Raw genomic sequence first — 70,787 nt, 5'->3', positions numbered from 1 at the left:
GCGCTATGGCCCCTGCCAATACTGAGCAGAAGTTTTGAGCTTCCCTTTACTCAGCAGTTTCCCAATCAAAATCTGGAAGGATGGAGAGGGGAAGGCAGATCCCTCTTGCTCAGCAGCTCACCAGGGTCCAGCCCAGGATGCCAAACAGCAGTTTTCAATCTGGATCTGCCCAAGGTTACGACGCTCTGCCCTCCCCTCCGTGCCACGCTGCCTCTAAACTCTGCATTGCAGCATGATGTTGGGTTTCTCCACCAGTGTTCAGGTGCACAAACACCCACTCTTGGAGTGCTGCTGTGCAGGTGTGTAGGTGCATGCAGAACATGCTGTTATTTGTAATATATATATGCATATGCAATATAAAAGCAGGTTATTTCTCACCTGGCGAGATGAAGGCTCTGATTGCCGGCTTACATGAAATATTTAGATCATGCACAAGAGATAACTCATAAGATATAATGTCAGTGTATGACGAGAAGCTAGTCTTTATTATCACAGGTGTAAATTTTCACACCTCTGTTATCAATTTTGCAATTATAACTGGGTTTCCTGGTAATTTACTACTCACGACCATATAGGATGAAGAAAATGATCATTTATCCGCCTTCAACTCAATTAAATATTCATCGTTCCCCCCAAAAAGGGGGAGAGAGGATTTAAATCACTTCCAAACTGTTCTCCAGTATCTTATTTTTAAAGAGGAAGAAGTTTGCCTTGTAAAAAGCATAGATCTGGTGCAAAAAGACAATAAGAGCCGAATACATTCAGGGATGCGGCACAGATTTGGCTCATCAGTCATTTGTGTTGTGGGAGTCCAAAACAGTAATAAAATCAACACAAATCCAGCTTTAGCACGAGAGGGGTGAAAAAAGTCGGATGAAAGCAGCATCATTCCAGCTCTGATTAAAGCAAGCAGGTCGTGCTTGGAGAGAGGGGAGCACAATAAAGTCTGTTCTGGCTCGTGACTCAGTGTGGATGCAGCTGAGCAAACACTGACCTTTCCTTATTCTTGCCTCCTTTAGGAGCTTAGTATTTTGTACAAGGAATCTGGGATTTATTTGTTTGCAAGTTGGGAATTTTGGTGTTTCTTTGGGTTTGGGGGTGTTTCACTTATTTTGATTAATATGAGCCTGTGCTGTATTGTGGGAGAGCTGCTTCCTTCCCGAGGAGCTGGGTCTGCCCATGGGAGCTGAAAGCCAAGCTGCGAGCATGGTGGCATCTCATCTCTACTCCAGCTCTGGCACGCAACTCACTCTTAAGGCTAAAGATAAATATCAGATGCTTTCCCAGCGCTGCTCCCAGGGCTAAAGCTGGATGCTATGGAAGGAGACAAATCTCTAACTGCAAAAAAAAACCCCTCCTCATCCCAACCAGCATTCATTACTCAGGAGCGCCTTTCTCCTGTGTCGTTCTCCTCCTGTCCTGCCTCTGCCCTGTCAAACCCCCTTGTCATTAAATCCGTGATGTCTCGTGGCTCCAAACGCGCTCCGGTTGTTGGCTAATTCTCAGTGAGGCTTTCATTCCAAAGGCTTCTCCAACAGCCTGATTATATAATAACAGCTTGCTCATTACCCCGAATATAAATAGTTGAAGTATCCCTCGAGAATGGACACAGCTGGTGGAACTTCCCATATTAGCACCGCATTAATATTTATGGCAGCACTGCGTAAGTATGCAAAATATTGGCACCCTTCCACGCCAAAGTTTACACATCTGTCATTAAAGCCTTTGCCCCAACATCATGGGTAGGGCAGGGAGCGAGAGAGGGGACCCTGCATCCCAGCTGAACCGCGATGAGACAGCTCCAGCTCTCATCTGGCACCGTTTTCCTTTGTCTCTGAGTTAATATTCGGGAAGGATGGCACCCCCCTCATCCCGCTGTGCCCCTGCGCTCCATATGGCCACTGGCATCCACCTGATTTATGGGGGTTTGTTTTGGCTTATGAAGTGAAATATTAAAGGACATGATGAGAAGCAGCTAATTGTACATATAACCTTTAAGATGTCTCGGACAGGATTCCAGCCTTCACCTAGGGTTATAAAGAGAAAGTAATGGGGCTATAAAAACACATTTAAGTATGCCTTTAAAGTTTAAGGAGAGTTTAATTGCGGGCGCTGGGGTGCCTGGGAGGACGGCCTCTCACAGGTAGTGTTTCCCCAGGAGAGGCTCAGCAAGGGCCAAGCTCAGCACTGAGCTCCCAGGCTTTGCCTGCCCTGAGGAGAACTGTTTTGTGCTAATAAATGTCCCAGCTGCAGGTCAGATTGTAAATGAAAGTGATATTTAATGGCCCAGATCCTCCCCCCTGCCTCCAACTGCTTGTGTCAGGCTCTGGCTTGGGTTAAATCCAGGTGTTACTGACCTGTGTGCATGACTTTGGGAAGGTTTTGTAGCCTGACACTGGTTTATAACGCTCCCAGGGATGGAGCAGTCTCAATGAGACAGGTTCACAGCAGCCTGAGCAGATGCATGAGGGTCTCTTGGTGTCAGCATGCTCCCATCAAGGCAGGACCTGCTGCCCAGCAGCACCCAGCACCCTGCACTGCAGGAAAAGGGGAGTGGAAGAGGGGCATATCTATAATACCTTTCATTGAGGGCAAGTAGAGGAAGAGCAATCAGAACAAAATCTGGAGCATTTCTAATGCCTACACATTCATGAGCGCCCCGAGGCTCCAGTATAACTGTCACAGGCTGTGTTTGAGGGCTTGGGTGCAAGAAACTCCCACATAACAACAGCACGATGGACTTTGAGGAACTGGTAACTCTGAATGACGTTTATATGGGGACACACAGACATTAATGACATGACTAATGGAGCTGCAGGAGGGGCTCCACTGCCTGAATTACCCTCTCAGAGGCAATGGTGGGGTTGGAGAAGGGCAATGCTCTGGTTGTGTTCCCAAGCAGGTGCCCCACTGAGCTGCTGCAACACCAGGGATGCAGCTCGGAGCTCAGCTCTGCTGTTGTGCTGTTGCTGAGGTCCTGCCAGGGGTTTGTTCTGCAGCAGGAAGCACCAAACCTTATGCTATGAGGAATGTCAACAACAGGGTGTCAACTACTCAGCAAGCAGAGGCCAGCCCGCAGGCAGCTCTGCTCAGCTCTGTCTGCCACCTTGGGTCTGCAGAATGTCAAGGGAAGAGACATGCAATAACTGCTTCGCTTCTCCATCAATCAGTCAGTTCCACATTCCCCTCGGAGCCAGCGTTGATGGAGCAATATACAATCTGTTGGCAATGGCATAGATGGAGCAGGGGTTTTCCACCTTGGACACACGGTGAGACACCTACAGAACAGCAAGTATTTGGGGAGGATTGCTTCAGGCAGGTGGAGGGTTACTCAGGGCATGCACTAACTTTCCCAAGGCCCCCCAGAGCTGATGGTGATGCAGAAGAGCAGGTAAAGGAGTGGAGATGAGACCTGCTGCCTGCTCCTAAGCAAAGGGGAAGGTCACAGGCACCCAGCTTTACAAGCCTCCATCCTCTCTGGTGCTCCAGGTAGAATTAATTGATAACACATAATCGCTGTATCAATGCCTTTTTAGAAAAGATAAAGTATATTTCAAAGCTAATTTTGGCCTGCAGACAAATAGCTTAAAGAAGAGCTACTGTACTGAAAAATGTCCATGTCATTTTTCCCCCAAATCATAGTTTCAATGCACACAGCCTCAGCCTGACATCCTGAATTATGGCTTTTATTAAACATTAGTAATAGAGTGCACTTAAATCATGGTTTCCCTGTAAAAAGAGAGATGTGCTCAACTCAGATCTGCACATTTTAATGCCATATTTCTTCCTTTTACTCTCCCTGCAAGATAAATTTACTTACTCCACAAAAATGTTTTGCTGAAAAGTATAATTCATCCTTCAGTGTCCATCTAATGTATCGTGTGAGTAATGTGAAACGATGCAAAAATTACAATGCACCGGCCATGCCTGGAATGCTTAGATGCCTCCGAGTTAGAGGTTATGCACACACAGTATTGAAATTAGATTTAACAACTATCATCTTTTACAATGTTGCCTTGATAATTCCCCCCCCCCCCTTATAGCTTTGATCAGATGCTTCCTGAATACATTGCAGTTACAAGCCTCAGAATCTGCTGCTCTGCAAGCCCTGCTCAGCTATGAGCCAGCTTGCCAATAGCTGCATTTTTTTTTAAGGGAGAATATTTGTAGCCACAATTTGCACTAGCAGGCAAAATTCGGGGTTTATTTCTTTTTTCTCTGTGAGTAGATCAAAAAATAGGCTTTGGAGTAACCAGACAGCTGGAAATATGCACGGAAATAGCATCCTCTAGGTACCGCTTTCACCCTGCTGAGCCCCCAGGCTCTTGCAGAGTGAGGGAATACCCATGTCCTATGCCTGGTTACCTGGGGAGAGCTCTGCATCCTCAACACAGGGTGAGCAGACCAAGGGCTCCATCCCACCCCAGCACTGACACAGGACACCGCAGCTCGCTCTTACCCAAACTCCTGGTCCAGCCTTCCCTCCAGGTACACACACGAGCAGAGCCAGCCCCTGCAACGTGACCTTTATTTAAAGGACAGCAACGGTGCCACTGAATCAATGTCCCTCTGCCAGGAGCTCTGCATCGGAGCTGCATTGCAGTGTCAGCACCGGGACCGATCCAGCTACAGCTCCTACCTGAATCCACCAGGACCTACTGACACAGGGGTGAGCGCACTGCCAGCACACCTGCCTTGGTACTTGAGAGGGATGATGGGTTTGAGATTATAAAGCACCAAAAGGCTTTGGGGCTGGTGGATTTGCTGAAATCCTGATGCTGTTAACGCTGCATGGAGTTTGATTAACAGGGAAAAGACCGGTATTTAGTAAGCACTGCAAATCTTTTGCTTTATATATTGGTAACATGCTACAGACATTAACTAATTGGTCCCCTGAGACTCCTCCAATGTTAATAAAAGAAGCAGCATCCTTCTCTTTTGCCAGGTCCAGGTCCCTGGAGGTAGGAGCAAGCACCATTCCCAGCATCACTCCCCTGGGAATCCCCCAACCCTGGAACTCACACTAAGGCACTGCAGGAATATTTATGATTTATAGGGTTTTTTTCTTTGCATTGGTACCCTGAAGTCCCAGCAGGGTTATGATCCCATTAGACAAAGCCTATAGGAAAGCCAGTCTTGTAGACTGTTTGCAAGAGAGCTATAAAAATGTGATTAAGAGAAGCAACTTCATATATACCACACAGCAGTCCAGCGACGTGAAGTTTCTAGCAGCATCTCTTATCAGCCTGGGTAGCAATTCAGAATCTCACAGAAAAGGGTTGCCTGAGTTAGCTGCTCTACAAAGAGTCCCCAAAGAGCATATAAAAGGCTCCTCCATTTGACCTGCTGAACTGAAGGCTGGTGGGTTGTTATTGAGACCTAACGTTATTGCCGCGCTATTGCTGCTTGGTGGCTGACAACAGGAAAGTCACCGGACGACGGATGCTTGGCAGTGACTTTATCAGTAGCTTGGTGGCTTTGGCTGTCTTCACTATGGTCCCTTCCAGTGAACTTTGGTTCCATTCAAATGTCCTCTTGAAGAGCACAAGTGCTTCCAAAATGAGGTGGAAAAGCCTTCAGCACATTAGCTAATAGCACACCAGAGGAAGTGCCTGGCTGTGACTGTAACCTCAGTAGGCATCTTTACATGGGAGGACGTAAACCGTCTCTGAATTATTTATTGAACCAAAGACATCAAATTGGACAATTAACCTTGAAAATTTAAGCACCATAAAAGAAACATCTCCTGAAAAACGTGTCCTTAATAAAAGTCAGAAGAACAAACTGCAGCAGGTTCTGCTGTGATCCACTGCAGGAACCAGGAACTTCTGTGGATTTATCCCTGTGGAGAGGTTAGTGCTGGAGGGGATTTGGCAGTAACGCAGCAATTCAGAGAGCAGGGCAGGAGCATCCCCAGAGTCCTCTGCATGCTCCTCCAAAGGATGCTGCTCCTTTGCCCTGGCTGCAGAGGGAGCACATCCCCAAACCCTGCACAGTTTCAGAGTGCCTCAGTTTCCCCACAGGGATAGAGGGAGATAACACAGGCACACCACAAAGGGAATGGAGCTGGAAGCTGTGAGTTGTCTTCATGTTCTTCTCCACAAGCATCGCAACAGTGGAGTTATCCAGAAGGATTTTACCAGCCAGGATTCCACCCAGCCTGGAAGCTCCTTGTGTTTCAGTCTGGCAGCAAAAGGCAGTCATCCCCCTAGCTTCGCTCTGCTGTGGATGAGCTCCTGCTCTCCCTTTGGTGTCTGCTGCGCTCTTCCGACACCACTAAATGATGGAAGCTGCAGAAGGCTTCAGCAATTTATTCTGTTTAATTTCCTCCACAAAGGTGTTTTATCCTCACTAATAAAAAGAGTGGAACTTGATCATTTCTAAAATATTGTCCCTTCTAAATCTTTATGGCTCAAAGTGGACTGAGATCATTAGAAGTTACTTTATGTGCAGCTCAATCAGCTCCAAAGGGCTATCTCAGTCACTGTGTGCTTGCTGAGAGCAGATCCCATTTCCCAGAGGCAAAAGGACAATACTTAATCACTTCCTCGCTTGTTAGGTGTTTTAACAAGTTGTATTAAGCTTCATCAGTTGGAGCTTTCATGCCAGATTAAAAATGATAGTTCACTTCTCCGTTATTATAGGACACCATTTGTTTTCTTTTATTTTGCTGGGCACTTGCATGCCACTGTAATTTCACATGAAAATGTATGACTGATGTCACCCAGAAGTAATTAGGTTTTAAAGCCTTGATTGCAATAGACACAAATGTTATGGCTTTACGGTGCCAGTGCATTGCCATCCATTTTCTAGCTGTTGATTCTGCAAGTATTTCATAGATCTGTCAATAGGAATAATTTAGCTGATGTTGACTGGAACAATTAATCAGAAGGAAGGAGAATACGCATTCTTATTTCTCTGCTCAGACTTGACAGCTCGATGGAAGCCTCCCTACCCAACTTTGCAACACTCCAGGTTTCCTTCATCACTGAAACCAAAGCTGTTGGGAAATCCCAGGTTATAATCAAATTGCTTTAACACACCGTGTCAGAGACCTGCTCTTTGCTGCTCATTTGACTACTTGTCATTGTATATGGATATTGTATTTTAATGCATGGGGAAGAACGCATCTGAATGTTTTAGCCTTCAAATAATGTTTTTATAGGGATTCATCAGTTGGAGGGATGTAGCTATTGCCTTCCTTGTGTGCTCTTCAGGCAGAAAGCAGGTCAGAGCCAAGAGGTTATCCATCCTAAATGGGGTATATTTACATCTCAAATCTCAACTCTGGTTGCATGGAATTAATGCAAAAGGCATTTCTGTGGTCGTGACAAACATGGAAACCTTCTGGTGTGACGACCAACAAGGAAACAGGGAGGTGAGATCCTGGTCCCACTGCAGGTGAGTGCAAAGCATCCATTGGTCTCAGTGGGAGCAGGAATTTGCCCAGGCAGCTAAATGCTGATTTAGGTCTCAGAAAGACTGCAGAGCTTGGGAAATAAGGTAGGATTACTTAGGAGAGTTTGCATGCAGCCCAGCAGCCTGAACCATTTCACAAGAGTGATCAAAACCCCTTTGCCTCTGTCATGAGAGCTGCAATAAAGAGAAGTTCAGCTGCTTGTTCCACTTGTGGCTTCAAATTCTTCATTTTAAAGAAGTTGGTCCCTTGCCACTGAAGAAAAAATGTTCTCTATTTGCTTTTAAAGAGCATTTATCCCACTCCATCCTTTCTTCTGATGTCACCTTGCTATTCAGGTGCTGCTCTGACCCCACTGAAGTGCCCCTGGGTAAGGCAGACCCAGACTATTGCCATTGCTAGCTCTGCAAGCCATTCCTGTGAAATGGATGTGCTGGGAACTATCCCAGTACATAAGAACCTCATTTCTTCCTGGTTACAACAAGCTTTTAATCAAACCTTGGGCGAATGTCCCAGGTAGGAAGAGCAGACTTTGCTGTGCCAAGAACAGCGAGTCCATTCCAGAGCTGGGCACCTTCCCTCACCCGGTTCACTCCAAAACGCATCAGCTACAGCTACAAAAACCTTTTGAGTCCAGCAAAGTGTGGAGAAGTGGAGATTCCCACTGGAGCCCTGTGCTGCCATTGCTTTCCCAAGGCAGATGTTGTACCAGAGGGCCCCACTGCACCATCCTCAGGAGGCCCAGCCATCCAGCAGGTTCTGGTGCCGACTTCTGTGCATCAAGTAGTGAGGACGCTTCTTTCTCCTCTGTTTTTTAGTGGGAAAGAGGACTTTTCCTGCACCATTGTTCCCATGAAGGGAGCTCTGACTTCCCTAACTTGTAATAATTTGGTGGTTCATCATGCAGGGAAGGCATCCCCTGGCTTTTCCACTCAAAGCCTGCATCTGCCTTTCATCCGCCAATAGCCCCCAGGGAATCTCTCCCTTGGCTCCTGATTAACACAGAGGCTGGTTTACACTTTCCTTTTTCTTCTTCTAGTTCTTTTTTTCCCTCGCCTAGAAGAAAATTCTAGGCAGCAAACACAGGAAGAAAAAAGCTTGAATTGCCAGCAGATAAGCACAATTTCACTTGACCCCTGAGCTCTGTGGGTCATTCCTAACAATGGGATGTACTCTTATCTCAGCACACCACTTAACACCCATTAATGCTTTGGGGAGTTAGTCCAGCTCTTTAAGATACCCATGTAAGGATTTATTTCAAACACTGAGATGAGGGGGATGACTGGCTTTAGCAGCTGCAATCTGAAGTGCTGGACTCTTCTGGTCTGTACTCTGTTCACTGCAAAGCTTTAACCCAGTGGATTAAGGACCTGTAAAACAAAAATCACTTAGGGCAGATTTGCAGCTGAACTGGTGAAGCTCCTGCAGTCCACACTGGTTCCCACTGGTACCAATTCCCTTACTGGGGGGCACTGGGATTGCTCCACAAAGGCAGAGAGGTGAAGGTTTCGGCTCCTCAGTGAGCATAAATTCATCCAGATTCTCATGACCACATTGACTTGCATGAGAGGAGGGTCTGGTTGCTCACTGGAGACAGATGCTGATTTGGAATGCACATTCTGGCAGGTTCTGTTGGGAATTTGGAGTTTCTCTGGTTGTCTCAGTTTGTTGGGATGGCATCAAAATTGAGGCTGTCCTAAAAAGAAGCACTTCTAAAATACAATTATCCTGGAATACCTTAAAACTGGATTCAACCAACTGTTGCTTCAAAATTCAGGGAAAAAACTCTGGGATAGCTGAGACAGAAGCACAGATTTGTTTCAACCCCTTAGAAATCTGTTACTGCCAGGCAGAATCTCAGAGCTTCATTGCAAGTTTGAAATGTTGACTTCATAATAGAAACAAAGCTTAAACAAAGAGATAAAAATGGGGCAGCCTTCCCATATCCTTGGCTACAGTGATCCCCACCACCATTTGGGCCAACACACCAGCCTTTGACACAGTTCTCAGGGACGACGGACATTGGCTATGAGCTTCAGGGCTGTTAAAGGAGTGTTCCCAGACTGACAGCAAAATTTACTGCATTCTTGGGTACGTAAAGGAATGGCAGAAAAGTTGGCTCCTACCACTGGAAAGGAAAAATTAAACAGTGGCAGTAAAAAGGATCATTCTTCTTATGGATTGTGCTGAGCTAGAATGGGCTGAAAGATGCAGAAACAAGCTCATCTCTGCTCTGTCTGCATCTGTCCCAGGTGAGCTGCTCCCAGTCACTGATCCCAGCCAAACCTTGGAGGAACCAGCACTGTGAACACTAACCCCCCCCCTCCTATTTCCAACCCGTCTTAAGTTGTCGTGGATTTTGATTGAATGCAACTCCTGACTTCAGCAAAGTGTGTTTTCTTTCTAAAACGCTTTTAGCCCTGATTCATAACTGGTAGGAAAAAAATAATCTGTGGAATGAAATATGCGGAGGGTTTTAAGCAAATATTGAGGCAAAAAGCAGCTGGTAAATCTCTAATGAATGGCTGTATGTAGAGCTAACACATAATTCACTGCATGCCAGCCAGAAGGGTCTAATTCACCTCCTTTGCTCCTAACTCCTTGTGACACTCCTGGGGCTGCATCATGTGCATTGGAGGTGGTGGCAGGAGAGGAGATGCATCCATTGGCCTTTCCCTGTTTGTCCTGGGCTCTGGAACAAGGAGGTTGATGGTTGGGATTATTTTCTCTGGTTCAGCTTCTCCTGCCCTGGTTTTAAGGACTGGTTGTTGCATGGGGGAACTCAGGTGATATAGATTTGAAAGGACAAACTGATCATCCTTAGCAGATGTCACCACTGCTAGATTCACCCATGCACTCCCATTCCTTTCCACACATAAGAGCTTAATAAAATCCCACATATCCTATAAAGGATCCCATTTTCCCCTTTACTTTAGTAACACTTTAAAATAATGGGACATTGATACTGCATTACAAAGCAATTCCCTTGGATGGATCCATGGCATAGTCGTTATTAATATCAAGTGAGTTCACGGTGATTTATGTTATCATAGTGATTCTGCATCTTGTTTATTACCTTCCAGAGATCACTTTGCAGTGATTTTTAAGGTGGCACGGAAATTACCATGTGAATTGTGTCTTCTAAATCAATGCAGTCTTTTCCTGCCTGCTAATAAAGCTCTCTTATGGTTTTCAATGAGCAGATATTAGCTAATGCTTAATTACTGTGGAGGGCCATGTACTAAGCACAGGAGAGACAACAGCATTAATAAAACTCTTATAGTAAAAATAAATCAGGAGGTACAATAAGGGGGGTGTTAAAGAATGAAACATTCACCTCCAGCATTGCCTTGAGGGGATCTAGTGTCTCGCTGTGAGGTTTTAGGTGCTCTCATGTGAGGCATCAATAGCTCCAAACCCTCCATGTAGACAAGCCACCTTCTCTGCTTTACTGCAGACTAACAAATTACAGCTGCAATGCCCAGCATTAAACAAACCTGAAGCTGGTCCTTTCAGAAGACTCCCACCTGCTTTGAAAGCAAACCAGGCTGCTCTCATCTTTCTCCCTGTTTTCCTACCAGGAGGCTTTAAAAAAGCATATTTCCCAAATTTTGCACTTTAATAAAAGAATGGGGACCTGGTAGCATCTTTTGTCAAGGAACTCTCGGAAATGATGTTTGGAAGTGGTTTGGGCACAAGTAAATGGCAGCAAAAAGACAGGTGTGGGATGACAATAGTTACCCACGCCTGGGTTTATTCCAGTGTCTGAGCACACGCTGGCCACTGGGGACTCAGCAGCTGCCTTTGGTGAGCAGAGTAGAGCCCCTGTGCCGCAGCCAGCCCGAGCATCCTTTTGGATATCGTGCTCTGCAGCAATGCTTAACCAAAGATGAATTACAACAGGAGCTTTGAGGATGATTTACCAAAACATGCTGAACTCACAAAACCCCAGCACTAGCAATAAATACTTGGTGTAATCTTACAAACAGGATGTTTAAACGTGACCAATACCCAACAAAGAGCATGCTTTAACTCTTGTCTGACACCCACGTTACCTCCACTTCTGAGCAGGTTTATTCTCGTTCCCCAGAGGAGTTGCATATAAAATAGATCATTTCAGTGTCACTTCATAATGCATTCTTATAACTGATACATTGTGTAAATAAAATGAAGCATTAATAAAAATGGTTGGTGTCTGTCTCCAGCTCTCATTTTAATACTTACAAGAAGGGGGGAAAAACTAAACAAGTCTTAGAATTGATTGTAACAAATTCCACATATAAGGCACTAAGAAAATGTGAGCACTCTAAGAGAAGGTAGCCACACAGCCAATAAATCGCCTTCCTTAAGCCAACTATTTATTGTCTATAACACTCATAAAACTCTTCACACAGAAGACCCTTCCCGATGAAATATACCATCAATCTCTGCTGCATTACTATTCATTTTCCATGTGCACTGAGAGCAAATGTCATTCAAGGCATTACAGTTCTCTCAAACTATATTAAAATACATAGTCTGATGTTATATCTTTTCAAGACCCTCTGTTCATAAATTGTCGCTGCTGATTGGAACATAAAACATATTTTATAACACCATAAAGCCCCAGAAGATACAAGATCACTCATGTTTGTCTTTATGGCTCAATGCGTAGGACTTCAAGACATGAAAGCATTGTGTATTTCATAACAGAAATGGCCAGGGCCTGTGGAAAGGACATCTCAGATGTTTCCATAAAGCATTATTACCATATTCCTTGACGACTGAAACAGTGCTATGCACAGAACCCTGAGCCCTTAACTTATGGACTGTAAATGGATGAGTTTTCCTCATAAATCAGCTTTGTTTAGGAGCAGAGCTATCCTACCTAGCACTTGGCTTTAAATGTTATCTCCAGGTGTCAGCATAATGATGACTTTTTTCCCCTCCTCCGTTCTTCTTTTCTTCCTGATATGGTTAAGAAAACTTCCTTTCCAGGGATAAGTCCCCTGAGAAGTCAATGAGATGTTTTGACATATTAGGAAATTAGATCAGCTTCTCAGTGATGTTCCGTCGCTCCATCAGACCTACTATTCCTGGCTCCTCTTTGGGGAGCCGTGGCTATCACCTTCCAATGCTTCTCTGCAGAAGGAAAACTCCTGCCACCACTGCCTGCAATCACTGATCCCACTCTGCCCTTATCTAGCCCCAAAGCTTCAGCGCAGAAGAGCTTTTACACACTTCTTACCACAATGGAGCAGTGCCAGGATGCTCCAGTACTGAGATGGATCACAAATCACAAGACCCCCAAGGTGGGGGTAAAGGCTGGGTTTGGAGACTTCAAAAAGCTCCCTAATTTGTTTCTGGCATCAACCAGCAAATGGCTCCATCATTACTGGGAGCAGGAGGGCAGTAAAAGTTTACTTCAAGGTGGAATAGTTCGTGCACTGTCCCACCACCCAAGCTTGGTCTTAGAGGAAACAGCAGCAGTAACATGGGGTCTCACCATGCTGTAAATTGATGGGACTTCTAAAAGATCACTGCAAAGGCCCACGGCAGCACCAAATACCCTCAGGAGAGCCAGGTTAGACATAGTGGCTTTACAGCATGAGAGTTACAAGAGCTCTCTGCATTTCAGTGCTGGTGCACTGGGTACTGAGCTGCCTGTCCTGCAGGAAGCCCAATTTCCTTCCATACAGGCACTGGTTAGTGCTGTGCTTTCCATTGAGGAAAGAACTTCTCAGCTCCCAGGAATTGCTGACATAATCTAAAGCAGAATTGGCATAAAACACACTTTTTTCCTGGAGTCCCTTGATATTTCAAATAGTTAAATGCCACCTGCATTTTCCTATACCTTCCCTGTTAGCAGCACAGGCTGCCTGTGCCTGCTTATGGCCATGAGCCTCCCTGGGATGCTGCACTCCTAATGACAGCACTTGGTATTCACATGGGCAATGCATATGCTTTACACCAACTTTCTCCTCCCATTTAGCTTTAATTATTGGACACTAAGACTAATACATTACTGGAAGTACCTCCTGCTATATTTAGCACTGCAATTTCACATTTTGCTGTCCCCAGGTCTCCAGATGAAGGAGGAGGGGGGAAACACAGGGAGAATTGGAAATCTATAAGGTCTCTAGGTTGGTTAACCACCCGAGGAACCTGAGGTTTACTCCAGCACGTGAGGAAACCAGAGAGAACACTGCAGGAAGATGGGTGCTGCGTCTCAGGGGGAATGGGCATCCCCAGAGCATCTGAGGGGAGGCATTTTAGGTGGAAAGAAAAGAAAGAACAGCAAAAACAGGCTGCTCAAATGGATGAATTTGTCAATCTCTGCAGAGAGCCAACGTCTCGGTATGAGACCAGGGACACAACCGCAGGCTCTCAGGAAAGGTCCATGAGGTGAGACTGGCCCAAACCTGGGGGCTAGCAGGGGCAGCCACAACTTATCCTGGCTCCAGGTTCCCAGACACAGCTTCACAAAGGCCTCAGCATCCAGCAGCTCGAGCAGGACACTCTCATCCCATGTGCTGTGTAGCTAACGCGTTGGTATTCCTGTGGTTTCCTCTCTGCAGAAAGCCGTGCAGAGTTTCCACCCATTTAAAGGTCTATAAGAGGTCTCATCAAAGCCAGGTATAGTTTATATTGCAGATGGCTGCTGACATGATATAATCCACGCTAACAGGCGGGCTGTTAAAGGTCAGAGTCTCACTTCACTTCTGCTATTAGCTTTGATGTTGGGAAGATGCTGAGTTCCCTCCATGTCTTTTTCTTTTAGAGGGAGAAGAGACACTGTTTACTGTCAGGCTCTTCATCAACATAATTGGTGGCTTCTCTGGAATCGCTCCTTTGCTTTAGAAAGCGCTGTAAATCAGCTGTAGGAAGCCTGGTCTTTGAAAACTCCTCCAGCGGAAGAGGAACGTGAGCAACAGTCTGCAGGATAGCTCCATGTCTCTGCCAGATGTGTGCAGGAGGCAGGCAAGGCTTGGAGGCTTTCTCATCCTGCATCCCTACGCTGGCAAAGCTGGGGGTCACAGCTTTGAGATATGAGCATGGCAGAGCCCCACTGACATTGGGGATCCCCCCAGGAGCTGCTGGGGTTCTGAGTCTGGATGGGATCTTCAGCTCCATTTGCTGCTTCCATGCATAGTGGAGATGCTGCTCCCAGCATGTGCATGACAGGTTGCAGCACAGCCCTGAGCAGGCACCACATGAACCCCCTGCCTGCTCCAGAGCCTCGGAGGTCCCCAAGCCTGCAGACATCACCCCAGCCTGGCCATCCAGGCTGTACAGCCAGACCTGCAGCTCTAATGCCCACCAGCGAACACTGCTAGGAGCAGCCTGAGCAAAAGGAGGTGCAATAAGCATTTCAGGGTTCGCAGAGCCAGAGCTGCTGTACTTCCAGTCCTCCCTGTCCCCCTCATCCTGTCCCCTGGACCCCGCTGTGCAGAATGGAGAAGGCAGCACAGTGGGAATCCCCAGCCCTTCCTGCTGCCCCCCTTCTAAAAAAGACCCAAAAAGGAGTTGTAGTTATTCAGAAAAATGCTACTTATCTCCAGGCTGGAGTTTACCTGCTGGCTGCTCAAGCACCAGCAAAAGCTTCCCAGCACCTATTCTCCAGCTGTGCCCATCATTCCAGCCTTGGAAAGATAACGATCTTGACCAAATCACTGACCTGTATGGACCCCAGCGAGTGCCAAAGCTGTTCCCAGGCCTGGGCATCCCAGGATGAAGAGCCTTCACACTCAGCTCTTTGATCCCAGCAATATTTAAGCTTTGCCTGAAGATGGCACTAAAGAATGGCTGGGGCGAGCCTGCGGAGTCCTGGTTGTGCTGCGCTTGCGATGTGATTAATGCAGCACGGACCGGACAATAACCACAGCTCATCCTCCCCATAAGGGATGTGTGTCCATCTGCCTTCGCCTGCCTGGTTGGGGTTTGCTGGGGAGAAGACAGCAGAGGTCACTGTGTGCCCAGCAGACCACAAACCCCAAATCTAAAGGATTTCCCTCTTCCTGCAAAACTCCGTCTTCCCAGGGCGAAAGTGGCCTCTGGCTTTCTGTGCTGATGTGTTTCATCCATCTTGCTCCTATCTTTGTGAAACTGTAGCAGCGATTTTGGTTTATCCACGTCAATGACACCACACAGGCTCACAGGGTGCAGTTAAAGTGATGAAGTGATCATAAACCCGCTTGGTTTAGGGCAGCACATTGCGGCCGTTATTCCCCTTCTCTTTCCCCATCCCACGCTTGCAGCTCCGTTAAAAACAACCCAAAACATGAAGGAGTTACCAAACTGCCCAGACTCCACAGCGAATTGGGTCTCCCTCCCACAGTACCAGGCTGTGAACAGCGGCTCCCGAAAAGTCTAAATCCTTGCCATTAATGCCCCCAAATCCCCCAATCCCTGGGGCTGCTGGGCAGAGATGTTTCCAAAGCACTTCCCTGAGGGTTCACAGCGAACTCCAGGGGAAAATTCCTGGGCCTAGGGCCAGGCTGCACAGGGAGGGAATGGGGAAAGTCAAAGATTAATTGAACCACGGCTGCGAGGGGCCCAGGGCAGGCAGTGTGCCCGGGCATCGGGCAGTGCCCAGAGGGTGTCACTTGGCTCATGGGAGCAAGAGCGGCTCTGCTTCATCACTTGCCATTGAACGGACCGGGTACTGGTACCATGTCGCACCCCGCGCCTTTGTTTCCAGCCAAGGGGAGATAAAGAGCTTGATATGGGCAGCAAATGGGGGTTATGGGCAGGGAAAGAGAAGCCCTGCTTACATCAACACTGGGAAGCAGGTCTGCTGGAGGTGGCCAGGAGAAGGATGATTGCTCTGGTAGTCGTCTCCTGGTCCTCCTCCGTCATCACCGATTCACTGCAGAGCCTGAAGAATTGATCTGAATTGTCAGATGAGTCATATGCTTATACCTGAATATGAGCCTGAGAAGCCATCACACACAAAACCCATCTCATTTTCAGTTGCCAGCACTTTCCTGACCTCAGGAAGGGCTGAGGAGGATTTGGGTCCTAGCCCAGGACTGCCTGTGGCTGCAGTCAGCAGCAGCTATCACTTCGGTGCTGCAGGACAAGCATGGGCTCATGTTTGGCAAGAGGGGTGCATTGCCATTCCTCCCTGCTGCAGCCCTTGCAGAAACATCCCCAGAGTTTAACCAGATATTTCTGGTCCATTGTATGAAAAAAGGCATTTTTACAACAAGAGTAATGGACCATGAAGGGGTTTAATGTCTCTTCAAGCCTGTACGCATAGTCTGTCCAGTGAAAAGAGAACGTGAGGTATACCAGAGGACTTCCCAAAGAGGATAAGATATGAAAGGAGAGGATAAACTGCGGTGCCAAATATCCATATGGCAGCACAGTGTTTGTGTTGGAAGCAGAGCCGAGTCACAAAGCTCAAAGCTCCCAGCAGAGCTCCTCCAGAGTTCAAGGTCCCTCCAACCTGATGGGATGATTTTGTCTGATATAGCTACAAATCATGACACGGCACGGGCATGTCCTCAGCAGCGCTGGTGATTGCTTTCCAGTGTGATCCACAACAATGCTATAAAGATCATATTTGAACCGCTCCAGTGTTTGAGCTCATCACCTTTCCTAAGCCATTTCTGCATGAGACATGGCTGAGTTAAAGGTGTTACGATGTGGACTGGGGCTGCCAGCCCGCGCGGGTCTGAATTCCTGGCTTTCCCTAAATCATGTCATCTGCCTGAGCATCCTTCACCAGCTTCCTAACATTTCCCATCCATCTTGGCCATTGGAAACCCTTTGGATCTCCCTTTTGTTTACAATGAGTAATGGGCAGGAGTTAACAGAGGTTCCAGAGGAAAAGGTCAGTGTAGTTCAAGCAGCATTAGGAAGACACTCTCAGACCCGCTTTGATCTGCAGAGGATTTAAGCGGTCAATAAGGCAGTGTGGGGAGCAGCAGCGTCACCCAGATGCCCCCTCAATGGAGCCGCTCCAAGGGTCCCAGTCCCGGCCCTGCCTGGATGCAATTCCTACCAGTCCCTTGGGGTTTATGACCAAGGAGGACGTGAGTCACCGGCTCCGTGGCTGGCGGTGCCATGCACGGCTCCCCGGGCTGCCGCCCGCCGCCGCAGCCTCCCCATGGGTCTGTAATTGCTGAGGCAGACTGTTTGCTTCTGCCACGTCCAAGGCAATCCAGTAAGAGTTTACAAAGGGCTAGAGCTCAGTCCTGAGCTTGTGAAAACACCAGTCTGGGCTCCCCTGCTCTGCGGTTCAAAGTCTGAAGTGTGCCCCATGGCTTTACACATCTGTTTATTCTGCGGCCGCACTGTGGATTGGAGCCATTGCACAGGGATCGCCATTCCAAGAACACGGGGTGAAAGCCCCTGAGCAGGAGGGAGTGGGTAGGACTTTTGCTTTTTAACCTTCAAACACTCCGGGCTTATGGAGCCTGCCCATAATATAAGCCTGGGATGCACAATCAGGGCTGCGGGAATCAGTGTCTGCAGGTAGGGGTAAGACACCCAGCAGCTCAGCTGGGTCCAGATTCTAAGAGCTATTTCCATCTCCCCAAGCTGGAAAGGCCGCAGCCCAGAGCCCAAGAAGGATCTCTTCTCTACCATCGTACCAGCATAAACTCGGGGCTGAAATAACACCCTGTATGGATGCTCAGTTCACATTCATAATGGCTCTTTCCTGGCTTATCCCAATCCACTTTTAAGTAAAATCAGCTAAATCTAGAAAAGGTGCTGTCATTGTAACATAGCTGTTTCTGCACAACTTTGGCAAAAAACCTTCATGAGTTCCCCCAGCAATAGTAGTCGTGTTCACTGTGGGCAGGACACCCAGCCCCATTCATTGGAGCTCCAATACCTTGGGTAACATTTCACCCCTGAGTGCGTGCACCGGGATCGCAATGGAAAAACCTCTTATCGCCCACTGGTTTCCTTTCCATTTACTTGTGTGTCCCTGCCTCACATTCACCTTCTTCTGCTCCCTGCCCACTCATAAGCCCTGTCCTCAGCCTCCAGACCCTTTGCTATGCTTTCTCCTCTATATCTGTCATCTTCTTAGCCCATCACCTCTGATGAACATCTGCTCCCTGCCCAACCTCTTCCCTTCTCTCTCCCTCCCTGTTCAGCTCTTGCCTTTAAAGCAGGATGCATTTGGAAGAATAAGCTGAATAGATGAAGCTGCTCAGTAGCATGTACGTGTCTATTGCCAATTCTCCAGCAGGTTTCCAGATTGGGCAGGGAAGTAAAGGAATCAAAAGGAACCAGATGCTTGGGGGATTGATTATTCCTGCATGATCCTGAGGATAAATAAAGTGTTTGGAAAGTTCTTAAAACACATTGAGGTACTGGGATCTAATTTATAAAAAGCAGAGGGCAGGAATAGATATGGGTTCAAGCTTCCCAGCTGCCAGGAAATGATGTTAGGTTGGGTTTTCTTCGGGCCATATCAGTGAAGAAGATCTGATGGGTGCCCACCACCATCGGGCTGTGAGGTCTCCATGAGTGCCTCCAGGTGATTCATTTCTGGGATGGGTCCAGGACAGGAACAGAGAGCAGTTTTCTATAGGGTCCCATACGCAGGACAGCTGCACTCTGCCCAGAGCCTTGCAGAAACAGCCTTTTTACATCCTCTCTTAATCCACTCACACCCTCTCAATCTGGTTTAAATAAGTAGGTGGGTTTCTCCCAAGGCCCAAGCAGGGACGCACATGCTACTGGGTGAACGAGAAGCTTTGGAAATGGGGTCATGAAAGGATATGGCTGGGAGAAGCCGCTCAGCAGCCAGACTCCAGGGCTGCACACTCACCTGGGGCTCACGTGGGATGGCTCAGCAGGAGTAGAGAGGCTTCTCCTCCCTCCAAAGACAGCCCAGGGATGGAGGGGGGGTCCTACACAGGCTGTAGCCTTAGGGCCAGTGGGCAAAACCCAGTGTTCACCCTGTGGGATGAGCCAGCATGGGGATGATGCTCCAAGCCAGCAGTGGGGACCGGGCCATGCACATCCCCATCTGGGTTCTCCTGCCCCAGAGTACCCCCTTCCTCCCACTGTCAACAGCAATGACTGAGGGTCCCCAGGCAGGACACAGATGGGGTGGCCATGAATACAAAGCCAGGAGATGCAGGGCAGTCCCTTGCATACCTGCAGCAACACTTCCCCAGCAAGGGTGTGTGTACCGCAGGGGAGAAGGCAGTGGATATAAAGGCAGAAGGATCAGAGATCCAAGGACACGGGGCTGCTGGAGGAGATAAGCACTGGAAAAAGGTCGTTAGCCAAAGAGGTTGATATTTATCTGGACATAAGACAAAACTGTAGGGAAAAAGCTGTGAAGTGACTAGGTAAATATTTCAGGTGGTGTTTCCATTAACTACAAATTCCCTTTACAGGTTTTCCTTGGACTCGAAAGCGTTGTTGCCTTCGGTGACTTTTCACTTCTTATCTCAGCCCTAAATGCGAAACTCCTTGAGTCAACTGATTCTAATATTTTACAGCATTGTTTCAGTGATTTATCGGCGCAATACAAGCCAAAATGAGGTGTTATTTGTGAAAGTTTGTTGGAAGCACTTAAGGGATAAAAAAAAGACATTTCTGAAAACATAAATGGGATTAAAAGACAACAAACCCCACCTGTATGGTAAAGGAGCTGAACTGAAAGTGTCTCGTTTCTCTGAAGGAGTTTGATAATCAAAACCTCTGAAATGAATAACCCAAAACAATATTCCTGCAAATCTTCCTCTGCTATTCATAAGCGTTAGTGTTTCTATTACATCCGCTGCTGTGCAAAATGCATTTCTGCCATCAGCGCCTTCACTTATATGAGCCTTTTTATTGTGCTTTCATTGTTGATACATTTTCAAGTTATTTATTACTTGTTTATTTAAAACCACTTCTCTCTCTGTTGCCTTTCTATTTCTTGGCTGCATTAAGAATAGGCATTTAAATAGTGAGTGACTCAAAGCGAAACGATCTTAATGATAAAACATTCTCTATTCACTCATCTCTCTTCTAGGGACTTCTGCTGCAGGTTTTATAATCTTTTTATGCTTCCTCGCCCTCTTTTGCAAAGGTGGTTTGGGTTTTTTTTCCCTGTTGCATTTAAGCAGGGTATAAATACCACAATGGAGATACTGATATTATTTGTTTGCAGGGCACCTACCACATTTACAGCTAGGGTCCGAGGTCCTCCCATAGTACAACTAAGAGAAATGCAGGTTATTTTTAGTGCAAAATTCCCATATGGCTTTATAACAGAGATATTCCTGGTGTGCAATATTTGCTTTTCATGATAACGATTCCAGCTCTGATGATAAACCCCTGAATCTTGCCACAAGTGGTGGTGTTTTTTTTCCTTTCCACTACTGAAGCAGTTATTGTGCAATTATTTCTGCTTTCATTTATTAGTTTTTAATACCTTATGGCTGCCAAGAACAGCTTGGAATGGCAAACCCTGATATTTCAGACGTTCATAGGTATTGAGAAGCCGGAGGTCCCAAAGCAGAGCCATGGCATGGGGCCCCTCTGCATGGTCCCAGGGAGACATTGTGAGGTCTACGTGACACGGGGGACTCTTGCCTCCAAACCAGGGAGGAATCAAACTTTGGAGCCCATCCTTGTGCCCTGCAGGCTGGCTCTCATCCAGCCCTACCCTTGGAGTACAATGAGATGTTCACTCTTACACCCAAGATCAGTGCATTCTGACATGATTTTGTGAAACAAAGGTACTTTTTTCTTACAATACCTCTCAGAGAGGGACCGAGTGCCTGGGAGAGGTTTCAAGAGGCACATAGCACAGTGCCCACGGACAGGGAAGGTGCGTGCATTAGGAGCAGGCAGCTACGGCTTCCCAAAGCATCCCCACACATTGCACACCAAACCCACTTAACCCCCCCCTCCAAGATGCCCCTGACATGCTCCTGTCACACCGTCCCCCCCAGTGCCAGCACAGGGACATACAGGGACCCACTGCCTTCACTGTGGGACCTGTCAAGAGCAGGGTCAGCCCCAGGTCAGCCCCAAAGAGAGAAAACAGCCATTGCCTCCCTGCTTATCAGCCCGTTCTGCGGGTGGGGAGACACCCGTGGGGTGGGTGCAGGGGATGGGGCTGCAAGGACAGCCTGGGAGGGTCACCCCTGGGTTACCACCTAATAGCTGCTCCCATGGGGGAACAAGATTTCAAGGCAGATCAATCCCATTTGGTGCTCACCTCCTGCGTTGTTACAGCTTCAATATAAAGCCAATAGACAGTACGCAACGGCAAGTACGTGCCCTGCTCAAATAAGATGCTTTTCCAGCCAGAAACATGCACATTTCCATGCCTGACTCAGTGAAGCTTTGCTGATGACCCTAACCGAAGCTCTGAATCCTGCTGATGTTTATTCTCATGCACCTTGCAGCCTGTGTCTATATATATATTCAAGGCTCAAAAGAATGAAGCATTTAATCAAGTACTTAACATCAAGGCCACCAGTAGTTTCCCTGACGCTGATGAAATTATTCCCACACGGAGCACCCAGCCCATCACAGCTTGCTGGGTTGCGACCAGGCAGAGCCCTTCCCAAGCCCTGCTTAGAAACATTTTGGGGCAATTTAAGGAGAAACAACCCCATCTTTGAGCAACAAACTCTCCCACAGCCAGGGATATGCAGAAAACTCAGCACTGCCCAGGGCTGGGGTGAAGCAGTTGTCTAAACCAAACCATGCAACACTCGGGTTTTGGGGGGGATTCCTCATTTTTCCTGGTTTCTGGCATAATTCCCACGTTTCAGACATGCTCCTGTTAACCCTCCAAGCCAAGCAGTGAGCTGTCTCTATTCCACTTGCTGTTGCAAGAGGCAATGTCTTTCTGAGCCTCCTCAATGCCCATGCCCTTCTTGCAGCGAGGGCTGCAGCGCTAGCGCTCCAGCTCTGTTTTCCTTTAGCCCGACTGATCCAATCTGGGAATGAAAACAGAGGGAAACAGATGGTCCATTGTACGCGCTGCTCCTGCCCACACCAGCACCGGCTCCCAAGAACCTGGCGCTGGGGCCAGCTCTTGCTGCTGATTTTCCATTTTTCAGGTTAAATGCATGTGCTAGGAGAAATGCGTGCAGGACAGCTCGTGTTCCTGAGGTGGGGGCACCTCCGTCACCCCTGCATTGGGATGGTTTTCCTGCTATTCCTGAAGGAATTGGGTGGAGAAGAAGATTCCTAGGACAGGAGTGGGTGTCCTGGAGGAGCCCCAGGTGTGCCTGCAGGTGTCCTCTTTGGTACCCCTGTTAATTGCTGGGTGACATCTCGGATGCTGCATCAGTATGATCTATTATTGGATATTAGTGGGTTATGTATATCACAAAAAAGGGAGAGTTTTTACACCCGCAGAGAAGGGTATTCCGTGAAGATGCTTCCGAGCCATGTATGACCATGTGTTACATCTTCCTTTAGCAATCTTTATTGTACCATATAATAATTTATTGACACAACACCAGCTTCAGTATCAAACTCTGTCGCCACTTAAACCAGTTCCAGGGAAGTTTCTGTTTCCCTTCTGCAAAGCAAGTGATGGCCACATCCAGCACAGCAAGCACCAGACACATGCAGTTGGTAGCTCCTAACCCTGCTCCCATTTTCCAGGCTTTCTGCCTACCTAAGGAGACAAGAAAAAGCAGAAGGCTGACCCCAAGTATGATGAATTCCTGCTGAGCTTTTTCCCATTAACTTCAGTAAGGGCTTAATCCAGTGGTTTTCAGAAGCTGGGTGGCTGGTGGGGATTTTTGATGGAGGCAGGGGAGAGAAGACAGGGTGTTAACATGTATTTCTGATTAATTATAGTGTTCTCAAGAGTAAGTGAATAATAGTACTGGTCAGAGCCAGGCATCAGACGGGTCTCAGCCCTGCAGAGTAAATGGTGTCTGAATTGTGAGTAATGTTGACCTGGCAAGGGCAAGATAAGATACGGATTTTTCACATCCAGGACTGGACAGAATTCCACATATTGACAACTGAATGCACCAAAGTATAGCCAGTGCTTAGCATGCAACTCTTCTTGCTCTCAGAAATCATGTTCAGCAGGGCTAGAGAGCAGAAGTGCCCAGGAGGGCAGGTAATTGTGCATGTGAACAGCTAAGGGATTAAAAAGCTTCAGTAACTTTCAGCTTTGCTCCCTATCCGCAACAATGAGCATCTTTCCTTGTTAATCTGGGTGAAAGCCAGAGCTCAAATCCTGCAGCCTTCAGGAAGGATTTCTGCAGGGACACTGAGAGCTATCCACCTATGCTATGCTCCAGTGCCACCAGATTAAATAGCTAAACAAGTGCTGGTGCTAAACTAATGGCAGAGACATGGAGAGGATGGTGGTGTCCCTTTTACAAACAGCTTCTCAATTACATATAGGTGGTTGTCTCTTTTATATATAGGCTCCTCCTTTATATATAAATACAAATCTATTGCTGGCACTCAAAGCCTTCTCACTGTTCTACGTTAAAGCTGCCCGGAACAAATAGTAGTTCACATGATTGCTTTTCAAAGCATAATAACCTGCCTAAAATCACCTGTGCTTGTTCTTTGGCATAGAGATACCCCTTTGCTCTGAAAACACACAGGAGGAATGCAACAAAATGAATAGTTTGACTTTCCTGGTTTTATTCCCATATATATTTCATCTATATATATATATATATTTTCTGTTATTGACCTCAGATGTTTCTCAGTGGAAAATGTTCAACATTTCCAGTTTATGATTTGTTTTTGGAGGGGAAGTGGCTTTTTGACACTGATGTGGAATGAAAAATGGTTTGAATGCTTCAAGTTTCCTGCAGAATATAAACTCCACCTTCCAGCCAGGTCTATGAATAAAGTGTAATTTTCCTCCTACTCCCAGTTTTCTCACCTATTCAAAGAAAACTGATGTATGTCATGATATACACTTGAGCCTTTTGCATTTCTGCCAGGTTAAGTGAGGGAGAAATTGGTTCGTCCCTTCTGATGGCACTAATGGAGATGAGGAGAAATGAGCCGCGTTTAACTACATCCTTATATTAAGAATCTGCTGAAATCAGTGCTGAATGCAAGCAAGCTTTTCCCTGGGAACAACTTTAGCACCTACAACATGGTGGTAACTGGGTCCTATGCTGCCTCCAGCAATTGTCCCTAATGAAGTTGTTCCTATTTACAGAAAGATGCACTCAGGGGTGGACAGAGTTAAACCAGCCTTCAACATTCTAGCCAAGCACGTTCAGTTGCCTTCCGACAAGATGCCAGAAGGAGATCCTGCTTATAAAAAGGTGATCCAAATCCAAAACCAAACAGACACTTGGGACCAGCCCCCCCAGTTCAGGATTGCTCTGTGCTGAGCTTTGCAGATCCAAGCCACATTGATGGACACCGCAGTGTTGGTGTGATGGGCACCAAACTCTGAGTGTTATAGAGTTTTCCTGTTACACCAACAGCTTTTGCTGGTTGGCATTGGATGAATGGGGCAGGTCACCTCCCTCAGTTTCTTTTCAGACTTTGCAAAGTCAGGAAGGTTGAGTCTATTCAGTATTACATATTATTGCATATAAGCATGGCTTAGAAGCCTGTTTAAAAAACACATGGGCTTTCTAGCCCAGTACAGCAGCGATACACAGACCCACATCAAATGCTTCTTTTATGAATCATGAAATAGATGCCATCTTCCTTATGAGTATATGTAAACTGGGAGTTATGACTAAAACCAGCATTTGACCTCCTCGCATTCCCCCTTGCTGCATCCTAGCATGCCTCATTGAAGATGCCCGTGTTCTGCATTTTGCCTTGTCACTGGGAGATATGGCATACAGATGGAATGATCATATTGGCCTCTAAAGGAAAATATTTAACCCAGAGATGTCAATGGAATATAGAAATGATGGTTAAAATCCCAGAAGCCTGCCTTGTTTTTGTCTTTTTCCTTTCATCTAGCACTTTGGGTCATGCCATCACTTATACGCTTCAGCCCAAACAGGCAATTGCTGAGTTAAGAACCTGGAGTTCAAAGTGAACCATAAACCTTAGTCTATAAGATAAATCATACAAATTACTTTACAGAAATAAATAGAACATTTGGGAGAGAGGTTATCTTCTTGCCTTCAGTTTACATCTCTAATGACTGTAAGTTCACAAATGCATTCTGTCAAGAATATAAACATTGCTTTTATTATACCAAAGACAGATATTTATTAACAACTTTTACAGTACAGCCAGCCAGCTTAGAGGGAAACCCTGGAATCCAGGCAAGAATGTAGAAACTTTGAGTGATTGTTAGTAAATTTTTGGGCACTTTTGAAAGCACAATGAACGCTACTCGGAAAAATCTCAGCGCTTGAGTTAAACTGCGGAGATCAGGTTTTGAAACCAGTGGATGGGGCTGAGCTGTGCTGGTTTGTTCTTGTGTGAGCGGTGCTGACACACAGAAATAGGTGTTTCCACACAAACACGCCCAGCTGGGACTTCTCTAAAACTTTGAACTCATCTTTCCTGCAGTGCTCAATGATTATATTATTATAACCTTGCACAGGGCTGTGTTTCAGGGCATGATCCTTACTCGTGCCGTCGCTGCCAGAGCAGTTTCATCCGGATCAGGCAGTCATTCATTCCTTTTCTTATGGCACAGTATAATAAGGAATAAAAAGGTTAGTAGATTAAAAAAAGGGGTTTTGCTGAAACTGAGTGTTAGAGAGGTCAGGGAGATATGGAGCCGACTCCAAAGGCTGCTTGACCCCCCAGATCCCAGCATGAAAACTGGTCCCAATTCCTTTCTTAAACAGCTGCCTCATCCTGCTTTGCCCAGACCAGATTATAGTCCCCAACAAAATGAAACCTTTTTCATTGCTCTTTGAAATGCTCCTGCAGAGCAGGGGAACAGCTTGTGCAGGATGCACCTTTTCTGAGGCTCCCAACATGCAGGAGACGGGGATAAATAAGATTTTCCTTGCACAACTCCAGGAGCACCAAGGTACTGTGATGCTCTCTGAGAATCTGACCTCTCTTCCTTGCTCTGGTTTTAGGACAAAGCTGGCTGGGAGGAGGCTGAGATGTCAGGGACAGGAGGTCCTGCTCGTGCCTGGGGAAGTCATGACGACAAGTGTTCTCACTGCTTGATGGACTCAGGGTGCTTCTAGGGGAATGAGAGACCTGATCTGGGTCCAAAAGGATAAGAGAAAAACTTCCCTGGGCCCCTGAAGCAGCTACACAGAGCAGGCAAGAGCCATTTGGGCTCTGGCCCATCACATCTCACTTACCCCTCCAAAACAAGTCCCTTTGAGCCCAAGAAAAGGTTAATTAGCAAAGCAAATGTAGTCACAATTCCATTCTCGGTGCCTGGGCTGTTTTACATAAGCCCACGGGTATTTCCCAGCTCAGCCAAATCAGCACCTCTCAGGAGCCCTCTTTCCTCCCTATCTGTGTGTTTCATGGCTGTTTTGGAGCAAGAGAAGAGAAAAGACTCACACCAAAAACTTTATGCACATTGCTGGGCTACATGTGTTCTGCGAGCACAACAGTCATGAATAAGGTATGAGAAATTGGACATGATATTGCATTTCCTGCTCATGCATCTGTCGGATAAGCTGTTTGGAGCCCGCCGCTCCAGCCAGGGATTGTTTCTTTCCTACATCATGGTAGTCACGGTGTCTCTGGTCGGTTGGGCTACGTTACGTCTGGTAAGGGAAGGAAGGGAAAGGAAAGAGAAGAAGGAGCATGTTGAAGACAAAAGTGTTTAAGCCTGGACACGTCTGTGAGCATGTGTGGGACACATTCAGGGGCTGGTTTGTCAGAAGCAGGGATGTAAAATCTGTGCCCCCAGTCGCGCTTAGTGAATCAAAGAGTGGAAGCACGAAGGAATTCCTCAGCTCTGGCCATGCCTGCAGATCTTGCCCAAATGTTGCTGGTGTGTTCCTTCCCCTGCTGGCAGCAGGGCTTAGGGGAGCTGTGGGGAAATCTGGGATGCAGGCTAGCTCTGGCTGTGGTTTTCATGACTTCAGTGCCCCCAAATCCAGGCTGCAGGAACCCGGGTTGGTGTTGAGCAGTGGGAGGAGGAGAGGGCTGCAGATAGGTCCTCAATGCTAGTAGGAGTGAATTCCTCACTGGTCAGGAGAGCTCCAGGCTTCTCCCCCAGTACAGCATGTGGCCATAAAGCAAAGGGCAGTGGAGGGAAGAGGAAGGAGCACCAGGATCTGGGCATGGATGAGTTTTGAGGTGGGTGGTGATGCGAAGGGGCAGGAGGAAACAGGGCTCCATCTCCAGCAGTGTCAGCAAGCAGCAGCAACCCCAGTGTCCCCTACATCCCCACTGCCACCACACTGGGATCTCCTCCTGGTCCATCGGGGCATGGGGGATCAGTTCCTCTGTCTCCCCTTCACCTTTTTACTTTGCATCCAGGGGCTGCAATACAGATGGGAATCTCACCTCTGCCATATGAACCCGGAGGACCATTTAAAACCCTTTCCCGGCAGAGGGACTCTGCTCTCTCACAGCGATGCACCAGAGGGTGTTTTGATAAACTGATTGTATATCCACAGCTCAAGTGGATGGGGGGCTCTGGAGAAAGTCCAGGGATTTTCTGCTCCATCTGACATCTCCCACAAGGACTCCTCCCTTTCTTTCCAAACAGAAGTGTTATTTTCCTTCTCCTTCCTTACCTTCTTTTTCTAATTTTTCCAGAGGGAATCAAACTATGGGATAGGAAGGAACACAAATGAACAAACAAACAAAAAGCCAAGAGAAATTATTTTTGCATTGAATCATGCAGAACAAGTCTCACTCCTTTCAAATGGAACTGAACAGCCAAGAGGATTCTGAGAAAAATGGGATTTAATGGGAAAAGTACATGGAACAAAACGGGTTTTGCTTCATTGGTGATGTTTTGCAGGAACCCCTAACTCTTCCAGCAGCCCTGCTCCTGTGTGTCCTGCCCTGAGTGTAGGGACCATGGGCATGGCCACAGCCCAGTTCTCATCTCCATCCTCAAGATTGTTCTTCATGGAGAACTAACCATTCTTCCACCATAAACAGGGCATTAACCTTGTATTAATACAGGGATTAATACTTCAATGTAAATGGTGTCTCTGGTCTCTTCATTACTTCACTGCAGTTGGAAGGACCAATAAATACTTTGCATTTCAGCAAAGAACTGGGACCAGGAGCGTGTTAACTGCATCACTGGTGCAGTGTCCACAGTTCAGCAATCCCTGTTCCTTGGAAGACCCAGCCATAACCAGCTATTCTCCCTACAGTCTTCTCTGTGACACTTCTCTCTCAAGGGCTCTTCTGTCTCTGTGGACTTTCTAGAATGATAAATTAATTATGACTTGCATTAAAACCAGTGCATCTTAATATGAGGTCTGTCATAATCTCAGATGAATGAGGTAGCTGGATGAACACAGTGAAAACTTCTCTTCATTGAAGCCATTTATAACACACAAGTATGCCAGGGTTAGACCAGTTGTAATAAACAGGCCAGGACAACAGTGATTAGGCATGAAATTGAATGATGGTAAATGTTTTAATACAATGGTTTATACAAGAAGTATAAAAAAATATCTCCCAAGCATGTTACCTGAATGATAAATGGAAATGGAGCCTCAAATAATAATAACAATGTAAAACAATTTGTGAAGCCTTTTCTAAGCAGCACCCTGGTTAGATTCCAAAGAAAATACATGCAAAAACCATTCAAAATCTCATGCATTACATTGACTTTGGCCAGCTCCCAGCTCTTGGGTATAAGGCTTTCTCCCCAGGTTTTGCAAGTAAAACAAGTTCTTTGAATGAGGGCCTGATCCTGCCAGCTGCCGAGCATCCTCTGTTCTTACTGAGGTCATTGATGCCTATGGTTTGTAGGATAGATGAAATGTGTCGGTCAAATAGCCAGTAATGAAATCCATTCTATTAAATACAAAGCAACTTTCAATGCCCACCCCTTGGCTGTGTAATGCTGTTATGAAAATGAATAATACTGGAGATTTGGATACTTAAGTCACTGCTGGAAACTCTTCCTGCATCTGAAAGACTGGCCATGAGGCCTGCATAACTGGACAGCTGCTCCCAAGGTTAGGGCCAAACCCTCCTTGCTCCACTCGTGGGAGCAGCCTGATGCTTGGAAGCCACTTCTGGAAATGCTCCTACATACAAAGCATCCCTTTAGCCTCTGAGCACGGTGCAGGATTGGGCTCTGAGCCCTTAATCCCCACGGCAAGAAGTGGAACACTGCGCACGAGATGTAGCAACAGAATAGATTTAGTTCAAGGTTAGTCTCAAGAACCCTTATCTGATCACTGACAGTAATTTATCACGCAGAACCCATCATTAGTGTCAAGCTGTTTTATTACCCACTAACTTAACACTGTTTTACCAAGAGTCAAGTGTGATGTCACTCATGTTAAAGTAATTTACAGCTAATAGATATGAGGTAGGAGTCGGTGTTGGCTTGCTGAGTTCCTTTCATACCCAGTGCTAGCTCCAGTAAGCAAATAAGAGAGCAAGGAGAGGCAGTAATAACAGGGAAACAGTGCACATGTGCGCCCATGCATGGACAGAGCAGCTTTAAAACCAGCATCTTTTCACTTCAAATACCAGAATTCATCCAAATACATGGACTCTGGTATTGCACAGTTGAAATGTCGGTAAGATTTAAGAGACAAATAAGCTGGTTTGTGGGACAAGAACTGTGTAATGCTTTGGTCATGAGGAAGCTCCAGCACATTAGCAGAGGGGGAATCCCTCCTGGAGTCACATCATGTACCCCAAAACCTACGAAGTCTGTCTCACCCAGAAAGAATAAGCTGGGGCTGATTTGATATTCCCTTTTCATTGGTCTGTTTTCAGGGTGAGAGTTCCCTTCGTTTGGTACATCAAGAGAAGCCACAGAAGCCTCGATAATGAGTTTTGTTACCAAAAAATGGAGACGGTTGCGTATGAACATTGTTTTCCTTCCCTGCCTTCCCCGTCTCTCCAGCCAATTCTGTTCAGCCTTAAGGTCAGCCCCAGTGCAGTCTGTGTTTATAAGAGAATACATTTCCCATTTCCAAGTACTTGCCATCTCCTCTAATGAATTCTCCTGCTGACGTCTCCAGGATCCATATTCTTAGCCCACTAGACACTCAGAGATAATCCTGACTAATGTGTATATATTCAAAGAGGTTTATTGTGGGGAGCTGCACATTTGGGATAAGAGGAAGGGCATCGTGTATCTGTTCACCTCTCCAATTTTATACCCGTTAAAACCATTTTAAATCACTGTATCTGCTCATATTTCCCCTGGAAGTTCCTAAACTCTGGGCTATTTGCATGGTGACTTCAAATGGTCCAGGAGGTGCAACCCTTCAAGACACTGCAGGAAAGCCAGGGAAGGTCTCTAGGGATTAAATTTTAACAGTTCTTGGGATCTCGGGTAAATATCTTGCTCTGACAACACACCTGGACTGTAAATCATTGGAGCATCACTTTTGTCAGCCCTGTCAGTAACTGTCCTGCTCTGCAAATTCCATTTGGTCAAACAGCTCCTGGAAACACACAATTTCAATGGTGACCTCAGCTTCAACCCACAGCACCGATTGTATGCAGATTGGCCAACGTCCCCTGAAAGGAAGACCACAACATTTGGGCTGTGGGAAGGGGCCAGCTGACCAGATGTGGGGCTGAAGGTTTGGAAAAGCTGGACAATGGCTAAACTCTACCTAGAGATTGGCCTGGGTACAGTCAGATGGGATATACACGCTCGTAATTCTCTTCCCTTCCATGGGGAACTGAATTCAGGCTTGCCAGGACTTCTGCTTCTGCATATCTTTGCTCGCATAAAATCATTCCAGTGGTTTCTGTAACACATGGCTTTGCTCAGCCTGTTTCTGCGAAATCTCAAGCGGGAGCAGGAGATTGCAAGTGGCCCATTGCCACGTCCTCCCCCGGGTGCTGCTTTGACCATAGGCCTAGTAGATTTCCACTGTGTTAGGGGAAAGCAGCTGGGTAGTACCAGCTACAGTGCTAAAACTCACGTGGTGCAAAGCCGAGGCTCTGGCTTAACTTTGTATTTCCAAGTCTGAAGAAGTAGGAAAAAGCTCTCCTCTCCTTCTCCCATCCTCCAGAGCATCCATCCATGAGAGTCACCGCATCTCTTGGGGTGCCCAGAGAGAGAAAGAAGTGCTTCGCTTCCCACTCTGGCCAAACCAGCTGCCTCTCCACCTCTCCCTCTCCATCCTGCCTTCCCAACTAATTGGAGCCATGTTTTCATGCCAAAGCAGATGAAAAATGCAGGCAGCGAGGGCCGAGAGGTTGCTGAGAAGGTGAAAAATGAGGCTAGGAGAGGTCAGAGATGCAGCCGAAAAGACGGAGAGAAGTGGAAAGGGGAGGTCTGTGAGATGGAGAAGATCTGGTGACCCAAACCAAGGCAGTACAGATGTGGCTGAGAAGCTGTGAAAAGAAAACCCAGCCTGAGCAAAGGCAGGAAAAATATTGGGCATAGGGGTATTAAAATTAAGCGTAGCAAAGCAATGCAGGGAACATTAAATTTAGTTCAAGTAGCTAGGAAAGACTGCAGCATTCATTTGTCACATCCTTTTGGTACCTTTCTTAAGAGCAGTCATAGAAGCCATTTCTCCCTCGTGGAAGATTATTTTTAGACACATAAAATACATGAGAGAGGTGCAAAATGAAAATTAGCCAATAATGCAGGTAGTGCTCCAAATTCATCCCTAGGGCATCTGTGTTAACTTCAGTGGAAGACTTCCACCAGAAAGTAATTCAGACCTGTATTTAGAAGCGCATATCTGTGTAATGCTGGAGTTTCGACTCAATAACTTCACACCAAGCCTGCAATGGGGAAAAAAGAAGTGCTTCTAGTTACAGATACCAAAATTAAGCAGACAAAGAGCATTAATATTGCAGCAGACTTTGGGCAGAAACTTTATAGAATGGGAAAATCTGTCCCTGTCCCTGTGGAGTTTATTAAAGCTCCAGGAAGTAAAATGGGGGAGAGTCATGGTTTGGGACCATGCTGCCTTTTGGGCCTTCAGAAACAAATCCATGCAGTCTCCTGGTTAAAAAATGAACAGACTTTTGCAACTTTTAAGACCTTGGAAGAAGAAACCATCTCCCATGCAGCCAGATTCTCAAGTGGTTGGATTTGCCCAGTGCTTGACATGTTACTATGTGTGTTTTAAATTCAGAATTTCTCACCTCCATACTCTGTACACACATGTAATGGTAAAAAAAATGGGGATCTGGATTCAGAGCAGCTATAAAAACCTCAGCTGCTTTATCCCACTGTGATGCAGGTTCCTCCTGTCTTGAAGCTACATGCATCTCTATTCTTTGGATTATTTTGGAAGACATACCTCCAAAACAAAGAGACCCATGTTCAGGAGCCATAGACCATCCAAAAGCTATAAACCAAACACTTGGGTGAGTGAGTGCTCTCTCATTTTCCAGATATGGGTTTTAAAGTCTTTCCGCCAAGAAGGCTGGTTGGAAGAGTATCCAACAGGGAAGCAGGGACAACAACTTCTTGGTCTCCCACTTTTCTCCCAGGTAGATGAAGCCCGTAATGCTTCCTGAAACTGATGGAACTCCTAAAGAATAATGAATCTGAGGGTCTCCATACTTGGGTTTTTCTTTCCTAATCTGTGAGATCTCCCCATTCCCAGTTTCTTCCCAGCAGCCTACATAGCGAGGCACTGTTTATGAGAACACTGCTGTTATTAGATCTCGAGACTCCTCAGCCTGAAGCTGTAAGGAAAAACACCCAGTATCATGGGACTTGAAATGAAGAAATGAGCTCATACCCTAGAGATGTCCAGCCAGGAGATTCCACTTTATGGGAACACTCCACAAAGGTTTCCAAGTGACTCAGGCACCAGCGTCCCATCTCCCAGCGTTTAGCGGTAACATAATGGTCCCAGTTTCCTTCCCTGGCATGGGAAGGGCAAGATCCTTTGCACCGAGCAACAACCAGGTTACATCATGGCTTTGGTGGCCGAAGCTCCTCACTTTCCTCCCTCCCCCACCCCAGGAACAATGGCTAACTGTTCTTTTTCCATCTATAAATTTGTCTGAGTTAACAGTTCCCAAGATCTGGCAGCAAGCTGGAGCTGGGAGTGAGCTGAGAGATAGGAGAGTGACAGTCTGAAATGAAACACAGAGCTGCTGGGCCTGCAGCCGTCAGACAGGAGCCTGGCTCCCTCCCTTAAAGATTAGCGAGACTCCTTAGCTGGAGCCCTCCGCATTCCCCAAAATCCTAGCAACAAAGTGCTGTCTCTCAGCCGCCAATGAATCATGTGAATTTAACCTTTCACCTGGCCACAAGGAGGTTAATATACCAAAATAGCCTCTTTTTTCCCCTTCTTCTTTCCCCATTTATTGCCTGGAATGGCAGTGGGAGCGTGGTGGAAACATACCTGGAAAGGGTCTCTAAGTGGTTTCATATCAGAGCTCTTTGCTCGCTGGCCTCTGCCAGGACCATGCTGGCATTGCCACCATCACCCCACCAGCTCAGCACACCCAGGCATGAGTTTATCCAGGGAAATAGTTTCCATTTCACACTGCAGAAGGTTTTTGCCTCTCACTGCAGCTCTTTGTACCTTCGGGCTTCAGCCCCACAAGCATTTACACGCACAAGGAATTGTATACACAGTGCGTCCCCATTGTTCCAACACGGCTGGAACCTGAGTCACCCGCTGCTCCTGCCCATGGCAAAACTCCTGGAGAACTTCCCAAGTGGGGTCAGATCTTCACCCCATGCAAGATGCTGAACCCCTCCTGGGGCTGCACATCCTTGTCCTCTGGGCTTGGGGAAAACTTGGAACCCCCAGAACCCCTGCATCAAACAAATCTGGAGACCACAGTTTGCCCATCTGCAAAGAAGGAGGTGGTTTATCCCTTATGGGGTGCTCCCAGCACCCATTTTACGGGGGCACACACTGCACTCCGCATTTTGTACCCTCTAGATATTGAAGAAAGTGGGGTGATTTTTGCAGCTGTTGTGGGTTTGTGAGTGGCTGAAGGAATGGTTGAGTCTGTACAGCAGGCAACAGATCTGTGGGATCCTTTTCTTTGCCATGCCAGTGAAATCCTTACGGGCTAAGGAAGAAAACAGGGTAAGAGGGGGTAAGGGTTTAAGTCCTTACACACACACAGACGCCCCCTTTTCCTGAGAGCCACTGCCACATGCATATAACAGGAGATATTTTTTGGCAGAGCACGCTGTTTATTTAACCCTTTTGAAACACAGCCCTCTGGCATCCCCTCACTCCTCCAGCACAAACTCCTGCTGGCCTGGGGCAGCTCAGTCCTTGCCCACAGCTCCTGGTCAGTGGGGCCTCCACCACCCTTGGCTGTGGCCATCGCTCCTCTCTTCTCCTCAAGCTTCAGCCTGATCAGGGCCACAGGAGAAACCAGAGCTCATTCCCAGGACAGGGACCAGCTCATCCCTCAGACACTGGGTAGGAAGGGTACGGGGGGAGGATGGAGGGATGTGGACCCGGGGATGGGGACCATAGATGAGGACAGGACAATGGGGACCACAGATGTGGACCGGGTGATGCACACCAGGGGATGCAGACCCTGCTGGTTCCCACCCATCCATCCTCAACATTCACAGCTCACCAGGCAGGGGGAAGCAGCCCCTGGGTGTTGCTGTATCCCCAGGCAGCTCATCCTTAGTTCGAGCAGCCGGGGGTAAAGGTCTCTAACTTTGGGAGCTTGCTTTCCCCGCTACCCCCGAGGGCAGCAGGCTGCGAGCCGCCTCCGAGCCCCTGGGATGGGGGGGATGCTGCAGCCCGTGCGAGGCAGAGGGAGGCAAGGGGCCGTATTTCGGCAATCGTCACCTCCCGGTGCACCGAGGGGGGAAGCCGACCCGCTCTTTCGGGGTGCGCCCGGTGCAGCAGAGCGGGGAGGATCCTGCCCTCCTCTCTCCACTTTTCATTTTCCCCCTTGGTTTTCCATGCAGGGGGGGTTCAAGCCCCCCTCAGGGACCGCGCTGGACGCTCCCACGCATACGCCCCAGCGCAGGGCTCACAAATCAGCCGGGGCGGGATTAGGGCCGCGGGGCCGGGGCGCCGGGCAGTCTGTGCTGCCCGGGGAGCCTCACCTGGAGGGTCAGGGCTCCCTGCGGAGCCGTGCCGAGCAGCACCGAGCCCGCTGGGACTCGCCGGAGCCAAGCTCTGAGCGGACGGGGGGAGCAGGGAACAGGGACCCCTTCCTAACCCCCGCAAAACAGTGGCCTTATCCCTTTGGAAGAGCAGAGCCAGGTCCCAGCCAGCCCGTCTAACGAACCCTGAGCAGGCAAGGGATGAGCACCGGCAGCAAAGCTCCCGTCGGGGTGACACCGAGCTCTTCCCGGAGGCCTCCCAGCCTTTCCCCGCTCCGGACGGGGCTGGAAGGGAGATTCTGCGGTGTCCTCCGTGGGATCCGGGGATCAGCTGCCCCGATGCTTGTTAGGGAGTTTGTGTCCGCCTGAGCCTCGCCGTGAGCTGGCTCCCGGGCAGAGGTGTCCGGCTGTGCCCCGGTGACGCTCCTGGGGTGCCGTCGGTGGGGCAGGGAACGCTTGGGGGAACCCCGCGGGACGGTGCCTGCACCCCGGCGGGTCTTCCCAGGGCGCAGTGCGGGGACTGCGGCCAGAGCATCGCTGCTGGCTCCGGTGCCACGCCGATACCTTCCCCCCTTCACCTGAAGCGTCTCCCACTCTGGGCCTTCCTCAGAGGAAGGACCCCGCACCCTCCGCCTGGTTCCCTGTCACCGAGCGCACCCCAAACTTCTATAAACCCCCCAAACCGCAGCACGTCGGCGGCTCCGCATCCAGTGGCCTCACCGTTGGGTGGCTCGGGCCCTGGGATACGGGACCAGTCCTACGGCGACCGCCGCCGGTGGTGCGGGGATCCCGCGTTGCCAGAGCACCTGCCCGCAGCGCTGCTCCGCGCCCGCGGAACCCGCCGCCCCTCCCCGCGGCCTCGGGGCTGCGCTGCCCGGTGAGGCGAGAGCTGGGCAGCCGCCGCACCGCCGGTAGCTGAGTTAACGCCGCCGCGGGAAGAAAGTGGGTTGAAAACCTGGTGAAAACAAATGAAAATGGAACAATTGGATGGATGTGTCTGAACACGGACACGCAGCACGACCACGGGCAGGTTTTAGCGCACAGCGGTTTCCTTAGGCATGAGCGGGCTCCCCGGGTAAATCCCTTCGGATTTCAGCAGCGCCTCGTTTCTTTCAACGTTTTCACATTTATTTGAACGCCGGGAACGATCGGAGCTGGCAGTTCCAAGCATCTAAATAGTAAAAAATAGAATAAACCACAAAGAATATCTTGAAATTGCCAAACCCCTGCCGGCCCACGGCTTCACCCCGCTTTTAACAACCGAAACGAAACGAAGGAAGCTCCGGCGGTGGCTCCGCCACAGCCACAGAAGGGTTGGGGCTGGTTTTCCTTGGGGACGGAAAACTCGGGAGCAGGAGCCTTCCGGGGCTGTTATTTTCTTTTTGTACATCGCTTTTCCCTTTATTTTTCCTCCATTTTTATTCCACCCTTCCCGCTCCTTTTTCTTTTCAATTTTTTTGTGGGTTTGGGGTTTTTTATTGTTTATTATTATTGTTATTTTACTTTTTGTTTTTTCTTTTTCCGGGTTTGGATTTTTTTCCCCCCTTCTCCCAGGCCGACACAGGGATACCCTGCGAGCCGTAAACCAGCTGCTTTCGCGAGCAAATAAATGCATCTCCAGCCAGTTGCGTTGCATTATTCTGAGGGAAATAGCTGGCATTCCTGCACCAGTTTATTTTGGAGCCGAAATTTCCCACCCTTCCCGAAGCGCTGGTCCCTGCGGAGCCGCGGCTGGACGGGCTCCCCGGGGCGCCGGGGTTGGACCGCACCTCGGGGCTACGGGAGGGCTCCAGGGGCCTGATCCTGACCGCAAATCCCTGTCCGCCCTTGGACGGTGACACTGGTTGAAGGGCTTTTTAATCCCTTTCTCCGAGGAGGAGAAAACCGGTTCCGTGAGGAAAAGGAGCAGAAATCCCCCCGCAAAACCAGATACTGATGAAATTATTTCCTCGCTGCGGCTGCCGGTCGGGAGCCCGCTACCGGAGGGGAGTTCTATCGGCCGGGTTACCCGGGTTGAGCGGGGACTCCCGGGGCTGCTTCCCCTCCTGTCGCCCATTCCCGCGGTCGCACCGACGGGTCAAAGCACGGAAAGGATTTGTGCCGTTGCCGCAAGGCACGCGGTGCTGCTGCTGGCCCCCTCCCAGTGGGGAGCAGCGAGCGGGGCAGCCCCAGGGCCCGACGGCCCTGACGGGACGGTGAGGGGCTGCAGGGCTGCTCTTTGAGGCAGCAGCTCTAAGCGTCGCCCCAGCTTCGATGGAGCCGTGAGTGGCTTGATAAAGGCAGGACAGGCCGGGGGTAGGATGGAGACCCCCGCTTCCCTGGTAGCGCAAAGCGGAGCCAGAGCAATGGCTCGGAGCAGAAAACCGCCCGGCCACGTCCTCTGCTTCGCGACCCCCGGCCGGAAGGTGTTCGACGGGTTCTACCGGCAGCCCGGGGCGGGGGGGGGCATCGCCTCCCGCCGGGGTATCGGAGCGACCCCCAGAAACACAACAGGGCCCGCAAAGGAGGGAGGCACCCTCATCCCTCCCTAGGGGGAGGGCGGACATCTCCGGCCTTCCGAGGGGGGGGGCGTTTGGGGCTGCGGGGCTCCCTCGGGGGCCGCATCCTGACCCCACGGCCCCGCACCAAGGGGGAGCCGTCGGGAGCGTGTGTGTGGGTCCCCCCCCCGCCGGGAGCGGAGCCGGAGGGACTTATCCCGTCCCGTCCTACCCCCTCCTGCCGGGAGGCGCCCAATCCTGGCCGGGACCGGGGCTATCCCGCCGGCCGTCACGTGGGCCGGGCTGTACCGGGGCCCGTCGTAAAGAGCCGCCGCCGAGGCCGCCGCCGCCACTTCCCCGGTGGGAGCAGTCAGGGACGCACCCACGGGAGACGGCGGCGGTGGACGGGAGGGAGCGGGGGAGGGCAGCCCCTGTCTGCCGGGGGCTCCTGCTTGGTTCGGGTTTTGTCCTCCCTCCCCCGTGATCTTGATTCTATTGTCGTTATTATCGCTGTTATTTCCACTTTCCTGGGATTTCCCTGCACGCTCTGAGCGCAGCTTCATGCCCAACCGGCCATGCCCGGCTCCGCTCCCGGCCCGCTGCCATGTGAGTACCGGAGGGGGTGCCTGGGGCGGGATCCTCTTGCGGTGCTCCGCGGCTGGAGCCTTCCTCCCTGCCCCAGCGTTATTGAGCTTTTTAACAAGAAAGTGGCAGCGCTGGTGGATGTGGGACACACCGGGGATGTTCCCAGGCTGGAGTCGCTGCCTGGAGCTGCCGGTACCCTGCTCCCAACCGGTCCGGCGGCCTCACACTAGCAAGGCCCCGAGAGCGCTTCAGGCCCGGTGCTCGGAAAAATAGGAAATACTTAAGGATAAAATACATTAAAAATGTGGGTTTGGGGTTTTTTATCCCACCCCTTGGAAGTGCTCGGGCGGACGGGGGGTAAGGAGCCGCGGGGCTGCGGCCCGTTTGCGGAGGTTGTCGCTGTGGCTCAACCCCTGCTCTCGGCCCTGTGCTGCGAGTTCCGTCCGCGGGACGAGCCGAGCAGAGGAAAGTTTAAAGGGAAAACAATAACAATAATGACAACTACAAATCACAGCCCGCGCTTGAGGCAGGGAAGAGGCGCTTTCGCCATGGGAAGCGCCTGCGGGTGGGGAGGGCCCGGGCTGGGTGTCCCGGGCTCTTGCGGGGTCTCACTCTCAGTTTTTCCTCTTTCCAGGTTCCTCTGAGTGAGCCCCGCGGCAACGCCGGGGCGCAGCCGGCCGGGCCCTGAGCTGCCGCCGTCGCCGCCGAGGACGGAACATGTATCAGAGTCTGGCTCTCGCCCCCAACCATGGCCAGTCGGCTTATTCCCATGACTCCAGCAACTTCCTCCACTCTTCGGCCGGCTCGCCCGTCTACGTGCCCACCACCCGGGTGCCCTCCGTCCTCCAGACGCTGCCCTACCTGCAAGGCTGCGAGCCGCACCAGAGCCACCTCGGCAACCCCGCGGGTTGGGGCCAGAGCAGCGGCGAAGCCGCCGCTTTCAACGCCGGCAGCCCTCACCCGCCGTCGGGTTTCTCCTACACGCACAGCCCGCCGGGCAGCAGCCCCCCGGGCCGCGACGGCGCCTACCAGGGGCCCCTGCTGCTGGGCGGCGGGGGCCGGGAGCAGTACGGCAACGCCTTGGTGCGCTCCGTTAACGGGTCCTACTCCAGCCCCTACCCCGCCTACGTGACCCCCGAGATACCGCCTTCCTGGACGGCCGGACACTTTGAGAGCAGCGTGCTGCACAGCCTGCAAACGAGGCAGGCGGCTTTACCCGGCCGCAGGTCCACCTTCGGTAGGTTGCCGTCGCCCCTCACCCTGGCCTCCGGGCGCCGTGTCTTTCCCCGGCTTTCGGAGCCATCCCTATCCCCATCCCCATGGCGTGTTGGCGGCCCGACCTGGGGGTGCGCTGCCCCGTTGACATCCCCACGGGAAAGGAGGGGATGGCTTTATCCAGGGATGGAGAGACAGAAGGGGCTGACTTTATCCAGGGATGGAGAGATGGTCCGGGCACGGGATGCGTGTGGCTGAGCTTGGACAGAGGTGGGGTGTTTGTGTGACACGAAGGGCAAAGACCACGTTTCAAAGGAGAGCAATTCCCCCGCAGGACAGATGAACAGAGGCCGTTCAATAGCCCCCCACCCCCGATATCTCCTTCCCACAATATCGACTTTGTGCCTGGGCTTCAATACTTACCCTTGTGTTTAAATTAGCGGGGCAGATTTATAGCTCCCTCCCTTTTAAGTAATTTATTGTGGTAAATTAGTTTAGATATGGACAGACTCTCGGTCTCCTAATTCGACCTCGCCAAGCCGGGCCCGCAGCTGCAGCGCTCGGCGGCCTTTGCGGGGACACTGAAACGCGCTCAGGCGTTGAACAATAAACCTGCCTGCAATTCGTTTGCATCCACACCGGAGAGCCCTTTTAAACCAACCCCCCGGGCAAATAAAGTTTGGGGGCTTGATTTTAAAGGACTCTCCGTACGCAGGGTTTATAACCCCGAGGTGGAGGGGTGTGGGGGGGGCTACACCATCCTCATCCGGCGGTGGTTTGCAAAGTCCTTTAAAAGCCACTTCAAAATCTCAGCCGCGTTATCATCGTGACTGCGGTGAACCGAATTCTCTTATCTTTACCCCAAGAACAAAGTTAAAGCAGGGAATGAGCCCTCCCACCCCCCTCAGCTGCCTCCGCGGCTCCGCTTCCCCCCTCCTCATCCCAACTTTGGAGGTGTTTGGGAGCGGTTCCTTTCCAGGATTTTCTCTTTGTTTGGGAAAATCCGTTGAGCTGTGCGGGAAGGGATCGCTCCGGTCCTGCGAGGGAGGTGATGGCACAGAAATCCCTTGTGCGCTTTGGATTTGGTGGTTAGGGAGACGGAATAGGGGCCGCCCTCCTCCCCGCCGTTTGTTTTTGCTCTTGAATAGTGTAAACGGCTCTTAAGTAGCGTAAACTATTTATTATTATTATTTATTTAATGAATTATTACAACTTTTAAATTATTTTTTAAATTTTTATTTTCAATTTTCCCATCTTTAATTTTTCTTCATTTTCCTTTTTCTTTCTTTGGATCATCATTAATACAATCAAAGATTAAACAAAAAAAAATAAGAGCTTATTTTTCTTTGGAAGTAAATAACGTTTCAGGCAGAGGCAGATATTTTTTAATGTAATAATATTATTAGTTATAATTATTTCTATATTAAAAAAGAGATAAAAGCAGTAGGAGGGAAGAGACCGACTCGTAATCAAGGGGTCCCTCGGGTTTGCTCCCGCTTGCAGAGCCGCGCTGGGGCCGGTGCTAGGAGCAGGCAGCTTCGCGGCATCTTCCCGAGGCTTTTCGGAAGGAAAGTCGGGAAGAGCCCCGGTCCAGGAGGCTGCGGCGGCCGGCGATGGTCTCCCGAGGGGAGCGGAGCCGTAGCCCCGCGTTGCTCCCTGGGCAGTCCCGAGCCCTTCCCAGCCCAGCCGTCCCCAACAACCAATGCGCCTTCATGGAAATCAGGAAAATCGCCCTGTTTTGCTCCCCCTCCAGTTTATTTTCTCAGCTCTGTTCGGGGATAGCACCAGGGATAGGCTCCCTGCCCCTTCCCATCCCAAGGAGAGACCTCAGCCGCATTCAAACCTTTGGGATTGGGATGATTGGATATGCTGTTTTGGAGGAAAACACTGAAACATGTGAAGGGAATAAAGGGGGTTAGTGCAGAGCTTGGAGGTTGGAGATAAACTCACCCCCCCTGGCAGGGGTTTTCACTTGCAGAGGGGCAGTGGGGCACAGAGGATTTGGGATCCTCACCTGCAGGGTCCCCATGGGCAACCAGTGACCGTGTCTGGTGGGGACTGCTCCTGACCCGCTCACCTTGGGTGTCCTTTCCAGAGTACCTGGAGGAGTTCCCTGGGGACGGCCGTGAATGCGTGAACTGTGGGGCCATGTCCACGCCGCTCTGGAGGAAGGACGGCACCGGGCATTACCTGTGCAACGCCTGCGGCCTCTACCACAAGATGAACGGCATCAACCGGCCACTCAAGCCGCAGAAGAGACTGGTAAGAGGGGGAAACTCTGAAGGAGATTCCCGGCTTCATCCAGAGGGTGCAGGAGCTATTGGGGTTTCTGTTTTGGTGTTAGGGTCTGTTTGACCCTTGGTTGAACAAAACACCATCAGCGCCGGCTGAAGCCCGTCGTTGCGGCACAGAGGTGGCTTGGGGTTCTATAGGCTTCCCCCAGCTCTGATCCCACAGTGGGCACGTTGCTTTTTATTCAATAATAATAATAATAATAACAGTAATAATTTCCTAGTTCTTCATGCAGGCACACATGGTCTAGGGCAGGGTAATGAACAGGAGACAGGACTGATCCTGAGCGCACCCAGGCAGGTTGGTGGCTGTTCACAGAAGGGGCCCAGATCCCCACTGTCCTCACCCAGCTACCTAAGGGAGAAATTAAGGCTTTGGTAGTTCCCAGTTTCCCTGCAGGTTAAAGCCTTAATTCCCTCTCTCCTCAATCTGATATTGAGCTTCCTCCAATTGGGATCCCATTGTGAGAGAGGAAAGGCACCTCCTTTTTTTTTTACATAGAGTCACTTTGGGATGTTTAAATTTGGTGGTAACAGTTTTGGTTTCGGAGCCTGTCATCAGAAGCCGTCATCACAAACAGGATGTTTGTTGGAGCCGTGCTGGGGAATAGCTGGGAGCTCCTTTGGCTTTCGCTCGGGGTGTATTCCCACAGTTGGTTTTGTGCATTGCAAAACAAAGTATTAGCAGCAACCTGACAGTTGTTGGGTTTCTATGTAACAAAACGAGGACAAAAACCTCGGGACTGAGCAAGATTTGCTGTTTTATTCTGATTTTGATCCTAGAAATGTGGCTCTGGATTTGCAAAACGAAAGGAGCGTCGGCTCCATGGAAAATAGTCCTATTTTGTTCTTCAAATCCAAATCCAGGCATTCCTGTGAAATATTTAGCACTACCCAACAGAATCTGCCTCTCTCACCAAACTCTCCTGGTCTCCTTTAACGTAATGAAGTTAAATCTGCCCCCAGCAGTAGGCTCCGGTCGCTGCTGTGCTGCAGATCTGAGTTACGCTGCGGATTCCTTCAGCGCAGATACGATCCCTGCGCAGAGGCATAGGGACAAGCCGGTTTAAATCCAACTCCACATTTCAGACTCTGGAGATGGATTTAAAATCCAAATGTGCTGCTGGGTGAATTTCCAGGGTTTTTTAAAACTGTTTTTCCTCGAGGAATTGTAGAGGTTTCACTGATATTCAGTAGAGCTTTCTGGTGGAAAATGCAGCTTTGCAGGGTTAAAACTGTTTCCCAGGGATCAGCAAATCTTGCCTGGAATTATCAAAGCACTTCCAACCTTTTTTATTATTATTTTATTATTATTTTAGCATTATTTTTACAATCAATTTAATGATGATAAAACCCGAATGAAAGAGATGATTCTTATCCAGGGGAAACTCTCAGTAAGAGTTAAATACTTGTGGGGATTTTGTTGTATGGATTAGAAAAGGGGCTGCAATTTTGATTTTCCATCCTCACTTTGGAACAAAACGTTTCAAAATCTTGGATTTTCCCAAGGGTTTGAATTGTTGTGTCGCAGGTTGTGCCCCATCAGAAGAAGGGGAATCTATTGATGATGGACGTGTGTGCCAGACATACCCTGCAAAGGGAGCAACCTGCACCTCCATGGCTTGGCTTGTTTCTTCCCCTGGATGATTTCCATGGTGGGGAATGTGTTCTGTGCTCACAGCCTCAAGGTCCGAGGTCTGGGTGGGAACAAAGCAGTGTCACTGTCGCTCTAGGAATGGTGAAATTGGCTCTTTCACAGACTCGGGAAGGGGAAATAATCACTTTTGTTCTTTAGGGGATGACCTTTGTTCTGTAGTAGATGCTGCACTAGGAGTTATTCCGAGTTCTGTTTCCACAAAGCAAAGTCCCACTGAAAGCTGTGGAGAACACAACATAGCCCAGATAAGGCTGTGGGAATGATGTCCTGCAGCTCAGTGCTGCTCAGCCTGCTTGTGCGTGGCAGAGGGCGAGCAATGGCAGTGTCCTTTCCAGTTGATTTCCTGCTTCTTCTTTTGAGATAAAGGCAACATCCTTTGCACAGCATCCCTTCTGCTCCAGTCTGTGTCTGGGTTCAGAGCACTGTGGGCTTTCCAGCAGAAAGGATTTATTGTAGGGGAGGATGGAAGCAGCGCTTTATTTTAGGCGGGACCTTCCCTAGCCAAAGTTCCTTGGTGCATCTCATTTGTTGCCACCTCATGTGCAAGCCATGGACAAGGTGTTGTTTGAAACAGGAACAGTGTGCCCCTCCTTTCCAGGAACCTGCAGTGACCCAGAAATCTTGGGGCTTTCCACAGGGTTTGGTTGGCCTTTCTGTATCGGCAGGCGATGACAGACCTCACCAGCCCACACCGGGCACAATTACCCCAGGGCTGAGTGCCTCCACGTTCCCCTCCTCATCCATGGCAGGAGCTGGACCTCAGAGCTCTTGCACCCCTCAGGTGCTTGGCATCTCTCCAGGCTCCCATAGGAGCTGAGGTCCTTCCTAGTTGCAGGGATGAAGGAGACATCTCCGGCAGCTGAAAGACTTTAAGGAACATGGTTGTGACCCCATGCCCCATACTAGGCACAAGGATTGCTGTCCCCTCCTCTGTGCCAGGCTTGCCAGCTCACACCTCGGTGTATTGTAATTTTTGCTTGGTTATTTCTTGAAGGCTAAACAATACCCAAAACAGTATCATTATTAGCAAACGGCTGCTGAGACCTCTGCTGAGTGAATCAAAGCTTGGGCACGTCAGTTGTGCCTCTTGAACCTCAAAGCTGATCTTTATTTGGCTGCTAACCTTGTAAAAACATTTCGGTTTTATTCCCCCTCTTCCCACCTCATTCGTTCTATTGCTCAGTCCTGATGTCGAGCAATAATGGAAGAATAAACAAACAGGGAGTTCTTTATTGCCTGCATCACCGATCGTCTGCCGTCGAGTGGAATCAAAGTGATTTTCCTCAAGGCTGAAGAACATGTTCAAACACCTGAGTGTGGGGAGGCTGTGACACCACTCATGTCACTGATACCTTATATTTAGTAAAGTCTTTTATTAAATTAGTTTCCATACCTAGTGTTGAGTCTTTCAGATGAAATGCCTATTGAGCTGACACGTCTGTATAGGCACTTGTGAATTTTCCAGTGGCGTGGAGCACTGTTGTCAGAAAGGAGTTTGCTGCTTCTGCCAGAATACTTTCCTTCTCCCTTTTGAAGCACTAACATTCAGAGCCAGCAATCACTGCGCTCACAAAATAGGTCATAAATTAATGGTTGCACGAGAAGGGTGTTTGCAGCATGTAAAGGCACAGATTATCTGTGAGACGTGCAGAGAATAACCTCCCTGGTACCATCATGGGCCAGTTCAGTTTGGTTCTGCTCAGTGCAGCCAATTGATTCCAGTTGTCCTAAACCAGAGGTGAATTGGGATGTTGCTAACTTTAGCGGTAGTTCTGAGTGCAGAAAACAAGAAGAGCTCACTTAAAACATGAGTAGTTTTCTTTGTGCACTTAAAGCCTGCTTGGCATTTTCCTTCTCTTTCCCCATCTGAGTGGATTTCCTGGAGGGAAGTTCTCTGTGCTTGGAGTCCTGAACACTTCCAGCAGATTTGTTGGAAGTTTGTGGAAAGAGTTGCAAGGATATTTGCCAGGTTTACCTAGCTCAATAGGAAAAAAAGAACTTGCAAATTGGAGTGATCTCATTTGAATGTAATTTCTTTGATCTGTATTTCCCTATTGCGTGTGCTTCACATTTTCCAGGAAAGTGGTGTAATTGTAGGGTTTATATGAAAGGAAACTTCCCAATTAATCATTCCTATGTGTGCATTCATGTGTGTGTTTGCTTGTTTTTAAGTCTTCATCTAGACGTGCTGGCCTATGTTGCACTAACTGCCACACAACCAATACCACCCTCTGGAGAAGGAACGCCGAAGGGGAGCCCGTCTGCAATGCCTGCGGGTTGTACATGAAGCTCCATGGGGTGAGAAGCTCGTCCGAAATGGGAGGGACCCTTTGGGTGCTGGGATCACTGCGTAGCAGGACCAGGATATCAGGTCTGGAGGGACCAGCTGCTAGACTGGACCCAGAAGAGCCATAACCCAGTCTTGTCTCCTAGACCGGTTAAAAGCTCAGTCTACTGAGGCTCTCCAGAGTAAGGCTAAGGGGGTATTGGAGCATTCTCAGGAGGTGCCTCCATAGAGGAGAGATTTCTGGCACTGGGTGGCTCTTCATTAAGTTGTTTGTCAAGTTACTTCCCAAAACATAATAAAAAGGCAGAAGCTCTTCCCTGTGAGGGTGCTGAGGCGCTGGCACAGGGTGCCCAGAGAAGCTGTGGCTGCCCCATCCCTGGCAGTGTTCAAGGCCAGGTTGGACACAGGGGCTTGGAGCAAGCTGCTCCAGTGGAAGGTGTCCCTGCCCGTGGCAGGGGTTGGAACTGGGTGAGCTTTAAGGTCCCTTCCAATCCAAGCCAATCTGTGATTCTATGATTCTTTAGAAAAGCAAGCTCACCAGGGCTCCATCACTCCATACAGCCACCATCCCTCCATACAGGCCTCTTCAAACTTCTGCCATAAAGGTTAAAGTCTCTTTATTCCATGACTCTTCCCTTTGAGCCAAGCAGGCTCTCAGTTTGTCAGTGTAATTTAATAGGGCTCTGTCATAAAGGTCACTAATAAATCAGAAAAAGGAAAATAGGAAATAAAGGAAAAAACAGAATTTGTGGGAAAGCCGTAGCTGTTAGCCTTATACATCTTCCAGCCAAGGCCTGTTGCAGAGAAAAATAGCAACTTAGTGAAGGACAAGGACTTTAGGTGCTTTGCATGAGCTATGGGACATAAATAGGGGAGCAACACGTGTGGGAAGGAGCTTAGTAAAATGCAATATTAATGATTCTAAACTTTATGAATGTCAAGGTACCACGACCTCTGGCCATGAAAAAGGAAAGCATCCAGACGAGGAAAAGGAAGCCTAAGAACATTACCAAAGGCAAAACCTCAACAGGTACAGTGCTGCTATGATCCACTGGGGGGGCTTGGAGCATGATTCACCTCAACATGTCTTCTGCAGGCAATTATGATAATTAGAAAATAATGTTCTGATTTTTATTTAGATAGAGGGCCTGTATTTGTGCATAGACCTCACATGGAAGGAGGAGGCAGGGTGGTAAATCTCACTGCTGTCATACTCCTCCAAGGTTCCTCTGTGCTGTGGACACCCAGCTCCAGTCCAGCAGTGTTTTGTTCACACAGATCTGGGCTTAATTGAGTAATGGGAAAAAAACAGGGTTGGGAATAGTGTATTAAGGAGTTAAAAGGAAGGTATCACCATACATTCAACATTAGCCCATTTGGCCTGTGCCAGGATCAGCACTGCCAGGCTGCGGAAGGATGCTGCTCCTCTTCCTCCATCAGCATCTTGGCAGCCAAATACAAAGCCTTACCCTGACAGCGATGTGGTGGGGAAAGAGAACAGAGCAGTCGTGCCATGAGATGTGGTGGTAGCCATTAAAATACAAATTTCTTAAGAGCAGATTTGCACCTCTGTTGCTTCACTGTCCCGAACTGATTGTTTTCCAGGGTCTACGACTTCGGCCACTAACTCCCCTTCTTCCATTACGAACTCAGACAGCACGGTCACTTTAAAGTCAGAGCCCAGCGCATCCTCGCAGTATCCCGGACAAACCATGGTGTCAGTGTCCCAGGTAAGGCACAGAGGCCATGGCCTGCTGGGGTGGGTGCTCCACACACCTCAGTAGTCATTGACCTGGGGAGCCTTGATGAGGCTAAGCAATTAGTTCATTGCATTCGGGGTCACCAGCCTGATGGACTGCCTCAGACTGAGGAAAGCAGGGAGTGTGAGCCAAGACATTGCAGACCAGGAAGGGCTCCAGGCTGTCGGCTTCACATCAGCTCTTCCGTTTTGTGGTGGGGAACTGGGAGGTCCAAACCCTGCTGCTAGAGGCAATCAGTGATGAACCGGCTTTGGTGCAGGGCAGGATTTAATTCTAATCTCCTGCTATGAAATCCTGGAAGTTACAACTCTGTTGAGTTGGTGGGATCAGGTCAGGGTGGAAACGTCTGCAGCCCTCACGAAAAGGCTCCCTGGGCGTACATTATCTGGAGTTTATAGCCCTGAGGTGCTCGGTGCTCACAGAGCTGTAATGCTGTCAGAGACCCCAGACTGCAAGGCTGTGCTTGTGCCCCAAGGAATTCTTTGGGGCGGGTTGCTCTTTTGTCTTGGCAGAGTTAAAAATGGCTCTAAATCAACCCACACATCAAAATTTTGTGACCCAGCACTATCTTTATGCTGGGTCTAAGCCCTCCCCAAGCTGGACCTGGGTGCATGGAGAGGAAGCTCAGCCATTTGCACCGTATGAGATAGGTGCATTCTTGGCTGAAACGGATAAATCTGATTTGTGCTGCGCTCTTAAAAAATACACACGTGCCTAGAGATCCCCAAACTGGATGTGCTTAGTCAATAACTAAATGCAGATGAGCCCTGGGATGCTTTCTCCCTGTTTGATCTTCAGGCTTGCTGGGGATGGAGCATCCTACCTGCCTGGCTCCTCCTAAGGGAAGCAGTAGCATCAGGGATAACCTACCTTGCTCATAATCCATCCTCAGGAATAAACCACCCTGTTCACAATCCATCCTCAAGGATAATCCACCCTGTTCACAGTCCATCCTCAGGGATAACCCACCTTGTTCATAATCCATCCTCAGGTATAACTCAATCTGTTCATAATCCATCCTTAGCGACAACTCAATCTGTTCATAATCCATTCTCAGGGATAACCCACCCTGTTCATAATCCATCCTCAGGGATAACCCACCCTGTTCATAATCCATCCTCAGGGATAACCCACCCTGCTCATAATTCATCCCTAGGGATAACCCACCCTGTTCATAATCCATCCTCAGCGATAACTCAATCTGTTCATAATCCATCCTCAGGTATAACCCACCCTGTTCAAAATCCATCCTAGTCCTACCACCACGTTACAACAAGGGGGAGAGTGACCCTTGGGCTAATAACAGGCTCTCTAATGACTCTCTGCTTCCCTCCCGGGCAGGCGCAGAGCCAGTCAGACGAGGCACTGGCCGGTGGCCACGGCGAGTTCAAGTTTGAGCCCGAGGACTACACCTTCTCCCCCAGCAGCATGGCCCCGCAGCCAGGGCTGAGCGTGCCGCTCCGGCAGGACTCCTGGTGCGCCCTGGCGCTCGCCTAGAAACCCCCAGGCTCCAGCAGAACCCCTCAGGACCAACGTTTTTGGCTGGCCCTGCAGATGGATGATGGGCAGGATGTGCTGCCCCAGCGCTTCGGGACTGCGGGGTGCCCAGCCACGGCTGCAGGACGAGTTTCTCTTGGAGGATGCGCATGGAAAACATTGGCTGGATGGGGCCGGGATGGCCCCGCTGTGGCACCACCTCCCTAAAAGTCTCATCCTCAGCTGGAGCAACGCAGGGTTGCCTCTCCGAGGCCGGAGCCCCGGAGCTGCCTCTGTTTTCCTGGGGAAAAGCCTTTCCTCCTTTGAGATGAAACCAGCAAATAAATGCATCCCAGAATCTATGTTTATTCGCAGTGATTTCTCCCTCCTATGACTCCTCTGTGTGCAATTTATTCAGCTTTCCAATAAAGACTGTGATAACGTGGCACCAAATAACTTAATTTTATTAAAATGTAAACTGTGTGGCCTCCCTTATGTTTCATTGGCCACAACAGGAAGAGAGGAAAAAAAAGCAGCAACGGTTGTTTTAAACATTTACTGTTTTATATTAAAAAGGATCATCTCTATAGAGTGTTAGCTTCTGAAGCTTTCAACGTATCAACACTGAGCTCATGCGTCCCACATGAAGTAAGCACACTGCTCTTCCCTTTCCAGCTCCAAAGGAGGAGTTTTTTGATCATTATTTTAGGCAAACCACGTGACAAAAAAGGTGAAAACCTCCCAATAATAAAAGAATACCAAAATGCTCTTTTTCTTTTCTATTTCCTGATTGGTTTTCATACTGCCAACTCTGAGCAGTAGACAATCAGAAGTTAGGCCTCCAAAAGTTAGAGGGATTGAAAAATAAAGGATGCATTGGAGGCTTATTTGTTTGCATCCAGTTTTGGGGAGGTTTTGAATCAAGGATTTCCACGCAAGGCAGAGATTCCTTAGGAATTGTTTTAATAAAAGCCAAGTAGAAAATAATTTCTTGGATCTAATCTGTAGCAAAAGGTCATCAGTGATGCAAACCCCACATGAAACCTCCAAAAGCTGGCAACAGGGTGTTGCTACAGCTTCTTGGAGCTGTCCTGGTGAGGTGGGCAATGGGGAGATATGATCTGCTGGGGGGATGCAAGGGGGCCCTGAAGCACCAAAGGAGCTTGGGGACCCTAGGCCATATCAAGGAGGGGAGATCGGTGGGAAATGAAGGGGGAGCAAGGTCATGAAGTTACTTCTATGGCCTGCTTTGTTATTTCTAAATCAAACCCCCAGCCTGGCTCGATGGCTATTTGTGGCCAGGAAGCTGTCAAGTAATAGCTCCTTAATATAGATGTTGACCTGTCCAGGGCTTCCTGGAGCAACTCTTCCTCTTGTCAGAGGAGATGGATCGCTTGATTTTCATTATAAACAACAGGCTAAAGATGATCAGGGAGAGTGAATACGACATCAAGTCACGACTCGGCTGAGATGGAGGGCGATGCTTTCCAGTATGCAACCCCTGCTGGAGAAAGACTTGCTCCAGGCGCTGGGGAGCATTGGTTCCTTTCAGTGCTGCCATAGCTCATAGGCTGATCATAGCATTGTAGAGTCACTAGGGTTGGAAAGGACCTTAAGATCATCTAGTTCCAGCCCCACTGGTCCTCCAAAATACCCCTATGTGAGCATGGGGGGGGTTAAGCCACCCTTTTATCAAAGCTCATAGATGAAAACTGTTTTGGAAGAGTATTTCTTGTGCCTCCAAAGCTTCATCAGCACCTTTCATCACACCAGCCTCCAGTGCCAGGGTGTTAAGGAGGGGCATCCCTCCAGTGCTGGGCACACCGTGTTTGCACGGCTGGGCTCTCACCAAGGATCCACGTCTCCACCATTTGTTTTTCCACTCTCTGGCCTGCCAACATCCAAACAGAGCCGGGCACAGTGGTGCAGCAGATAAGGCAGCAGCAGCACCGGGCTACCGTGGTGCCACCACCCCCAAATCCAGCCCAGATGGTGCCTCTGGGAGTCAGGGAAATGGGTGATGTGGCCTGGGCTCAAGCGACCTGCAGGCACCCAGGATGAGGTGTCAGGACAGGGGCAGGCAGGAGAGAGCAGGAGCCCTGGATGCAGCATGAGCAATGCTCCCAGGCAGCTCCCCAAACCCCAGGCTTTGCAGGGAATGTAAAGGCAGCACAACACAAGTCATGGCAAGATGATTTCTATGGACGATGGCAGGGGGGTCCTTGCTTTTTCATCTGCATGACCCTGAGGGGGAGAGTTATTTTAAAGGCAAACAAGAAGACCCAAACAATGCCAAGATGTTGACACCAGTGGCTCCAGAGGTTTTATTTATTGCCTGTTGGTAACTGTCGACCGGGAGTCGGGATGCTCCGGGGGTTGGTGGCTGATGAAACCAGGCAGAGGGACAAGGAGTGAAACAACTGGGATGTGTGTAGTTTTTCCTTTCTGCGTGCTCCCTGCACTCACTGGATGGCATCAGCCACAACGCTGGGTTTTCATTTCATGCTCTGATCCCCAAGGCAGAAGTCATCCCTGCAGACTTCTGTCTCCTGGTCAGCCCTAATGATCAGGCTCACCCCTCCCTGCCCCATCCCCAAGCAAGACTCACTTCAGAGATCTACTTCTACTTCTCTTTCCCAAACCTTTCTCAGTCTCCTTGGTGCTCTCTCCCCTTCCCAGGCATGGTGTGCACTTCTCTCCTAGAGGTCTGCTGGTTTGTGGACACCTATTATCTTTACTGTTGTTGTACATCTGCCTCGGAGCTATCAATTGCCTTTGTTCAAAGGTCACCTGCCCAGAGGATTTTACAACGTGACTACAATGATCTGTTCCATTTTGCACTTTATACTGATGCCACGGTGATTTTTACCACGTCAGCGAGTGAGTAATGAAGCACTTGAGCCTGTAAACACATGTTGTTCTTGTTTATGATCATATTCATAGCACAATAAAATCATTGCGTACCCAAGCAGCTGCTTTCAAAAGGGAAAAGTTTGTTTCTTTTTGATTTCTGCATGGAAAAGGAAAGTTGTGGTTTCATTTCTGCTGGGAGCCCTGCAGCCCCAGACTCTCTAATGGGGTGTCACTTTGAAGCTGGAACGCAGGGAGCGATCATTTTTAATGCATTGCACAGAGAAGGCTGCAGCACAACTTTTGTGTGGCAGCTCAGCTGCCGACACCACCCAGCTCACAATGGGTTTGACTCTTCCTTTGCACAAGCTTTGGAGACACACAGGCCCCAGGTGAAGTTAAGCACCAGAGTCATCAGTTAGGCTGATCTATGCCAGCTGAGGAGCATGCCCATCATGGTTATAAGAGGATGGGGAAGGCACTTCTTTTTTCTTGTTCCTAAAGTTTGGGAGGTCTGTGAAGGCTCATATGGATCCAAGAGGCTTTTCCTGGGAAGAAGGTGGAAGCAAGGCTAAGAGCCAGGTACAGCACTGCTCAAGGGGGTATAAGGGCCCTGTTGCTGTTTTTAATACCTCTGGAAGTGCTTCACAGTGCAGAGAAGCAAATTTACTGTTACTTCCCAGTCCTTGCCTGCTGCTTCTCTGCTCCTCTCCAGTGCTTTTTATTGCTGAGTTGGTTGTGTGCTATTAAGGAAAACAGCTCATGCTGCTTTCCAGGTCAATGTGCAGCAGTAATTAAATGTCCAGGCTGTTTACTTGAGCAGCAGCTAAATGAGAGCTGAATATTCAATCTCACCATTGTATTCATAGAAGGAGAAAACAAACAGCACTGCTCCTTTCATCACATCAGGTGGTGGTTCTTGGAGACAGCTTTGTGGCCAGGGGTTGGTGGGAGGTGGTGTCTCCAAGAACCTTTCCTTTTCAACATCAAATTTACATTGGATAACCCAAAAGACACTTAATGTGGAGCAATAGCACCTTTTGCACAGTGTTATTTCAAAGCAGCTCCTTCTCAAGGGGAAGCTTCGTGAGAAGCGGAACATTCCAAAAAAGGCTCTTGTTAAGGGGAGTTTATCCCCATCCTGTTGCCTTGTCTGAAAACCTCAGATCCCATGTTTCAGTAGAGTTCCTACCCAAGACCACAGCATGTCACGGATACGGTAGGTGTTGAGAGGAAAGAAAGGGAGAGGGTTTGGACTGTCTTTATGGTCAAATGAGGCAAAAAGCAGCTTTATCTACAGTGCTTTAATATCACCGGGACTGAGTATTTCCCATCCTTTCTGCTGGTCTGCCAGGCTGCTTTTAATGTTATTGGGAAATGCATTGCTATTGGAATTTAAAGCGAAGTTTTCTAACAACCATTTCCACAGCAATGTTAAATGTGGCCATGAGTGGACCTTGGCTACTGTGGTGCTTGAAAATGTTGGAGTCTGAGCTGCCCCCAGGACCAGTTCCTCAGCTGGCACAAGGTAACAGTGCTGAATTGGTCTTCTATATCATAGTCCTGCACTGTACGACACAATTGGCTGTCTGGGCTGCAAGTGCACATTGCCCGATGATGCTGAGCTTCTCTTAAACCAGCATATAAAGGTTCAACCTCCTTAGCAGGATGCTCTTTATACTTCCTGATGATCCAGAAGAAAACAAGAGAAAGAGGGAAAATTTTATCTTCCAAGTAGAAGACTGTTTTCTCTTGGATGCAAAACTAGCTGCTTAATGCCTGTGAAACCTTTGGGAGCCCTCATCTCAGGGATGAGTGCGAATAAGAGCACACATGGGAGAAAGGATGGATAGAGAACAGTAGAGTGCCTCTTACTATTGCTTTCCTCCTCAACAAGCAAATGGCTTAAAGCAAACACTGGTGGGAACTTCCAGCCCTTGTCCCAGTCTCACCTGTACTCCCATTTCCCATAGCTCCAGGGCAAGGCACGGGACTGACCCTCCTGTGGGACCACTGAAAGATTGAATGTGGGAGGAAAGGAGAGGTGGGTGCAGACGGGATGTGGAGCAGGGCCCTGATGCCACTGTTATTTCAGGTGTCAGTATCGTTCTTCCCATCTGTTCACTCCTTCCTTGCAATAAAAAAAGAATAGTTCCAGCTCGTGAAATGAATGGAAATGACGGGCATTTAGCTGCAGGAGCCTGCTATAACAGCTGACTGGAAGGGTGCTTAAGTTGCTTTTAGTGATACGGCCTTAGTGCATGGGGTAGGAAAATGATGCTGGAGACCTCAGCCCTCCATGAGGAAGCAGCAGGAATAAGGGGAGAGGCAAGGTGGAATGGGCAGTGTTAATCATTTACCCCAGGTGTGATGGAGGCTATAATAGACACTCTGTGTGTATAGGGATCTATAAGCATAAATGTCAAATGGGGAAGCTGCTGCTCAAAGGGCACCATAAAGTGGCCTTTTGGGGAGGCAGTGTATTCAGATCCACCTTTGTTTGCTTTGTGGGAGCACATTCCTGTGCTGTGGAGCTCTGTCACAGGGCTCTCACTGTGAGACAGCACTGGCAGGGATTGCCACTCCTGAGCCTGACCTTGCCATCTTTCCTTCCTGATTGGTAATGTCTCAGCACCAGACAGAAGCAGAGGACTTCCATGGAAGGTGATGGCTAATGGTGAGGTGCCAGAAAGATCTTGCAGTTCCACAAGAGTCTGTAGAAGGCCCATGGTAAAAACAAGGGTAAAAGGATGCTCTTCCTGGGTGTATTTCTCTTGGTACATTGTAGAGCTCACTGCCACATCCAGTCTTGCATCCACTGAAGAGAGTCTATGGGCCTTGTGTGCCATCTCTGCCCTGTGTTCTGCCTTCAGGGTAAATGTACCTGCAGTCTCTGGCTTCCAGGAAAGCCCCAAAGCATGAAAGGCCACACAGCATCTCTTGGAGGAGGCTGAGGACCCAGCAAACCTGCTCCTAAAGTCCCCTGCAGGGAAATTGGTCTCATCAGTATTCCTGCAGCAGGCTTTGCCACATGCCCAGGAGTGATTGGCAGTGGCTTGAGCTTTGCTTTTAAATCATGCAGCATTGCCTAATATTAAAACATGATTAGAAAGGATTTACCAATTTAAAATATTAATAATGGATAACTCATTTCTGAGTAGCAAGTTTTAATAACGGTGCTCCTTCTCGGACAGGCTGCTCTGAACTTACTGACTTTGACATTGCTGCTTGCCCTTATCTTTAGACAAAGATATACAGAATTGGTCCTTATGTTGCTTCCTTTTCCCTCCTGCATAGGGTGCCGTGGGCATCCCTGTTTCAGAATTGGGGATACCTTTGCAGTGTTAATGGCAATAAGCCCGGGGAGAGAAGAGCCATGTCTGCCCCATCACCTTGAAGGCTCATGGCTGGGAGTGCACGAGCAGCACCCTGGGGCCCTCATGGGGAGGGAGCACTTGGTCTGCCCTTGTCTCCTACCCCTGGGAGCTTGTACCTATGTCTGAAAGCTGCAGACACTGCCTTGTACAGTTTGGGGCATTAAAGCCAGAGCAGATTGGAAACATCATCAGCTGGTTTGGGATGTTGGCACTTTTCCTTCTCGGGAGCTTCAGGTTTCAGAGTGGTTTTCCTGAAGCATTTTGAAGCCTGTGGTTGCTCTGAAATGAAGATATTCTTCACTTTTCATTTTCTGGCTTGGTTTGTGGATCACCAATCATTTTGGTTACAGAGATGTCAATGGGGCTTGTAACAAAACCACAAAATCACTTGCACCAGCAATGCGCTGAGCAAGGTCACCAGGGATGGAGCTCCTTTTGTAAAGGCAGCCTGAATAAATAGCAACCAAACCCCCTTGTGTTTGCAGGAGGCAAAAGCCAAAACTAAAACCACAACAGCATCCATGTTTTCCACTTAAAATAGCTGGTTTCTACTCCTGTAATTACATTCAGCTTTGATTTCTTTCAAAGTAAACCAGGCTGGGGATCAGTCTGTAATTAGGAGGAAACTAATAGGATACAATAGGAATCTACTTATGTCTCCATCAGAAACCGAATCTAAACAAAACCAGAATCTGATCTGAGGTTGATAAGCTTTGTTGACTTGATGTTTGAGTGCTGCTTCATTTCCCACTGAGGTCCAGAGAGAGGAGTAAAAGAAATCCCCATCATCTTTCAGTCCTACTCAGAACCAGGAAATTTGGGGACTTCCTCAGGAGGTTTCTTGGGTGACCAACACGCTTTTTGTTATCACCAATGCCTTTCTTTGAGGTGTACAATGAGGCTGCAGAAAACACTGTAGAAGTTGAGGTTATTTTTTCCACACTCAGTCAGGCCGCCCAAATGCGTTAATTCATTAAGCACGCTGCGCTGCTGCTCATTGCCAGCTCGGGTGTAGGCTTCAGCCAGCTCGGAATGTGTCCTCGGAGTGGAGGCTTATCTCATGGGCTTCCTGAGTCTGCAGAATTGAATGAAAGTCTCACCAGGAAAAGTGGTTTGTTTTGCTCTGAGTTTGTTTTGTAAGAAAGCTGGGAATTTCCCTTCCCAGCCAAGCCTGAATTGACTACAGAGAAGCTCATAAGTTGCAGTACAGCAGCTCCTCAGGCTCTCCAGGCTTCAGAAGTGCTAAATTCCTTTTAAAAGATTAAATAAATCCAGCTGTTAATTTCTGGTCTTCCACTGAAGTGGAGTATTAATTCAGTTCTGCTTTGGAAAGAGACTGTGAATGTGCTGTCAGTTGATTTCCTTCCCTTCCCCAGGGATGTTTTTGGTGAAGCACTGGTTAAAATGCTTAATCTCCATCAGACTTTCAAGCGTGGTTCCCCACCTTTAACTCTGTGGTGATAAGAGACCTTTCTGGTGTCATCGTGTCTGGTCCCTGGCAGTGTTCAAGCCCAGGTTGGACAGGGCTTGAAGCAACCCGGTCTAGTGGAAGGTGTCAGGGGGCTGCAAATAGAAGATCTTTAAGGTCCCTTCCAACCGTAACCGTTCCATGATGTTAATGCAGGAGGTAGTCTGTTGCATCCGCACTTCATCACTGATGGAGCTGAGATGCAATGAGGCAAAGTGACTTGCCCAAGGTCCAACAGGAGGTCAGTGGCAGGAATGTTTTCTTGAGGCTGGATTTAGTTATGGAATGGGAATAAAAGCAATCTATGTAGTAAAGTTTAGGCTACGGCTACTGCCAGGCTTCTGTGCTCCCAAACCAAGAGGGGCGTTGTTCCCTGTGTAAAGGTCAGTAGGATACTTATACCACTAAAGTGATGCCCAAACCAAAACCTCATCTATCTCCATAAGAATCCTGTGAAGGCAGGTGTGTAGTTAATAAAACTATTCCCTAGTAGATGGATTTCCAAATCTCTGTGCAGTAGTTTTCCTTAAAAGGATCATTTCAGGCTGAAAGGCAACAAAGTTTTTCCATTTCAGAACAAAAAGGGATTTTGTTGGGGAGGGGAAAACAGACTAAATTTGGAAAACACTTAATAACAAAGTTGCCTTAATTTAACAACATCTTTTATTAGATTGCACTTGTCCAAAGAGATTAATGGACGTTTTCCTTTGAAACTCTGGGAGTCTTTCCTAGACACTGGGAATAAGTAGGCTCCTTCAAATGTTCTCCTTCCTCCAGGATTTACTGGTGAAAGATTTAATACAATTCAGCACAAACATTTTAACCTTTCCATCTAAAACGCTGAATTCAACCATTTCCTGAATGTGTATAATTTAGAGGCTTGTGTTTTCCTGTGTCATGCTCTCTGGAGCATTTTATGTCGCCTTGCTCCTATTGACTCTTTTAAGAAAACACTGCGTAAGTATACAGTCACTTTCAGATAACTCAGATGTTTACTTTATGAATGAAGGAGGAAATTGAATACTCAAATAAAGTTATGCATCTAAGTGCCAGAAGCTAACTGCCCTCTTCAATTTGCTTGTCGTCTTGAAAGAGCCTTTAAATACAATTTATGACGTAAAGAGCCTTTCCGTAGTGCTGAGTAGGATCTCCGCTGTCTCTGTTATAAATGGATGCTCCCAGCAGCCACATGTGGCTCGTGATGAAGGCTGGATGCTTGTAGGGCAGGGGCAAATACTGTGCTTCCAGAAGCTCATGTGCATCCCGTTGATCTGGTGTGGGTGCTGTTTTGATGTACCTTATGCAGGCAGAGCTGCAAGTGGGTGTAGAGCAAAAGGAGGGTTTCTAGCATCACCTAAGCAGTGTCATGCTAAACTTGAAACCAGGTTTAGATCTTGCAACTGGGAGAAATGATACATGGCTGCCTGGGTGAGCGGTGCCGTTTGCTGTCCTATTTCCCCTGCTCCTGTAAATCTGGCTTGTGTTTAGGGGTGTAACTCGGGTCAGTCCCTAGTTACGCTTGTCTCTGCAGTGTGTTAGTACCCGAGGTGATTGTGTTTTCCTTAAAGTAGTTGGCAAGCATGATGGAGTTTGCTTTGAATTGAAAAGTAAAGCAATTCCTCAGTGAATTAACCTTGCAGATTCCCCAGCCTGTTTCTCCTCCCCTTTCCTTTAAGAGGGTTTCTCCCAGGATCTTATTCCAATGCATTAATGAATCACTACAGTAATGGGAATATGATTGACGTGTTAAATGTCCTTCCTTGAGCCAGAGAGATGATAGCATGATAAATATGAAAAGGCACATGTGGCTGGTTTGGCACTGCCAGCTGCAGGCAGGGCTTTACAGGAGGCTTGGTGTGTGCTGGGGTGCCACATGGACTTGTCTGGTGCCCTCCCTGCAAAGCTTATGGCTTTGAGGCTCCCAAACCATCACTTGGCACAAAGCTTTTCAGGCTCACGTTCAGCTATAACACTTTGACCTATATCACTGTATTATGGGAAGAGGAAAGGTTCTGGGGTCTCTTTGGGTTCTGTTGGCTGGGATTTGATTGCAGAATGAGAAGACAAGGCTTATTCCTGTGGGTCCCAGTTGGCTGTGGAAACGTGCTGGCCTTCAGCTCCATACTCCTCAGCAAAACCATACCGTGCTCAGAGGACGGAGTGGACAGAGTGACTGGTTTGTCCAACATCCCTGTCCAGAGGCAGGGCTATGGCCAAACTCTGCTTCATGCAATAACCTTTGAGCCAAGTACTGCTGTCGCTTGCACCCTGGAGCCTGAGCAGTTGGTGCAGGTATTATCCCTGAATGGGTTATTCAGGGGGCAAAAAGCTCCTGCCAGTACAAGTCTGGCTTGTTCCAGTTCAATGGGTTCTTACGATTTCTTATTAGCTTTGAATATTTGATGGCTTTTTGTCCTTAAAGATTCAGCTTCAGGTTTCATGCTATTACACCTCAGCCTGGCTTTATCAAGCAGTCTGTTATCCCTATGGGTGAGGAGGACAGTTTGGATCATGCAGGTCCAGTGGCTTGAGATGGAGCCTCAGATGAGTGCACTGCTGGGGACAAAGTTGCTGGCTGCCTACACCTCCTTCTGCACCCTAAAAGGGGGGCAGTGGAGCTGACCTGTCCCCCTAGAGCCATTGCCCTGTGCTTTTGGGCAAGTGGGTGTTAACAGAATAAAGGACAAATAATGGTACTTCCATCCCTCCTGTGATTGCTGCGTTAAAAAGGTGAGGGCCTTGAAAACTGGGGTAACTGAGCTAGTTTAAGATAAAGAGCTGGAACTCAAATGAACCTGTGGCCTCTGGGGTGGAGGAGAGGGCCAGATCTGGAAGGCAGGCTGATGGGAAAAGGCACTGCTTTGCACCCAACCTCCCCTTCTGCCCTGCTGCATCTCTGCCGCACGGAGCTCTCCCTGCTTGCCATGGTCTTTCCTTCTGTAAGCTTGAGAAGCTTTGAGGGCATAAAGGAGGCCCAGAGAGATTTGGTTTTCCTAATGGCTTTTCCCTCTTACAGAGCACCTTGCACAAGGGCAATGACTGAGGAGGACAGGTCCCATTCCTTTCTCTCCACTCCTAAAGCAAAAAGCACCCATGTCTGAGCAGGGACATGCTGGGTATGCAGCAGGTGAAGGTGGATCTGCGAGCCAGGCAGAGGTCACTCACAAGGTCCAATCTCTCCCCCAGCACGGTCTGCACCAGCAGTAGGATCCCTGCCGCACACTAATATTGGATTATGATCCCGAGACTCCACAATGTCACACTGATAAGGGTGAGGTTTTTCCCTGTACAAGCCTGTTTCATTTTAGCACGTAGGTATGTCAAGTGAAGGGAATATTTTCCCTTCTGCATCAGGCTCTAACTTTGCCAAGGCTGCTCACAGGAGCCTGTGTGTAAATGTCAGGGCTGGCAGGGAGGGCAGTTGTGGGGTTCAGAGGCTGTGGGGAAGGGAAGGTGTTGGATGGACAGCTGCTGATGGGAATGGGGCTGATGTGGGTCAAGAAGTGGTGAAGGCAAGTCCGATGTTCATGAGTTGCCCTGGCAGAGCTGCCTGGCTCTGCATTTCAGAGGTTACTGCAGTGTTACAAGGACAGCAGCCTTCCAGTATCTGAAGGGGACCTATAGGGATGCTGGGGAGGGACTCTTCATTAGGGACTGGAGTGACAGGACAAAGGGTAATGGGTTAAAACTGAAACAGGGGAAGTTTAGATTGGATATAAGGAGGAAATTCTTTCCTGTGAGGGTGGTGAGGCACTGGAATGGGTTGCCCAGGGAGGCTGTCAATGCTCCATCCCTGGTGGTGTTCAAGGCCAGGCTGGACAGAGCCTTCTGTGTCAAGGTTTAATGTGAGGTGTCCCTGCCCATGGCAGGGGGATGGAACTGGATGATCTTAAGGTCCTTTCCAACCTGATCTGATCTATGATTCTATGACAGGTAAATCATGAATAGTTACCGGTTTTCCCAAGCTTATCCAAGTAGTACTTGTAGAGTAGGCTCAGGTCTTTCTTGCTCAGGTCTTTCTGGCAGAAGCAAGAGCTTGGCACAGCCTCTGAGGGTAAATCACATCTTCATTTACAATGTCCATCAGCAGCCTGAGGTGCTTCAAAGGCAGAGTTGGACCAAGAGGTCATGATGGCAACAGCTTATTTTACTGAAAGAATGAGAAAGCCATTTCTCAATCCTGGGTAAAGATTTCCACTAGAAACTGTTGTTGCTGAGACAGAAATACCCTGGGGGCTGGAAAACTGACTGCTGCTTCCACCTGAACACGGCCTGCTTGCAAAGTGCACCTCCCAGACCAAGTCACCTTTGAGGAAAGAGATGTGGGAGTCATTTGAAGGAGAAAAACATGGTGGCACAAAGTAAATATGCATTGGGAAACTCCATTGTCTGGGGCTGGTTCCCATGCAGGCGGTGCAATCACCTTCTCCCTCTAAACCCAAGGGTCCCTGGAGGAGAAGATATAGGAGTACTTGAGGAAGAGCATCAGCTTCCCTTGGGCTGAGCTCTACTTAATGAATTAAAATGCAGAAATGCATCACAGCTTGTGTTCCTTGGTCACTTCCTACTGAAAAAAAGCCCCTCCGAAACCTCTCCCAGATCCATGAGCATCCAAGTCAATACAGCACCAACCGAAACGTCACAGTGGACAATAGCAACTAAAAATAGGGAAAGACAGGAATTTGCCTATAATATTTTTAAACTTGGAGGAGGACAAACCTATATCTAGGCAATACGTAAAAATGGGGTTTGTTGCTTAAATGAGGAAATCAAAGTGTGTGACTTTTTAGCTGGACAATGGGTTTGATGTGGACTTGATTTTGAAACCAGTAATGGTTTTTGGGTGCTACCTCTCTGCACTTACCCCAGGGCTGTTGCACAATGTGTGGGCTTCCCAGGGGAACAAGTATGGATTCTTCCATAAAGAAACTGGGTGTTAGCAGAGGATTTTACTCCCTCCTCTGTTTGCTATGTAGCTGAGTAGGGGAGAGGGATGGAGGACAGGGCTCTAGCTGCAGAGGAGTTTGGAAGCAGGCTGGTGCCTGGCTTTCTGTGCCATGGAGCAGTGTGTAAGGTGGCTCCTGGTATCACCTTGTGCTTCTGAGCTTGGAAACATGCTGTCTGCACTGCACCTCAGAGGGACAAGGAGCAAGTCAAGGCTCCTGCTCCCTCTGCTGACTCTGCGAGCCCTGGCTGGTACCTGTGCCCGAGCACTGCTGAGAGTGGAAACCCTGCTACCAGCAGAGCTGCTTTAGTAAATACTCCATAGGGTAGTTTTGCATTACATCAGAAGTAGATGAATAAACAGGAAGTGGGTTTGAGCAACACTTTCTTATGTATCTCTATGACAAACAACATCACTTTTCCCAAAGAATATCTTGATGATAAAACACTTGGGATCCAACCTTGAATCAAGGAAAACTTTGCCACTGAATTTAATGGGAACCTGTTTAAGTCTGTAATCTAAGAGAGCTTTCTGGGTTTGTGTTTTTTCCCTGCAGATCCCCTTTAAACCTTTAGCAACTATATGTGTTTTCTGAAAGGGCTTTCTGTCTGTCCCGGGGGTATAAAATCACAATGGGAAAGAAGTGCTGCTTATAAACTGTGAGCAACTGCAATCTGTTTCCAGCTCTGTTGGTAACACCCTGTGGATATTTGCCTCTCAGAGATTAGAGGAACAAAGCAAGAGGAGAGCAGCGTTCCATTATGGTCGAGCATATAATATTGTGATTATTACTCATGCCCTCTGTCTAATTAATCATTTGGTGTGTTATTTGAAGGCAAACAGGGCCTTTGGTTCATTATCGCTTATACATACACAGAACTGGAGTCACTTCAGTGCTGTCAGACTTGGTTAATCCCTGACTGGGTTTTGTACATGTCTGGGTATCTGAATCATGTACATGGCAAATGATCTACTAATATGTTTGCTCCACCAGTTTGTTCATATGGAGCCAAATATATGAAAGCATTCAAACTCCGGAAAGGGCAGATATGGTCCTAATGGACTTGACAAAGGCACCTAATGTTAAAGGTTGTGAAAAAAGGGGTTGCTGATGAAATGCTTTTCTTCTCTTTTTTTTTTTTCCTTCTAAAGTATTTTGTTTGTGTTTCTTATTTATGTTTTAGCCTGCTCAATGTTTTGAACTGGGAGGCAGAAAGGGGGTCAGAAAAATTCTGAACTCTATGAAAACAGGACTGGGGCAAAAATGTCAATTTAATCTAAAGCAGAGGAAAAGAGTGGTAGCTGAAGATGGGTGTTTTGTGGTACCCAAGAATGGGAGGCAGAGTATAAGCTCAGCCAATTCCCAGAGTTACTATGATGCTGCAGTGGTGGAATAAATCACAGCACCCACATGATTATCTGGGTAGCTACAATATAGAATCATAGAATGGTTTGGGTTGGAAAGGACCTTAAGATCATCCAGTTCCAACCCCCTGCCACTGGCAGGGACACCTCACACTAAACCATCTCACCCAAGGCTCTGTCCAACCTGGTTTTGAACACTGCCAGGGATGGAGCATTCACAACCTCCCTGGGCAACCCATTCCAGTGCCTCACCACCCTTACAGGAAAGAATTTCCTCCTTATATCCAACCTAAACTTCCCCTGTTTAAGTTTTAACCCATTCCCCCTTGTCCTATCACTACAGTCCCTGGTGAAGAGTCCCTCTCCAGCATCCTTGTAGGCCCCCTTCAGATACTGGAAGGCTGCTATGAGGTCTCCACACATGCATTATCCTGCCTGCATTCTCTGCAGCTGCCTGTATCCTGCCTTCTTGCATGGCAGCTTCTTTTATCCTGTCACTGAAAAATTGGGCCATGAATTTTAAAGGCGCTCCATATCCTTTCTTCTCTGCTCATCTCTACAAGAACAGGATGCACTTTCAGGCTCTGCACTTGGAAGACTTCACGTTAAGACTGTAACATTTTGATTACAAGTGATATAAAAAGCCGTTTGCTTTATTTCCTAATTAATGACAGTACATAAGGCAACAATAAACTCAATTGCTTCCCACAGTTTTTTATATTCACTTGGAGGCATTTTCAGAAATACGACTCGTGTACCCAGCAAAATCTTCCCTTGACCAGATGTAGAAGGAAAGCGCTTTTATTGGCTCCATGATAATATCACTAAGGAGGAAACAAGCTATAAAACTGAACCCCCACACTGAATTTGAGAGTTGCTAAACCGAAGGATATAGAAACAAATACAGGGAAGATAATAAGGCTTTTTACTGATAGTGCTGTCCTGTGTAAATAATGCAGACGCGCTGGATAAGTCCCTCTGCAACAAGACTCATTAGAAACACGTACGTTGGCCCTGAGCAATTACTTTGATTGTTCCCCAGCTGCTTTTCACAATAAATGTCTGCAGAGCCACCAAGGTTGCAGCCGTTTTGCTCACCCCATGTCCTTGCAGATGTATGGCCATACTGAAAATAGGGAAGCGCAATGTATTTCCCACCCAGGATCTTGGCTCTTGCTTTATTGACCAGTATTCAGGAGAAGCACTAGCCCAGGACAGTAGATTAAACAGGTGGAGAATGAAGCACCCGCTTGCATATGGAATGAGTATGGCCAAGGAATATATTGACCCATGGTTGTCTGGCGCACAGATCTTGAGTTTGCATCTGTGAAATGCTGAGGTGCTTCTAAATTGCAATGAAATCCATGCAAACATTGCCTCCATGATGACCTCCATGGGCATCAGGAGACCAGCACCAAGTTGGGAAGCACCCAGTATTAAAGTTGCACCTCATGCCACCGAGACACAACAGGAAGGGGAAAGAAAAAGCCAGGGGCAATCCAAAGGGTTTAGATGAAAACATACCGGTGGGTGGCTCAGCTCCATCAGCGCTTTATTGCTTAGCATCAAGTCATAGCCTGGGTGGTAAAGAGCTAATAAAGAGCCGGCATTGTTTTGAGTGGTTGCAGCAGTGACAGTTGTTAGCTGTGGGATCACCTTCAACAGCCTCTTTGACTGGCATAGTGCCCTAAGAGAAAAGTTGCCATCGACTAACTGGAAACACCAACAGTCTTCTCCTCAAGTGATCTTACCTGAAAATAAGAGCTACACTCCGTTGTTACATGTGGAACAGCAGCACAGGCTGTGTGCCATTTATTTAAGTAAGAGGAGTATAAACTTCAGGTGTTGCTCATGCAAACAGCTTTATTAAAGGAAAAGTGATGTGTTTTGAATTGTCCTCCTTGGACAAATCCCCATCGCTTTGCCTTGCAGAGGTATGGCACAAGTACCCACGCTGCAAACCACATTGGTCCTGTGGGAGCCTCAGGAAGCCTGGAGAAGTGTTTGGCTGAAAGTCAGGAATACGAGCTAAATTTTATTGATTAAATTTTCCTTTTTTTCCCCCTTGGTCTTAAAGATTTTGACCAGGGAAGGTGCAGTGAAAGGACAAAATAAATGAACACGGGAGATTGCAGCCCTTGGCAGCATGATGCAAGTGTAATGTAGGAATAAAAGCAAGTTGAAAGGCAGTCAGAGTGAGAATATATATATCAAAGACACTTTTGCCTTTGTATCTGTATGATGCATTGGTACTCTGAAGGTAAGGGTGTGGGTGAATGATACCCAACAAGCAGAAAGACTAAAGCTGATTTGGAGCCATACAATTTCATCGTAGCATGAGGAAAGATGGGCAGTGAGAGTCAAGACTCAGGTAGTTATTAAATAGATCTGTATAGCACTGTTCCTAAGTGACAATAACCCCCATTTCCCTTCTCTTGGTGTCACAAGATTCCTCTTCTCCATGTAAGTGTTACAGGAGGGTTGGGCAAAGCCAGTCCAAAACCTTTCTCTAGAAGAAGGGCAGTTGCTAAGTGTCCAGCTTCTGATGGCAACTTACTCTGTCATGACCTGCTGTGGCAATGGAAAGAAGGGCATCTGCTTTGGCAAGGCTGGAAAATGGGACCCCAGGAACAGAAAAGCATAGAAAATATATAAGGGGAAAACTGAAGGGAAAGCGAAGAGACATCTAACGTACGCTGAGATCCCCTTCCTTTGCAACAGTGCAATCCTTATAGATTAATCAGGATGTGTGTTTGCCTGAAAAGAGTTAATCTTTATTAAGAGCCCCAGAATGCCCTTCAGCTGGTGTACAACCTGGTTCAAAGGTTTTCAAGAAAAACAACATACCATAAACCAAAGGGCAGCACTAATTGGAAGCAAAGCAATTCCTCTGAAAACAGCAATACCTTCCTGCGGGTTAATAACCGGAAATTAAATTTCATGTATGTTAGCATAACCCATCATAAAGTACCAGGTGAATAAGGGGCACAGGCACTAAGGGCAAGGGTTCGGAGCACACGCAGTCGTTGTCCGACGGCAATCCCTATTCCTTGGTTGAAGTCAGTATTCCCAACGGATTAGTCTTCAGCCTCCTGGTTGAAGGAAATGGTTTGTACAGTGTGGCTCCTGTTGCTGCTTTGGTGGTGGAATAAGCTGTCCCCAGAAGCAGCATTGCTCTGCTCATGTCCTGGCACTTGGAGCCAGGGCAGCAGCAAATGGTCGCTGTGACTTGTCCCTCTGATTTGATGTTCCCCCAATACAGTGCTGTGGGTCATGATACTTTGGATGACCCTGCCTTCTGCACTGGATACAGAAACGAAATGCTAGTCTTAAAAACCAAAGAGTTTCAATGTTAAAATGTCATGAAACAGAGTTGGGTACAAACACATACTGGGATGCAGTTTGCTGATGATGGCGTTGCCCAAAATGGAAACTCAGCTAATATTTGGACTGCAGGGTGTGTGTCTCTTATAAGGAAACGGCTTAATCTGGAAAAAGAGGCAGAAACACATGGTCAGATCTTTTCTCCTCTGCCCTTATTTCCTCTCCTGTCTGCACTGGCACTGCAGAGGAGTCAAGAGGATGATGAATCCAAGAGCAGTCTCCAGGATGCCTCTCACCAGGGATTCCTGCAGTGCAAACCATCACCCCAAGCTACACTATTGGCAGTGGGAAACAGGTGATCTTTAAGGTCCCTTCCAACCCGAACCATTCTGCGATTCAGTGTTTCTATGATTTGCTTTATTTCAGCGGGTGGTGGTTAAGCTGAAGAGCAGGAAATCCTGAAAGCCAACATGGGCAAGGGAGAAAGCTCTCATTCACAACACGGGCTGCAGAAAGGATGATGACAACTAAGCAGCCCCAAGAAGGGCCAGCTCTTTACAGCAGTGACCCATGAGCTCTGCTCACAATAAGCTGCTGCTGCTGCTCAGGGTCTATTTTATTTTTGCCTGTCGCTGTGTTCGGGAGACTTTTCGTCTGTAGTCCTCTTTCCCAGTGAACCCATCCATCACCAGCACTGACAGAGGTTCCTGCTGCCCGAAACCGCCAGGAAGACTCAATGGAGCCAGAACCTCAGGGGTCAAGTCCAGGTTGTCATGTCTGAGCGAACGCTGCTCAGGATACACGTGGCTCAGCATCGTATTTGGAAGGCAGCAGAGGACCGAGAGGGAGGAGAAGGAAGGATAGGATGTAATCTTTCATCCTGAGAGCAGGCGTGTGGGATGGGAGTATTTCTTATTGCTGCTGCCGGTGGTCTGGCCCCGAGTAGATGGAGGAAGGGAGTCCCCAGCCTGGTCAGACCACAGCCACTGTGTCCTCAGCCCTGGCACTGCTCTCCTGAGACTTGGATCTCCGTTTTTGGCTGCAGGAAAAGCACAAAATGCAGGACATGCTGGGGACACCGTGCTGAAGTCATGGGTGCTTCTTGAGTGGAAAACAAAGAGGAGATTTAACGGTACCACTGCTCAGGGTGCAGAGTCGGTGTGCGAGCTGAGGAAGAAGGCTGCAAAGCACCAAGTAGATGGGCACAGAAGGCTTTAGATGAAAACATACTGGTGGGTGACTCAGATCCACCAGGACACAGAAATGAGCTGAGGCTGCCTCTCGGCTCACCTGAGAGAGCAGGCGATGGATGCACTGAGCTTCCTTCCTCTCCAGGGTACCACTACCATCCTCTTCTTCACTCTCACCAGCAACTCCAGCAGCACCAGTGTTATAACTAAAAAAAATACATGCAGCTTGTTTTACCCAGAGCTATCACCCAAAGGTCCCTGCAACACATCCCTCAGTACTCCCAGTGCCAATACTCAACTCGTCCAGGCTGGCAGCCCTTATTTACCTGCATCCACACTTTCTATCAGGCAGATCCCATAAGGAGACCCTGACTTCAAACAACAGGATGATGCCCCAGAGATGGGCACCCATTGAGCTTCCCTCAAGCAGGCACTGCAGATCCCCTACTGAGCAGTGACAAGGCATCTCCTAATCATAACCCCTTCCCACATTGCCCGTTATTCAGTCCCATCTCCCTGGAAGAAAGCTTTACCCCCTTTGTGCCCTCCTCAGCAGCCTCAGGGCTGCCTCCTGCCCTGGGAGCAGCCCCAGACAGAGGAGCCAGCACCCAGTCACACTCACATTGTTTCAACACATTTACTTAATTAGGTTATCAAGAAACGTGTTTGGCCTCGTCTGATGCTCGGGAAATGCTGTTTGTCATTTGCAGGCACCCTGCAGGGCCCCGGGGAGCTGACAGACCCTGGCTCCTTCCTATCTCTCCTTAACTCCATTTGCTGGGCCTATTTCCCACTGTTTTTTTCTTTGTTTCCATGTAGCATTCCCTCACCATTTTGGGGATTAAAGTAATAGATAACAAAATGATGCCTAAAAGAAGACCATGACAGGTAGAGGAGCAAGCTGAGAAGAGTATCCAAAGGAATATTAAAGCAATGAAAGTGTAGGAACTTGAAGTGGTTTTGTATTAAGGAAAAGGGTATAAAGAATTCCTACTTTTCCAGCTAATTCTCTGCAGATTGGAGCCACTTCATAGAAGTGACAATGAATGAATGACTAATTATATATAAAATACTCATTCTGCCCTTCCCTATGTGGAGCAGAGGATGCTCCATGAATGCTGTGTAGCCCAAATGAGTGGTGGGCACTACCCACATCCACCCCTGGCAGCAGCACATCCATCAGTCGCTGCCCAAAGCTTTCCTTTGCAATTGCCACCCTCTAACACAACCTGTTTCAATGAGGATGGGCTGGATCTGGATAGTACTTCTTTAAGAGGGAGCAGGATGTCCCTCAACCCTGGCTGGAGGGGCTGGGCTATATAAAGGAGGTTATTTAGGTGCTTGAGTGCTGGTGGAGAGGGAAGGTGAAGGCACTGCTGGGCTCAGGTAAGCAGCACCCACCTTTGGTGATGCAGCATTTACCCCCATGTGGGTACCTGCTGCTCTCCTGGTGTGCAGCAGATGAGGTTCAAAGTCCAAGCAAGGACAGTGAGAGTCATGGACCTGCTCCTGGTTGGGGCCTCTGCAGTGTTATCTCTGTTAAGTTATGTATTGTCTCGGGATGGGACTTTAAGGTCTGAAATAACTTTGGCTTCTGCCAGAAGTGTTTCATTCATCAGTGAAGAAGCTTGAAATCTCCCTTCCTTTGTGGGGCTTCGGTCTGAGACCCCTCTGTTCCTGCTCCCAAATTACTGAGGAGGACATGCCACCTACAGGGTTTCTGTGCTCAAGTTTGGCAGGACAGGGTCCAGGGAAGCTCACTTATTCAGCTCCACCTGTGGCTATTTATCTGTATAGGGGATTACTGTGGTAATCCTGGCTATTTCATTAGCCAAACCCCAGCTTTGCTGAGCATTTTTAAGAGATTATTTCTATTCTAACCCTTCCTAAGATTCCTTATGACAGTCCTGGGTGTATCTCATGTTGTTTCCCACTGCTTCATAACTGTCTTCTGGATACCCAACACTGCTACCATGAGAGTAATTTACTGCTCTGGGCAACGCTGGGGTACCAGGGATCTGAAGAGGGTGACTCAAAGCACAGTTCTTGTCTTGGTGGGTTTGATGCAGAAATGAAAGCCTGAGGATGAGATTTAACTTACATAAGCTGCAGAACGAAGCAATACAAGGGCTTTTTCCTCCTGACAGTCATGCTTCTCTGCTGAATTAAACAGATATAGCTCAGATGGGGGGAAAAAGACCCAATTTATTCTGTTCAGTGGCCCCAAATCAAGGATGCATTTTCAGACTAGTCCTCTGTTCCTAAAGAATATTGCCCCTAAAGGAGGCAAAGTTTACCTGTGGGGGCACCCCATGCTATAGCTGTCAGCTATCACATAATCAGTGGTGTTCTGATGTCTCTGCAGGTAGGTTGCTGCTCCTGCACAACCAGCTCCAAGGAAAGGCTGGAGAGCTCGATATAGATGTGCGGCTTCATCATGCATACCCCGAGAATCCTGTGAGTACTTCTGATGATCCCAAAGGGGTTTCCTTATCTTTGATGCTATTACATGGAGTTCAGGAGTGTGGCTGGATCCTATCACCTAAACAGGAGGTGATATCACCTGAACAGCAGCAATGGTCTGGGTGTGCTGTCAGCCCAATGCCAATGCTGAATGTTTGCCCTTAACTGGTAGGGTGGAGAAAAACAGCTTTAAGTGCTGCTGTTAAATTCTTACTTGCACTAATGGGACTACTGTGAGGTAACTCAATGTGTAATGGCAGCTGTGCTGCCTAAGCCCCTGTGCTCATGTTGAAACTTGTGCATCATGGTTGTGCTTATGTTGGTGAGCTAGAACGGTGGTCTATCCCTCCTGTCATAAATCAGATAGGAGATCCCGTAACTCATCCATCTCAAAGCGATGTCTTTCTCTTCCCTAAAGTTTGATGCAATTCCAAGTTTGCTTGCTGGGATTAGGAGCTTGCAGGCTCCTATTATCATAGTGAAGGCAATGTGGGATGGAGCGAGGGCAGGCGGTGTTGAGTGATCCTTGCCAGGTACCCAGCTGGCGTTGCCAAAGCATGCGGGGCTTTCCTCTGAACGCTTCCACCCCTGGAGAAACATGACT

General features: G+C 48.4%; 1 protein-coding gene and 2 long non-coding RNA genes across 4 annotated transcripts in view; 2 read left to right on the top strand and 1 right to left on the bottom strand.

Moving 5' to 3' along the window:
- Positions 1-4,559, bottom strand: part of LOC134175856 (uncharacterized) — a 15,063-nt gene extending 10,504 nt beyond the window's left edge. Inside the window, exon 1 of the long non-coding RNA XR_009969167.1 lies at positions 4,460-4,559. This is a non-coding gene — a long non-coding RNA (uncharacterized LOC134175856). The remainder of the gene's footprint in view (positions 1-4,459) is intronic.
- Positions 4,560-38,287: 33,728 nt separating this feature from the next.
- On the top strand, positions 38,288-49,563 carry GATA5 (GATA binding protein 5). Of its 2 annotated transcripts, none has more exons than XM_062642001.1 (7): positions 38,288-38,536; positions 39,150-39,752; positions 41,826-41,992; positions 45,851-45,976; positions 46,908-46,995; positions 47,619-47,695; positions 49,067-49,563. In XM_062642001.1, exons 2-7 carry the CDS (start codon positions 39,233-39,235, stop codon positions 49,220-49,222), a joined length of 1,134 nt encoding a protein of 377 aa, XP_062497985.1. In that variant the 5' UTR covers positions 38,288-38,536; positions 39,150-39,232; the 3' UTR covers positions 49,223-49,563. The 2 variants fall into 2 exon arrangements, with proteins under 2 accessions (XP_062497985.1, XP_062497984.1); XM_062642000.1 differs by having other exon boundaries at positions 38,291-38,536; positions 47,571-47,695.
- A 3,952-nt stretch (positions 49,564-53,515) lies between these two features.
- Positions 53,516-55,166, top strand: LOC134175896 (uncharacterized). Its single transcript, XR_009969175.1, has 2 exons — positions 53,516-53,579; positions 54,840-55,166. It is a non-coding gene; the product is annotated as an uncharacterized LOC134175896 (long non-coding RNA).
- Positions 55,167-70,787: the final 15,621 nt, after the last annotated feature.

The sequence above is a fragment of the Pezoporus occidentalis genome, unplaced genomic scaffold, assembly GCF_034315485.1.
Source record: "Pezoporus occidentalis ecotype Australia unplaced genomic scaffold, CSIRO_AGI_Poc_V1 ctg70, whole genome shotgun sequence".
In the NCBI taxonomy this organism is placed as follows: domain Eukaryota; kingdom Metazoa; phylum Chordata; class Aves; order Psittaciformes; family Psittacidae; genus Pezoporus; species Pezoporus occidentalis.
This window is presented reverse-complemented; position numbering and strand designations above follow the sequence as displayed.

Bases quoted from the DNA above. Each gene is read 5' to 3' on its own strand.
- GATA5 (XM_062642000.1), top strand. From the start codon at position 39,233: ATGTATCAGAGTCTGGCTCTCGCCCCCAACCATGGCCAGTCGGCTTAT. The intron at 41,993-45,850 runs GTAAGAGGGGGA...CTTGTTTTTAAG, and splicing joins TCAAGCCGCAGAAGAGACTG to TCTTCATCTAGACGTGCTGG. The intron at 45,977-46,907 runs GTGAGAAGCTCG...ATGAATGTCAAG, and splicing joins TGTACATGAAGCTCCATGGG to GTACCACGACCTCTGGCCAT.